Here is a 72,089-nt window from a genome sequence, read left to right on the forward strand (position 1 = left end):
GGCCAAAAGGAACATCATGGGATATATAAAAATGGCCTTGGAAACAGACAGGAATGTTGGGATGAAAAAAGTATATTGGCTCGTTTAAAGTGTGGGCACCAAAGTAAAACAATTTAAGACTGAAGGAAGATTTGATTTTAGCTCCCGTTTAGATCTGACAGGAAAGGCACTAGGATTTATTGTCAATTTCCCAGTATGCTGAGTGAGACAACAGACTCAGGTCAAAGGATTTGAATATTATTTGCTGGGGATGGGGAAATAATTCAGGTGGGGGAAATTAGATAAATTGGAAGGACTAATGTCATTTTCATTATAGGGGACTGGAATGCAAAAGTAGGAAGTCAAGAAACATCTGGAGTAACAGGCAAACTTGGCCTTGGAATACGGAATGAAGCAGGGAAAAGGCTAATAGAGTTTTGCCAAGAAAATGCACTCGTCATAGCAAACACCCTCTTCCATCAACACAAGAGAAGACTCTACACATGGACATCACCAGATGGTCAACACTGAAATGATTGATTATATTCTCCAAAGATGGAGAAGCTCTATACAGTCAGCAGAAATAAGACCGGGAGCTGACTGTGGCTCAGATCATGAACTCCTTATTGCCAAATTCAGACTTAAATTGAAGAAAGTAGGGAAAACCACTAGACCATTCAGGTGTGACCTAAATCAAATCCCTTATGATTATACAGTGGAAGTCAGAAATAGATTTAAGGGACTAGATCTGATAGATAGAGTGTCTGATGAACTATGGATGGAGGTTTGTGACATTGTAGAGGAGACAGGGATCAAGACCATCCCCATGGAAAAGAAATGCAAAAAAGCAAAATGGCTGTCTGAGGAGGCCTTACAAATAGCTGTGAAAAGAAGAGGAGTGAAAAGCAAAGGAGAAAAGGAAAGATATAGGCATCTGAATGCAGAGTTCCAAAGAATAGCAAAGAGAGATAAGAAAGCCTTCCTTAGCGATCAATGCAAAGAAATAGAGGAAAACAACAGAATGGGAAAGACTAGAGATCTCTTCAAGAAAATTAGAGATACCAAGGGAACATTTCATGCTAAGATGGGCTCAATAAAGGACAGAAATGGTCTGGATCTAACAGAAGAAGATATAAAGAAGAGGTGGCAAGAATAGACATAAGAACTGTACAAAAAAGATCTTCAGGACCAAGATAATCACGATGGTATGATCATTCATCTAGAGCCAGACATCCTGGAATGTGAAGTCAAATGGGCCTTAGAAAGGATCACTATGAACAAAGCTAGTGGAGGTGATGGAATTCCAGTGGAGCTATTTCAAATCCTGAAAGATGATGCTGTGCAAGTGCTGCACTCAATATGCCAGCAAATTTGGAACACTCAGCAGTGGCCACAGGACTGGAAAAGGTCAGTTTTCATTCTAATCCCAAAGAAAGGCAATGCCAAAGAATGCTCAAACTACCGCACAATTGCACATATCTCATAGTAAAGTAATGCTCAAAATTCTCTAAGCCAGGCTTCAGCAGTATGTGAACCATGAACTTCCTGATGTTCAAGCTGGTTTTAGAAAAGGCAGAGGAACCAGAGATCAAATTGCCAACATCTACTGGATCACTGAAAAAGCAAGAGAGTTCCAGAAAAACATCTATTTCTGCTTTATTAACTATGCCAAAGCCTTTGACTGTGTGGATGACAATAAACTGTGGAAAATTCTGAAAGAGATGGGAATACCAGACCACCTGACCTGCCTCTTGAGAAATCTGTATGCAGGTCAGGAAGCAACAGTTAGAACTGGATATGGAAAAACAGACTGGTTCCAAATAGGAAAAGGAGTACGTCAAGGCTGTATATTATCACCCTGCTTATTTAACTAATATGCAGAGTACATCATGAGAACTGCTGGGCTGGAAGAAGTAGAAGGTGGAATCAAGATTGCTGGGAAAAATATCAATAACCTCAGATATGCAGATGACACCACCCTTATGGCAGAAAGTGATGAGGAACTAAAAAGCCTCTTGATGAAAGTGTAAGAATGAAAAAATTGGCTTAAAGCTCAACATTCAGAAAACGAAGATCATGGCACCCGGTCCCATCACTTCATGGGAATTAGATGGGGAAACAGTGGAAACAGTGCCAGACTTTATTTTGGGGGGCTCCAACATCACTGCAGATGGTGACTGCAGCCATGAAATTAAAAGACGCTTACTCCTTGGAAGGAAAGTTATGACCAACCTAGATAGCATATTCAAAAGCAGAGATATTACTTTGCCGACTAAGATCCGTCTAGTCAAGGCTATGGTTCTTCCAGTAGTCGTGTATGGATGTGAGAATTGGACTGTGAAGAAAGCTGAGCGCTGAAGAATCGATGCTTTTGAACTGTGGTGTTGGAGAAGACTGTTGAGAGTCCCTTGGACTGCAAGGAGATCCAACTGGTCCATTCTAAAGGAGATCAGTCCTGGGATTTCTTTGGAAGGAATGATGCTGAAGCTGAAATTCCAATACTTTGGCCACCTCATGCGAAGAGTTGACTCACTGGAAAAGACTCTGATGCTGGGAGGGATTGGGGGCAGGAGGAGAAGGGCACGACAGAGGATGAGATGGCTGGATGGCATCACTGACTCGATGGACGTGAGTTTGAGTGAACTCCAGGAGTTGGTGATGGACAGGGAGGCCTGGCATGCTGCAATTCATGGGGTCTGAAAGAGTCAGACAGAACTGAGCAACTGAACCGAACTGAACTGATGCTGAAGCTGAAGCTCCAATATTTTGACCACCTGATGTGAAGAACTGACTCACTGGAAAAGACCCTGATGCTGGGAAAGACTGGAGGCGGGAGAAGGGGATGACAGAGGATGAGATGGTTGGATGGCATCTTGACTTGATAGACATGAGTTTGAGTAAGGTCCGGGAGTTGGTGATGAAAAGGGAAGCCTGGCGTGCTGCAGTCCATGGGGTCGCAGTAACTCAGATATGACTGAGTGACTGAACTGAACTGAAGGTACACACAGTGTGTGTGTGCTCAGTTGTGTCCCACTGTTTGCAACCCTATGGACTGTAGCCCACCAGGTTCCTCTGTCCGTGGAGTTTTGTTCCAGGCAAGAATACTGGAGCAGTTTGCCATTTGCTACTCCAGGGTATCTCCCCAATGGAGGGATTGAACCTAGTCTCTTGACTCTCCTTCACTGGCTGGTGAATTCTTTAGCACTGGGCGACCTGGAAGCCCCAAAGTATAAAGTACACACTAGATTATACAAATCAACAGTGGTTTCCACATATATGGTAAAGCCAGAGATAAAAAATAGATGAGACTAAATAATTCCATGGCAGTTTCTGCCCTATGTCTAAAATTGTGGTGGTTCTGTAACTCTTCAAATGTTCAGAAAGGACAAGAAATGAAGAAAGAAATAGGGTTGAAAAAGAATACAGAACATTTGACCCTTAGCAAGAAAATACCAACACTTCAGTTACTTAAAAATGGGAGGCTATGACTCAATGGCTATTATATGCTGTAATAGCCAAAGCTCACACAAATTCTTTTCTTTTCATTGAAGTATAGCAATTCACAGTGTTGTGTTAGTTTCAAGTGTACACATATTATTTTTATAAGTACCTTTAGGTTGCAATAACAGCTTAAATGGGCTTCCCTGGTGGCTCAGATGGTAAAGAATTCACTGCAAAGCGGGAGACCTGGGTTTGATCCCTGGGTTGGGAAGATCCCCTGGAGAAGGGAAAAATTACCCACTCCAGTATTCTTACCTGGAGAATTCCATGGACAGAGGAGCCTGGGAGGCTACAGTCCATGGGTCTCAAACCGCTTAAATAAGTTGTTTACAAGTTCTAAAACAAACAGAATTAACAAAATCTCTCCTACCCTGAAATTGCTCCAGGGGTCTCCAAACCCCAAAGGCACACAGAAAGGCTTGCAAGGTCTGAAAAATGTGTCTGTACCTGACCTGCCTTTTGAGAGACCTATATGCAGGTCAGGAAGCAACAGTTAGAACCGGACATGGAACAACAGACTGGTTCCAAACAGGAAAAGGAGGACGTCAAGGCTGTATATTGTCACCCTATATGCAGAGTACATCATGAGAAACACTGGGGTGGAAAAAGCACAAGCTGGAATCAAGATTGCCGGGAGAAATATCAAGAACCTCAGATATGCAGATGACACCACCCTTATGGCAGAAAGTGAAGAGGAACTAAAAAGCCTCTTGATGAAAGTGAAAGAGGAGAGTGAACAAGTTGGCTTAAAGCTCAACATTCAGAAAACAAAGATCATGGCATCTGGTCCCATCACTTCATGGGAAATAGGGAAACAGTGGAAACAGTGTCAGACTTTATTTTTTTGGGCTCCAAAATCACTGCAGATGGTGACTGCAGCCATGAAATTAAAAGATGCTTACTCCTTGGAAGGAAAGTTATGACCAACCTAGATAGCATATTGAAAAACAGAGACATTACTTTGCCAACAAAGGTCCGTCTAGTCAAGGCTATGGTTTTTCCAGTGGTCATGTATGGTTGTGAGAGTTGGACTGTGAAGAAAGCTGAGCACTGAAGAATTGATGCTTTTGAACTGTGATGTTGGAGAAGACTGTTGAGAGTCCCTTGGACTGCAAGGAGATCCAACCAGTCCATTACGGAGGAGATCAGCCCTGGGTGTTCTTTGGAAGGAATGATACTAAAGCTGAAATTCCAATACTTTGGCCACCTGATGCGAAGAGTTGACTCACTGGAAAAACCCTGATGCTGGGAGCGATTGGGGGCAGGAGAAGCGGACGACAGAGGATGAGATGGCTGCATGGCATCACCGACTTGATGGATGTGAACTGAGTGAACTCCACGAGTTGGTGATGGACAGGGAGGCCCGGCATGCTGCAATTTATGGGGTCACAAAGAGTCGGACACGACTGAGCGACTGAAGTGAACTGACTCACCTTCGTTTGACCAATGGGCGCCAGCCTACCAAATCTTGTAAAGTACCTTTCCTTTTCACAGTGTTGGGACTTTGGGGCTTACACAACACCCCGTCCTTACGACCTTATTTGAATGGGCGCCCTTACTGAGCTGGTACTGAAACCTCAGTCGAGTTCCACCGCGAAAGTCCGAGGTTGAGGCCGGTCCTCGGAGCCCATACGGATCAAGGACACCTGAGGCTACGAGACAGGGAACTAACAGTCGCGGCGCCAGCCGGGTCCCTGGGCAGGAAAGCCCAGAAGCTAACCCACCAGCTCCAACCCCGCATTGGGCCCGCGACAACAGCTCCACCAGCAACCCCGACGTCCGCGCAGGCGTCCTACGCCCGGCGATGCACGGGCGGCGCCGGAAGTGTCCCTTCGGCGCCCCGGATGCGACCGGGAGGCGGCGGTTGCCAGGGCGACGAGAGCTTCCCAGAGCCGCTGGTACTCGCGATTCGCAGCTTAGAAGGTTTCCCGTGGCGGGCTTTGACTGCTGGGGTCGTCCTCTCGGGGTTTCCAGGATGTTCTTTTACTTGAGCAAGAAAGTGAGTTTCCCAGGGTTCGCTCTCGCTCCTCCTCCGGTTTCTCAACCTGTAGGCGATTCCGGCATTCTGCCCGAGAGGCTATGCGTAGTGATCCAGGCTTCGCCATCCCTTCTTTCACCTTCCTGCGCGGTCCAGCCTCGGACTTCCCTTTGCCGGTTCCTGAGCCCACACAGTCCTTGGCGGAGCCAGCCGCTCTCTCGCAAGATCTTTCCTATTCCTGCCCATGGTTAGGTCCTTTAGGAGGCCCCGCAGGGCAGATCACTGTGTGCGTCCCTATCTTTTTCTACTTCACCTGTTGCTCATCAGAATCTAATTTAAACTCGTTGGATCATCACGGGCCGCTGGGCAGGAGAAAAGTAGTAAAAAGGCAGCCAGAGTGTGTGTGGAAAGGGAATAAGGATTGGAGGTAGACATTTATACCTCCTTTACCTCCCCTGCCTTTTAAAAATTCATCAGGTCACCCTCATTGGTTTTTTTTTTTTTTTTTTTTTTTGTGCGGTCACTGCTCTTCTTCTGTGGGCAGTTCTTTGTTTTTTTCCCAAATGGGCCCCGGGCAGTTAAAGGGATTATGCTTATTTTCATAACGGTTCACATTTCTGCAAGACCGTTTCTTCTGCAGCCTTCATCTCCCGTAGACTCACTACCAACCCCTTCGTGAAAAGTTGTGAGTGGCTGTGGTTGCTTTTCAGGTTGCCATGCCCAATAACGTGAAGCTGAAATGTGTATCTTGGAACAAGGACCAAGGATTCATAGCATGTGGTGGTGACGATGGATTACTGAAAGTTTTGAAATTGGAGACACAGACAGGTAAATGAATGCAAGCCCAGATGTTTGAACATAAGGGAAAATCATTTGTTCAGAGAGATTTGCTTATAGTATTTGTCAGTATGCAATTCTAATTCTTCCAAAAGGAAAAAAACCCCAACATTTTGGGGTGTTCTAGAATATTTTTGTAAGGAAGTTCAGAAAATATCGAATGTAAACCTCAGGTAGCTTTTGCTGAAATTATAGCTGGCAAATGAAAATGAATGAAGAATAATCCATTATATTGTCTTGTGCTATGTTGTTGATTGTGCTGTATTATTAGGAGTCTAATAAAAATGACGTGAATCACCTTTTCAGTAAGGTCACAAAAATCTCACATTTTGGCAGCTTATTTACAGGCCTGTGTTGTTCTTTCTGCTTTTCAGATATGTTAATAATTATGCACTTAGTTCTCAAAAACAGAACATGGGATTAAAAAAATTGTTTAATTAAGAAGTCTCTTGTGTTTTACAGCTTGATTTCTCTTTTTCTAGTTCTGTGGAATCATAGCACACAGTTTCACATTTCTTTATTATCTAGTGTTGCTCTAGGTTGGAGAGCTAAACAGTCCCTGATCTATATAGGAGATCTGGATAAGGAGATTGAATTGGAACCTCGGCTCTGCCGTAAGACTTCTGAATATATTTCAGCAAGTTTCTGAATATCTTTGATTTTAGTCCAGTCTTTTGTAAAATGAGGGTTTGAACTAAGTTACATTTTGGATTTCTTACCAGCATTGCTTCTCAAGCTTTATCAGGTATAGGAATCATCTGCAGAGGTTGTTAAAATGGATTTCTGAACTTAGCCCCAGAGTAGAACTGGAATGGGGTCTGAGAATTTGCATTTGTAGTGATACTCGTGTTGCTGGTTCTCAGACCACACTTTGAGTAACACTGTTTTACAGCTTTGAAGTGATAGTTGTAAATATTATTGAGCACTTTCTATGTCTGGTGTGTTTAACCTTCACCGTCTAATTTGACCTCACAGTAATCTTGAGAGGTAGATATTTCAGATGAGGTAACTGAGGTGCTGATCAATGAACAACCTGCCCAAGGTCACATGGGAAATAAGCGACACAGCTGAGATTTTAATAAAAGGAATATAAAAGAATTTTACTTCATCCAAATGGAGAACTGTAGCCAGGGAGGCAGCCTCTCAGATGATTCTGAGAAACTATTCCAAAGAAGATGGTTTTTAGCATGGTTTTATCTCCTGTCCAAACAAAGAATATCAAACATAACAGGGAGGGTGCATTCTTTTGAGGAATTTATTTGCTTCCTACGCAGTGAATCAGTGTGGCTTTGGCTTCTGGGGAGGGAGCCTCATCACTGAAGGAGTACTAGCACTGATGTCCCAGGAAGGGCAACATGGATCTCTGTCTTTAGAATGGACATTCTTTACTTCTGGACAGTGCACACTTTTCTTTGATGGTTAAAGCAGATATACAGGATATGTTTGATAGCCTAAGAAACAGACTGTTCTAGTTAGCATGAAGTTTAAGTTGATATATAAACCATTTTGACTTTCCCATACTGCAATATGTGAAAATTTCTTCTTTCAAAACTTAGTTTGTCTCAATTTCAAGCCTCATTTTTAACCACTACATGGAGGGCTCATGGACGGCCTAAGCAAAGAGATAATAGTTGTTTTGATGTGCTAGGTTAATTATATGATATAAAAAGCAGATTTGGAAGGTAGAGACTTATGTACCAATTTGAGTTTGTCTTCTGTTGCTTAGTAATGTAATCTCTCAATGCTTTAGCTTTCTTAACTGTCTTAAAGGAAAATAACTTTTGTCTCTGTTACAGTTCTCAAATACTTAGAAGTATATGCACATATGTGCATGTACATATACATATTTTTATTTTGCCTAAAATATGTAGGAAGTTTTAGTCACATTAATAAATGGATTTATTATGCTTAATATTGAAGGCTTGTCAAGAAAAAATTACTTCTTTTCCTTTTATACACTTCTGATGAAATGTGGTTAGAATATTCTTTGAAATTTGTGAGCAAGATGAAAAATAGATTCTTGAATGGCTTGGAATATGGAGTTAATTATTTGTTTTAACATTTAATAATGAGTGTAAATCATGTTGAAAGAGAAATATGAGAAATATGGCTGGATAAGTCTTAAAATGTCAGTCTATTGTTATCACAACTATTTTTATTAAATATGATAGTAATAAAGTTAATATTACTCCAGTAATCATCACCAGATATTGATTGCTGAGTACATTTGAAGCACTGTGATATGCTAAAGATGTGGCTTTGTAAGCGCCATTTTGGTGGTTGGCTACAGAATAGCTAAATAATTATCATTCTTCCATATAGTATAACAGTCCTCTACATCAGTAAAATACCTACTCTAGCGTTATTTTAATGGCTGTTTAGTATTCCATTTTGTTGGTATAATGATTTATATATATCCAGTTCTAGTGTTGGATATTTAGATGTATCCACATGACTTGTTTCCAACAATATCTTTGTATCGAAATATATTTGCTAAACATGTTTCTTTACATGAACCTTTAATTACTTTCTAGTATACAGTTCTAGAAGTGGAATTTACTGGATCAAAGGTCATGTAGATTTATAAAGGTCCTTCATATGTTTAGCTAGTTTACCTTCTAGAAGGCTTGCATTGCTTTGCATTCCCTGTAGTGGTGTTCCCAGTTTTCACTCTCTTGCTTTAGAAGGAAAGGAACTGTTAGAACCGATAGAGCCAGTGTTTGTCCCCAGCTTTTTACCTCAGGTTAAGATGGGGAGGTGGGTAGTGTTCTCTCACAGGCCACCTTGCACAGGTTTTGCTGGAGCCTACCTCCTCTCACCTTCTCAGGGCCTTTATTCCTTTTTTAGTCTCTCTCTCTCTCTCCTTTGAGTATCAGTCTGCTTTCTCCCTCTTTTCTCTCCCTTGCCAGCCACTTTCATGTTACAAATCTAATGGGCGGCTTTTTGTTTTTTGGTCCTTATGCACATTTGACTGGTTCTTGAACTGTTATTTTTTCAAGACAAAGAGAGAATTGCAACGTTTTAAATTATTGTTATATTTATACATATTGCTATCCCCTCCTTTATTTGCTCATAAGTTCTCAGTCTGTTTTACCAGATTCTCCTCTAACTTGGAATTCCTGAGAACTTGCTTCTGGGCTCTTTTCATTTCACATTCTCTTTAGACTTATCCTTTCATTCCCATGGCTTTAAATGCCCTCTGTGGAATGACGATTCCTAAATATATCTCTCCAGCCCAGTCCTGATTTATCAGACTTGGACATCTCAAGAATCTTTCACAGGCATCTCACACTGAACTCTTAACCTTCTCCCGTATATCTTTTCTCACTTGTCTCCATTTCAGTAAATATGTTAAATTTCACCCATTTGCTCAAGCTAGAAGCCCACTTCTTCCCCTCTTAACATCACCTTCATCAACAGCCCTATGCTTCTGTCTCCAGATTATCGAATCCATCCTTTCCCTTTGTCCCCTTCCGCCTCTCTAGTCCCATCCACTATCATCTCTCACCTCAACTGGGTGAGAATCAGCTTCATGGTTTCTTGCCTGTTTCTTGTGTGATCTTAAAACAAAAACAAAAACAAAAAGAACCAGGTCATGTCATTTCCTTTTTAACAATCTTTAAAGGGACGCCAGCCGGGGCCAGAGCTGCTTGTGGTGGAATTTGAGGAGAAGGGCCCTGACTGGAGATGGCATCTCTTGCTTTTCTTGCCACTGCTGCAGACGGCGCAGTCTACTCATCTTCATGAGAGGAAATATTGCCAGAAAACAGGCATTTGAGTCAGAGAAGAAGTGTTCCAAGACCATCCAACCCACCTGTGTAGCCATCTGCACAGCCCTCCAGGATCTGCAGGCAGTGGGAGTATCAGCTTTCTGATGCAGTGAGATTGACACTCGAAGCTTCCTGCTTTTGTTCTAGGGATGTTCATAATCCAGACCAACTCCATACTTAAAGAATGTGCTGCGAACCCAGGCTCCAGAAACAGCAGGTCAGGGGCCCATAGCTGTACCCATGGATGTGTGCATAGTCACTTGTAGCCAGTCATGCAGAGACGCCAGGCAGCTGAGTGATCCTGCCTGGGAGTCTGTAGAGCTTATAGCAGCTCCTTCTCGGAATCCCACCATCTCTTCAAGTGTTGCAAAAATGTCTTCTTCACATTTCGATCCTGCTTGTCAAACTCACCGTGCAACACATAATGCAAATTTCTGTTGCATTTGGGCTGCTGACCACTTTTATGAATGCGAAATGTGAAAACTGATGTTTATGAACGTCAGCCAGGTTTCCCAAGATGAAAGTGCTCAGAGACTCAGTGTGCTTGGTTCCTCGTGTTCTGAGCAGGGTCTCCTGTTTCCTCTGTTACCTCTCATTCTCAGTGACTTTATTACTGTTAACCTTTGTAAATCCTTTGGATCTTTTGAGCTTGTGGGAGATACTTTGAATGGTTGGAATTGCTGATTTCATTCCAAAATTTCCCTTCATGGGTTTCAAATGCCTTCTTTTATTGGTGCTTCCTTTCATCATGCCTTTCAAATCCAAGGGTTATTGATGCTTTGAGAAGAATTCTGTTGGTATTAACAGATGCTTGTTCCCATGCCAGTTTGCTTTGCTTATTGGCTGTGGGGAGTTTAGTAATGTAACTTAGTGGAGTCTTGAAATCTTGGTGGCTTTACTTGACCTCACTGAAAACTTCTGAGTTTTTTTTTTTCTTTTGGATATCTGAGCTTTCAGATAGATTTTGCAGATATTTTCTGCATAATAAAGTTCTGGAGTTACTGCTAGCAAAAGACAATATTCAGATGTGGAAGCTATTTGTTTACCGTGTAAAGGAGAATTTAAAAAACATATTCTCATGTGTGTCAAAATATGTTTTGTGAAGAGGCTACACTTCATGGTTTAACAAATAGAAAACATGTGTGTGATGCAGAATTTTGAATTCAGACCATGGAAGCCAATGGAAGGATGGAACTGCTTCTTCAAACTTTCAAATGTGCTGGGTCCGGCAAACACTTAGAATCACGTATCACTAATTTTACTTGATTATAGTGACCGTGACTATAGGCATTAGAATGGATTTTCAGTGCTATAAGTTAAGAAATATGTTTTTATGAAATGTTTTTTAGAACTGGAATAAGGCTTAAGTGTGTAGGTACATTTTTAAAGCGATTCAATGAGTAAGAGAACCCACTGTTAAAAAAACAAGGTTCAATCTAATGTGTATGTCAACAACATTTATTCTATCCTAATTGTTTGAGAAATGATTGTGATGTTATATATGTGTATTCTTGTTCATGCTACCAAGACAGTAACTGGATAGTTAGAACCAATGGTTTTAGAGGAACTCAGATATTTTTTTCCTCTGAGATTGTTTTCAGAATAAAGAATATATTTCATAGTAACTTTAAGATACATGTTATCTGAAAGGAGAATTTTCTTCAGCATCAACTTATAAAAATTCCCACTCTCACAAATTGTTAAGATTTTCATAAATTAGTATTTTTAAATGAATGTTTCAAATGGTGTATTTTACATGTGACTATCAGATTTTCTGGGAGAAGGAAATGGCAACCCACTGCAGTATTCTTGCCTGGAAGATTCCATGGATGGAGGAGCCTGGTTGACTGCAGTCCATGGGGTTGCCAAGAGTCAGACACGACTGAGCGACTTCACTTTCTTTCTTTGTATAGTTCCTTTTGGAGGAGGAAATGGCAACTCACTCCAGTGTTCTTGCCTGGAGAATCCTATAGACGGAAGGGCCTGATGGGCTACAGTCTATGCGGTTGCGGTTGCGAAGAGTCGGACATGGCTAAGCAACTAACACACACACACACGCGCGCGCGTGCGTGTGCGTCAGATTTTCTAAGTGAAGATTCATTTACTGAGAAGACATTTTATATTACTGTATTCTTCTCTGTAGTATGATTAGTAATCCAACAGAAAAAGTCACTTCAAATAATAAACAGCCTTTAAAGGCTTACATTGCACTTTGGATAACATAAAAACTTTTCATTGCTTCTTGCAAAGACTACAAATTTTTTCCTATGCCTATCACTTCTGCCTCATCTTATGCCATTCTCCTCTTATTAACCATATAGGCCTTCTTTCAGTTTGCTAAAGGCTCTAAAATTCTACCCAGGGGTTATTGCATTTGCTACATCTTAGCCTGAAATACTTTCCCCCTTTCCGTAACTGGCTTGGCTTTTTCCAGTTTATCCCTTGGTCTCAGCTTAGATACCATTTGATCAGAGCTCCTTCCCTGGTTCTCCCTCCCTCCAATCTAAATGAACTCCCCGTCTGTTTCCTGTCTCTTATTATGCTTTTGCTTTTCCCACTTTATAATTTTATATATGGTAGTGGTTTAGTTGCTAAGTTGTGTCTGATTCTTGCAAACCCATGGACTGTAGCTTGCCAGCTCCTGTGTCCATGGCTAGAATACAGAAGGCTAGAATACAGAAGTGGGTTGCCATTTCCTTCTCCAGAGAATCTTCCTGACCCAGGAATCGAACCCCAGTCTCCTGCATTGTAGGTAGATTCTTCACCAACTGAGCTACAAAGGAAGCCCAATTTTATATATATGCATATATATTTATGTGGGTGTGTGAGTGTCTATTTAATATCTGTTCCCCTCAGTAGACTATAAGCTTTCTAGGGGGAAAGACCTTTTTTTCATTATTTTGTATTCAGAACCTTCCTCAGTGCATAGCAGAGTGTAGACATTCAATAAATGTTTGTTGAATGAATGAATGAATATAAGATTCTGCAAAATCTAATAAAAATTAGTTTCCCAAATCTTTGCTTTTTGATCTCACTTTTGCTTTAGAGTTTTCAATCTAAAATCATAAATACTTCTTTTTTGTTGTCTTTGGGAAGGAATAAGTAGCAATAATAATTACTAATTATATTTAATATGCTAAAAAAGTTTTCTTTTATACATTTTGCTTTATTTCACCAGAATAATATCTTGCAAGGGGGTACGTGTTTATCCATATTTCTACCATGGGAAAAATAGGTCAGAATAAGGCATTCTTTAAAAAATTATTCTAATATTATTTGGGAATAGGAAAAAAAGCAAGAAATATATAAATCTTATAATCTGTCACTTTTATATATTTGCCATAGTATGTTTTGTTTTTGTTTTTTCAGATGATACCAAATTGAGGGGTCTCGCAGCCCCTAGTAACCTTTCTATGAATCAGGCTCTCGAAGGTCATAGTGGTGAGTCATGTAAAATTTTAAATCATATTTGAATAGTATTTTTAGGTATTTAGAACCACTTGTGTGTGTATGCTTAGTCGTTCAGCCATGTCTGACTCTTTGTGGCCCCATGGATTGGAGCCTGTCAGGTTCCTCTGTCCAAGCAATTTTTTAGGCAGGAATACTAGAGTGGTGCCATTTTCTTCACCAGGGAATCTTCCCGACCTCGGGATCCAACCAGAGTCTCCTGGAGCCAAGGGGTCCAGTCCACATTGCAGGTTGTTTCTTTACCCGCTGAGCCATCGGGGAAGCCTTGGAAATGACTTGTGTGTGTGTGCTAAGTTGCTTCAGTTGTGTGTGATTCTTTGCAACCCCAGGACTGTAGCCCACCAGGCTCCTCTGTCTATGGGATTCTCCAAGCAAGAGTACTGTTGTGGGTTGCCATGCCCTTCTCCAAGAAATTACTTCCTTAATGCAGAAATGTCATTGTTTAAATGATGGTCTTATTTAAAGTAATCACTTCTGTTTAGCCATGGCCTAGAGTCATTTAACAACTTTCACATGATTAAATAGCATCTTCAATAGGTATGAAAAAAGTAGCTATTATTTTATATATTAAAAATACTATCTGTCTATGGATAGGATGCCCTCCTTTTTAAGAGTCTGTTTTATGGTCCCAGATTAATGTAGACTGAAGAGACATGACACCTGAATGTACTGGATGATGCTAGACTGGATCTTGAAATGAGAAAAACAGCTATCTACCATGGACATTATTTGGACATTTGATAAAACTTAAATGTGGACCGTGGGTTGGAGATAATAGTGTATGTGTTAAAATTTCTCATTTGTAAAATGGTTTTGAAAGAGAATGCCCTTGTTCTTAGGAAGTATACAATAAAGTATTCAGGGATTGAAAAACTGAAAAAACACATTTGTTCACATAACCCGGAGGTTTAAGATATGCTCAAGAGTGTGTTACTAATAGAATAGAAAACAAGGTGTGGTGCAGGGGGAGAGATTCAGAGACATTGCTTTGACAAATACCTCCCCCTCAAAAGAAAAAAAAAATTACTTAGCATGATGTCCTTTGGGCATCATAGTCCTTGGGAATCAGGCAAATTGGGTAAATCTTACTTACATTTGTATCTGTCATCAGATCTATGGCAGCTCTTATAGCTGATCCTAATTGGTCCCTTAGCTGGCATAAAATAGGAATAAACATGAAAATTAGTATTAGGCATTGTTGTAGAAACAAGTGATAATAGTAACTGTGTTCTATGAACATTTTTGAGTAATTTTAGACTGGTTAATTGCCCAGAAATGGTACTGATTTTAACATGCTCTCGGCATTTATTATAAAAATATAAATTTGAAATTAATTGTAGCTTCTTTTTGTTTTTTTTTTTAGTTTCTAAACTGTTTTTATAAATTTTTAGGTTCTGTTCAAATTGTAACATGGAATGAACAATATCAGAAGTTGACTACCAGTGACCAAAATGGGCTTATCATTGTTTGGATGTTATATAAAGGTATATTAAGACACCTTATTTAATCTTCCACAGATTGGAGTTTGGATCACAGTAGTTGAACGGAGAAATAACATCTTTGAAATAGACCCTTTTTAACCAGCAGTAGGAGTTCACGGGGGTGATATTTCCAAATTTATGGATTCCTACTTTTCCCTTTAACCTTATTTCTTTTGAACTGTGATCGTGCATTAAGAAAGTGAATTATGTGACTGTTGGTTATCTTCAAACTGAGCTTAGATTCTTGGCAGAATAGTTTCTGCTTGAGATAGCTCTTTTTTTCAAGTTTCCAATAAGAATTCATTTCTCTGTTGTCAGTGACTGAAGTTAGTTTAGTAGATAAAAACACATTTATGAAGAAGTCAAAAGCAATAATTCATTTCCTTTAATGAGTCAGTTAGCTTCCTTTTCCTTCATGGATATAGATTTTTATCTCAGCTCTGACTGCTGGCTCCACATTGGTGCCTTTTGCCCAGAGTTGAAAGAGTCAGAGAAAGATTAATTTAGGTGTATCACTGTTACCAGAAAAATAACTCATAATACATGTTCTCTTGAGGCCTGTAGGCATCATCTTTGAATGAAAAGGGTACCTTAGCTCATGTGTGTGGTTTTAAAAATGCTTAGGGTATATACCTTTAAAAAATTCTTAATTAAAATATGCTGTAATACACAAACTCATCTATTTTTTTATTTTTTTATATTTTTTTAATTAAAAAAATTTTTATTTTTACTTTATTTTACTTAACAATACTGTATTGGTTTTGCCATACGTTGACATGACTCCACCACGGGTGTACATACTTTCCCAAACATGAACCCCCCTCCTACCTCCCTCTCCATAACATCTCTCTGGGTCATCCCCATGCACCAGCCCCAAGCATGCTGTATCCTGCATTGGACATAGACTGGCGATTCGTTTCTTACATGATAGTATTTTGAAGTTTATGTCTGTGTATGTATGTGTGGGGAGTAGAATGTGAAAGTACATGAGATTAGAGTGGGTCCTCTCTGAGCCTCAGTCTTGATGGGTAATACCCTGTTCTGACTAGTTTTTCCATGTTACTTAATTACTTGCTTGGCTTTAGGCCAGAATTGTATGTATGGGAATGTAATAAAGCCTTTTAAAGAAAAAAAAGAAAACAAAATAGCCTTATGATATGCCTCACATTTGATTATACCTTGAGACAAGTCACATCTCACTTCAACCCCATGTAAATAAATACAAGAATGTTTTTGTCACTCAGGTTAAGTGATGTGATATCACTGATGTGATGTGAACTTAAAATTTTTTTCAGTCTTCTAGTTTTTATATAATATGCTTACATTTAACATGCCTACAATTAATCATTGGAGAGTTTGGGTATACTTATGCAGTAATTGTGGTTATTCTGTTTTTTCCTTGCTTATTATCTGAGGTGCACTCAAGTGGGAAAAACCAGTCTTTGAGAAAAATCACTCATTTTGGCCCTTTGTAAGCAAATGAAGTTTTATTTATTTATTTATTTTTGAAGTTTTATTTTTTAATTGATAGAAAAAAGAGAAAAAGGATAGGCACTTACTGTGTTTTCTTTGATAATCTTTGAAGCAATTATTAGTAAAGCTATGAGTTATTTTTTTCATCTCGTTCTGTTGGATTTGAAGATTTTGTAGTTTAATGTCTTGGGTTGTGGAAAACTTTGCAGTTATTTGTCCCATCGTCTATTTTATGGTAAGTTTCCAACTCTGAAGTACCATTTATCAGATGTGAAAGTTTTGACTTGCCATTTGTTTTCCTTTGTGAATACAGGCTCTTGGTATGAGGAGATGATCAACAACAGAAATAAGTCAGTGGTTCGAAGCATGAGCTGGAACGCTGATGGACAGAAGATCTGCATCGTATACGAGGATGGGGCTGTGATAGTTGGTTCAGTGGATGGTAATGCATTTTACACCCAGAGCTAAGGTCAGGATTTAGCTGAAGGTTTGATATTTAGAGGTTTAAATGTTATCATATGTTAGCATTCTTACAGAAAAGTAAATATGAAAAGAGATAATAGTTGCTGTACAATTTGATGACATTTAAGAATCACTTATTTTAAGTCTTACTGTTTAGTCAGTAAGTCATGTCTGACTCTTTGTGACCCCATGGACTGTAGCTCACCAGGCTCCTCGGTCCATGGGATTTCCCAGGCAAGAATACTGGAGTAGGTTGCCATTTCCTTCTCCAGGGGATCTTCCTGACTCAGGGACTGAACCTGTGTCTCCTGCATTGGCAGTCAGAGGGACTAGATCAGAGAAAGGTAGAGGGATTCACTTTAGATTGGTGTCTTGTTGGGGACATACCTCTGCCTTTGTATTAGGAGGCAAAGCAGAAAGAGTAAGTGTGGATTCACTTGTGTTCTGAATGTTTGGAAGTAGGAATGGGTTTTTTTTTTTTTTTTTTGAAAGCTTTTATTTTCTTTCCAAAGTAAAAGGTGAATTCTTCTGCTAATTGGGAGTAAGGTCCTGAGTCAGAATTTAGAAGAGAAGGGAGAGAGTTGGAAACAGCTGCTAGTTCAAATGCTTAGTAGGGTGTTTGGCACATAGTAGGTGCTCAGTGAGGATCTAATGACTGAATAAATGCTATGAAGAATGTGAGAGCCCTTTAGGGAAACAAGATTTCTAGAGCAGTTGTTAGAGAATCATGACCTTGAAATTTTAATGAAATAATTTTGTTTTATGTTTGCTTTAGGGAATCGCATTTGGGGAAAAGACCTGAAGGGTGTGCAGTTATGCCATGTAGCATGGTCTGCAGATAGTAAAGCCTTACTTTTTGGAATGGCCAATGGAGAGATACACATTTATGATAATCAAGGGAATTTTATGGTACGCATATATATACTTTTATTTTTATAACTTTGTATGCTTATTTTGTATATCATTTTAATATGTATACACACATTTATTTATTATGATAATTTGTGTAATCAAGATAGTCTTTAATTCAGGTTTTTTTTTTCCTGAATTTGTTTTATTAAGAAAACATTCTGTGTTGCTTCAAGGTAAATTAGTGCTTTTAGTTCTGATTTTCTGGCAGCCGGAAAGGACAAAACTGCAGTGTGTTGAAACTGAGGAATGATGGGTAGGATGATGTGAAGTTAACCTTTGTGTCTTCTGGATCCAAAGCTGAAGTTTACATGAGATACCAAAGATATTTTTTGTAGCAAGATATTAAAGCTTGTCGAAAGGATGGCAGGCTTATACAGTAAGGGACAAAAATCAGGTCCTGGAAAGAAAGCAAAATAGAATAGGCTAGGATAGAATCTCAAGGAAAGCTCAGGCTTTGTGAGATCTAGCTATGGCAGATCTCTGACCTTACTTATGGGGTGATTTGTTTTTAGTCAGGGTCAAGACATCACATGAATCCACTCAGTGGAAGTGATAATAACCAATATCTACATATTTCTATTTGCTGTTTGACACTTTGCTAATTTCAAAGCACTTTTGTATACCTTTGATCATTTGAGTCTCACAAAACTCTATGAACTTTTTTTTACTTTTTTTTTTAATCCTCATTTTACAAATTGGGAAAACTGAAACTCAGGTGAAGTGATTTGCCCATGGTTGGTGAATCAGTAAGGAGCTTGCATTCAAAACCAGATTTTCACATTTCAGTGTGCCTTCTATAATAATACTCTATTCACACTAATCATACTACTGTTTTCAAATACAAAATACTAGCTCACTGATTTTATTTAGGTGAAAATGAAGCTGAATTGTTTAGTGAATGTCACTGGAGCAGTCAGCATTGCTGGAATTCACTGGTACCATGGCACAGAGGGTTACGTGGAGCCAGATTGCCCCTGTCTCGCCATCTGTTTTGACAATGGGAGATGCCAAATAATGAGACATGAGAATGACCAAAGTATGTAACTTTTCTTTTTTTTAAATGTGGAGAATTAAAAAAATATTTTAAAAAATTGTTCTTAAGATTATGAAAAGTTCTCTTGGCTAAATATTCTACCATAATTCCTTTTGTTTTGGACTAGATCCTGTTTTAATTGATACTGGCATGTATGTAGTAAGTATCCAGTGGAACCATGCTGGCAGCGTCTTAGCAGTGGCAGGCTCCCAGAAGGCCATCACTCAGGACAAAGATGTAAACACTGTGCAGTTTTATACTCCATTTGGTGAGGTAAATGTCTCATTAAAGATTTTCTCTTTCTTTCTTTCCATTTAAATATCCAGTGAATAAGGTAGGGGAAGAAAGAGTGGAGGAAGGGGTATACATGGGTCACTTTTTTTTGAAAGAGACATTTTAAATAAAAATGATCAACTACCAGGTGTATTTCTTTGATTAATATCCTCATAAGCCTTCATTTTATCATGGATTTTATGTTATAATCTTTACATTTAGAAAACCAGATGTTTCATGTAAGAAATCACTGGGGAATAGTTATTGAGAATATTTTCTCTGTAATACGCATATGCATCTTTTTCACAGGTGGTTTTTGAGTTGTTTTTAGTGTAATTTAGATGTTTCAGATTAATTTTAGGGGGTTTTAACATGATATATTAAATGTGGATAGGTATTAAATATACATAGCAGTCTGTCCTCCTGAACTTCTATTTTAATTTGTTGTGAAATAATTGCTTATTTTAAGAAAATCTATCTTAAGAATGAATCTTAGGAATTATTACATTAAAAATAAATACATTAAAAAATACTATACTTCTCAATATTACTATTAATAAATTTAATTTTCAAAGAGAATTTTCTTAAAGCAGTAATAAATATCAAATAGTAGAATTAATATGTTATACATTTTAAATTATTTAGAAAGTGAAACTTAGTAACTAGTAAGTTTTTAACTATTTTATTTTCTAACCGTAAACTATATTCAGTTTCTTTTGGATATCCTGTTGGTTTTTATAAATTCACCGTTAACTTCAATAATTTCTATTTTTGGCTATACCAAAGTCTGTACCAGTTGTTTTTACTATGTTAGTATTTTTTTTTTCTGTATTTTAATAATTTCTGTCAGAGTAAACAGTGGTGTCAGATGATGCTGAAAGTTACCTAGTAGAATGTTCTCTAGAGTGTAGGTGGTCTCTGTTCATTATCAGCTAATAATATTTCTGGTAGATGCTAAAAGCTAAGGAAAAACAAAAGCGCAATTCTCAAGGTTCCTAAATAATTAAAAATCTGAATTCTAGTTATCTCATTATTTATAGCCTTCTTTTAAATTCACATTCTTTGTTGGTTATTTCCATCTGTTGCCATTGGCTTATTTATCACTGTATTATTCAGCTTGTTGTTAGTTCAGCCTTCTCTAGGTAACATGCATTCAAAGGCCCATATGCTTTATCTTGCAAATCACCGTGTTATGTGTTAAATTGAAAACTGTAAGTTGCTTTTGGTATAGTTGTAATTAAAAATATCTAGCCTAGTCCTCGGGGTATTTGGTCACTTAATATTTTTTGAATAAGTGAATATATGAGGTATTTATTTTTGGATCTGTGTTATTGGGAAGAACTTGGAAGGAACTTAGCTAGAGATGTCAACTTAAGGAAAACCTCAGGGAAGAGTTCACTTTTGATTCTGAGAGCTAGGATCTTTTGGTCTTTTCAGTGTGGTCTTAGCTATGGGAGGGGATGACAGAGCGTGGGGTTTGTCGTCTGGCCTGGCTTTGGCTTTGAACTCTGTTTCTACGGTGCTGTTAAACTCAGAGAAGTTACTTAACCTCTAAGACTCAGCTAATTTATTTCCTCAAGACTCTACTGTAAACATTAAAGGAGGTAGCAGTGGGAAAATGCCTACCGCAGTACTCCGTGAGTGCTCCTAAAAGTCAGTTGTTTGTCCTTGCTGCTGCTACCCCCTGCCATGTTGGCAGAATGAGATGGCAGTCTTCTTCTCACAGTGTGGGTGTCAGTACCGAGAGTCATGTTGTGAGAGCCTATTTGTTTCCTCCGGCTTCATACAGGCAGCAGGACAGACAGAGTGCACCCTCCTAGGTTAAAACTAAACCCCCACCCCCACCCCACTCATTGGATGCCATGGCGAAATGGAGTTTAATATATTAAATTTGATTTTAGAGCATATCTGCTGAAGAACGAGGGATACCAGTATAATTTATGAAAATTCTGGGGAGTATACTGTTTTGTGAAATACACATAGATTAAAAATGTTTTCTTTCTATGGCTACATTAAAAAGATCTTTGTATTCATTTGCTAATTTAACCTTTAAATATACTGTCAATATACAAAGAAATTCATTTGATTACATTATGCATTTATTTGCTTGATAGATTTTTTAATTTTTTTGCACTTGTTTACCAAAGAATCTATTAAGGGATAGGGAAATAAAAGTGAATATGAGCAAGTTAGTGCTGCCAAGTAGCTCACTGTCTAAATTCTCTGGAACCACAGAGGGAGGCAAGAAGGCAGGAAGTAATATTTAAGATGTATCTTAAAGGGTGAATAGGAGCACTCCAGGAGGACAAAGAATAGTTGGATGGGGGAGTCTTGGGGGAAAAGATTTCAGCAGAAGAGAGATTATATGGGCCAAGGGAATGGAGGCAGAGTAGTTCCCTCATGAGGAGAACATGGTAACTATGGTTAACTCGTAGGGTATTGAGCCACAGAGTTTTGGGCAGATGGGGGAAAGGCATTGTATACTATTCCAGAGAGTGTGATGGGGGTAGCTACTGATTTTGAAAAAGTATTAAACATTTTTAAAAGCAGACTAGGATATGATTGTATTGGTGTTCCAGAATGATAGTCATGGTAGCAGGGATTGAATTGGAAGGGTGGGAATGAAAGAAGAGGCAAAAGGTAAATTGTAGTTAGGAAGCTACTAGATAGTTCACTCAAGAAAGAAGGCAGTTGTGATGAAGGAAAGGAGTGAAAGCAAAAGGCTGGGCATCTGGTTGGCTGTTGAGGGTGGGTGGAGGCTGAATAAGAGGCAGGACTTAAGGACTGAGTTTACTACTCCAAGATTTCATTGCATCTAAGAAGCACAATTCTCTCCAACCCTAAATTGGGATGCATCTTAAAATCAAAGTTCTCCTATTTTAACTTGCAGCACTGTGTTTTTTTTTTTCCTAAGTTGGACATAAAAATAAAGATGCATATTTAAATCTCTGGCATCTTAGATTTGATGAAATTTGATACTGAATTCTTTGGCTATAGTTTGTTAATTTCTCCTATCATACATTTGTTTTTCATTATAAAAATGGAAAATGATTTGAAGTATGTAACAACCTTTCATAAAATAATTTTTGTACTGCTTTTGATCTTCGTGAAGTGATAGGTGGTATTTTATTTAATTGTGATACTTTAGTTAAATATAATTTTTTTTTCAGCATCTGGGTACTTTGAAGGTTCCTGGAAAGCATATGTCTGCACTATCTTGGGAAGGAGGTGGACTGAAAATTGCACTGACTGTTGATTCTTTCATATATTTTGCAAATATTCGACCTGATTATAAGGTGAGTATTAAGAGCAGTTGTAAAAAAAAAGATGTTTTTTATTATATAATTTTATTATGGTTGAAAGTATAGTCTCTATATTTTGCATATATTCATAGCTACTTTGTTTTAGAAAGCAGCTGAAAGGAGGCTTTTCAGTGTGAACAGCATAGAATTAGTAAACTAGTAAGCTTTTCTGGAATACTGTATATAAGGAGTACCAAGAGTGTCAGTGTGCCCCCCGAAACAGCAGTAAAGACAATGTTAATAATGTTGACACTGAACATCAATTTATCCAAACTTATGTATAAATTTGTCGGGAGAGGGAAAGCTCTAATTTCTATAATCAATACACATATGGTATGGAAATCAAAACCCAAACAGTTTTCAGCTAAAAGAGTTGTAACTGACTACCCCGAGGAGGAAATTAGGCAGAGGGGGTCCTGCATTTTGTTTTGTGTTAAATAAACCATGCAGAGTTATTTGACTATAAACTGTGTGCATATGCTACTCTGATAAAAAACAAATATAAAAAATGTGGATGAGAGAAAAACGGCAAAGCAACTGTCTTTGAATTTTGGCTTCAGGACTTGGAATTGAACTTCAGAAGGGATCACTCTTGCTGTTGTTCCCCACACGGCTATTATTGACTATTGAAAAATCTGAAACTTTCACCAATGAAGCTTAAATCTTACAAATTAAAATGAGGAAAGTTAAGCCCAATTTATTTTTGTAGTGCCTTTTTTTTTTTTTTTAAACTGTGTTTATTACTTTTTAGATTTGTTATTTTAGGGAGAAGAGATATGAAGCTGAATATTCAGTCCCTGTCTTTTCTATTTCTAAAGGATTACTTTTGTCAGCACTGATAAAACACATACCTGCAATATTTCTAGAGGAAGAAAATATAATAATGTGGCTTTCCCAACTTTAGTTGCTCTTTCTCTCATCCTTTCTCTTCCCTCCCACTTCCCTCATTCTGTTCCCTCCTTCTTCCTAGTGGGGTTATTGCTCAAACACCGTAGTTTATGCTTATACCAGACGTGATCGTCCAGAGTACTGTGTTACCTTTTGGGATACAAAAAACAATGACAAATATGTCAAGTATGTGAAGAGTCTCATTTCTATTACTACCTGTGGAGACTTCTGCATTTTGGCAACAAAAGCTGATGAAAATCACCCTCAGGTAGGTGTTCCTTGATATCTTAAAACTTAGATGGGTTTATCTACTTGGCTGAATTGGGCTCTAGTTATCTATCTTCTCAAGCATAGCCTTTCTGCTGGCAGGTACAGAAAGTGTTGGGTCTATTGGCCAGGTCTGTCTAGACCTCTGTTTGGAAAGTTCTGTGGCTCCATTGGTTCTCTGTCCCCTGATTTTTTTCTCTGATCAGTTAATCCATTGGCAGTTTATACTGACTGGTACTGAAGCTTTTTGTCTATGAAATATACTTAAAATACCACAGTCCTTTTCCAATTTAAAATTCCATAAGTAAAAATGAAAAACCAGATGTCTAGTACAAAGGCTCAAGAAATTATGTAACAATGGCCATTTATAACAATTTGAGTAGTTTTGACATTCAGAAATGTACTTTCATGTGGAGTTATATTGCTTTAAAAGTCAATGTCTCATAACATAAAATATATAATATAAATAATGCCCTTTAAGAAAGCCTGCTAGCCATTTAAATATTTGCAGAAGTATGCACATTTTTCAAAAAAGGACTACCAGTGTCTTTGATAAGTTATTTTATCCCACTAAAAAGCATAGAATTTTTAGTTGAAAGCAGTCATTTGAACAGTCACACTTGGCTCTGTTCTCTCCTGAAACTCACTGAAACAAAGGGAAAGGTATTTTTTAAAAAGCCACAAGCCTTCAGGGACCAGAAAGGGTGAGGAAACAGCAATATAGTTTTGGAGTTTAGAGAATAGGGGGATTAGTGGTAATTACCTTAGCAGACCCAGGAAAGTGGAATCCTCTCTCTATCAGTGGAGAAAGGGAAAAAGCAACCAGTTTGTATCACAGAATCCCAGAGACGTGGGACTTGGTGGTGCCTGGTAGGAGAAAGAGTATGCAGGAGAGTACTTTGGGGGAAAAAGAAAGGGTGTATAAAGAAGCAGATTTCTAGATTCCCTCCCTCTCTGAGCCTCTGAACAGCTGCCCTTTTCGCTCGCAGGGAGACTGGTTTGCTCTCCAGAGAGGATACAGAAAGTCTCTGCACCGAGAGGCACTAAGCATAGGGAAGCGTAGAGGGACTCTTGCTGAAAACAAGGCAGTTAAATGAATCCTTCCCCAATCTTCTGTTCCCGCTTGGTTCCAGAACAGATTTCATGGGATCAGGAATCATACTAGCATTTGACTTGTCAACTTAAAATACTTTGGAGAATTGCTTTCAAAATTCTGAAGGAAAATGTTTTCCCACCTTGAATTCCATACCTTAGGTAAACAGTTCGTTAAATATAAGGGTGGAATAAAGACGTTTTTAGATGCACGAGATCACCAAAAAGTTACCTTCTGAGCTTCCTTAACTTCAGAAGGGACTTCAGGATATGGTTCACCAAAATGAAAAACCAGGAAAGAGGAAGAAACAAGGTCACCTGACGAGCGTGGTGAGGAGTGGTACCAGCTGACAGTTTTGCACGTGCTGACAGAGTGGATCACCAAAGGAGAGCAGGCCACGCGGCTCCAGAAGAAATTCAAGATGAAATTAATACAATCTTTAATGTGGTTGAGCTCCTGAGGGGAGACATACGTAACTGGGAGATAATGGGGGACTTGAGTTAGTATTAAATACAGAGAAAACTAAGCAAAGAGAAAAAAATAAAGGCAATTATCCACAACAGGGAAAGCAAAATTTGCTTGAGAGGAAAATAAATCATGTACCTGACTCAGCTGTGAATAGCATTTATGGAGCCAAAATAATGTAGTCACTGAATTTAAAAAAAATGAAAGTTGTTTAAAAATTGAACTGTAATACCAGTGTAAGCCCTAAGTTCTGATATAACAAAGTTATAGTGCAAAGATGGAGGGGTGAGAATGTGAGGTGGGAGGCTGGGCAAGAAGGGTGAAAGAGGGTCGCATGCTTAGTTTTCCCGGTGGGTGGTGGTGCATGATGTCGCAAGTTGAAACAAAATGAAGCAAGAAGCAGCACTGTAAACACGTCACTTACACTTGTGGAGGTAAATATCGAAAGAGTGAATTACAGGAGCTGAAAGTAATTACTCTTGGCAGCAAGAAATGGGAAGTTGGGGGGATTTTGTAAGAAGTCTCATTCGGTTCTTTAAACTATCAGCTGAACATGTGAATGATAAGCATGTAAAGCACTTGTATCTTGTGGCAGTAAACAAGTTTAAGCAGTGGAAGAGTAAATCATGGTATTTTACCGTTTAGCTTATGTTTGTGAGATTAAACAAGTTTTGAGACACTGAGAAAAGAAAACATCGGTGCATAAATAGAACGTTGAGAATGGGCTTGTTTGAAAATATTATTCTAATCAGAAAAACATCTGTGTAAAATAGTATTCTTAGTACTAGATATGGAGAAGATGACTAACAGCAAAAAATGAAATTATCATTAGAATTATCTTATGTAAAATATACATGATGCTTGATTATTTTTCCTAATAGGAATCATTGATAATTATTTGTGTATATGTTAATCATTAGCAGTTTAAGTTATTTTCGGTGGGTTGGATAATGTTTTTTTTTTCCTGAATTAACTGAATTTTTCTGAATTTCTCATGTCATTTATATATTGCTTCAAAGGAGGAGAACGAGATGGAAACATTTGGTGCAATGGTAACAAATTAAGTTAGCCTTTATATTAGCTGGTTATAGGATAAAAATGAGTTTTGAAGTTATAGCTGATCAGCAATTTTAGAAATGTAAATAATGAAATGTAGTCAGTGTACTTGTGTTTCTTAAATGGTCTCTTAAAAACTAGTGTTCCACTATATGTAGAAATCAGCCTTAGTTTAATTTTAGTTTATATTTCTTTACTTTTGTGCTGTAGATTATCTTTGCTGTTCTTTGTATTTAATTTTTATCAATTCTTTCTATGTTAGTGATACTTGAAAAAGAGATAAGCGTGGTTTGTTAAGCATTATTTCTTTTATTGTGCATAAACAGGGGTTTTGATACTTTCTGTTTTATTTGTTCACAGTTTGTTCTAGTTCTGTGTAATTCTATTGGCACACCTCTGGATCCCAAATACATTGATCTTGGTAAGGAAATGTTGATGTTTACTCCATCTTTATTCAAGTCTTATTTGTAATCTAATTTTAAAATGTAACAGTGGTATATTAACTAGGGTGTTATTCTCTAAAACAAGGATGAGCATACTTCCTAGTGTGCTTGGTTCAGGTTCGGTACCAGCCTATGCCTGTTGTCATAGTAAAATCATTAGTAACGTCCCATTTCACTCTCAGAAGGATCCTGATTAGTACAATAATTATGTTTACTCCAGAATTCACAATAATTTCATGACTGCTATACTGCCATTATTTGCTTTTAATGAGAAATATAATTGTATGAGGATTGGTATCCAATATGATGATTAGTATGTAATAAACTGAGGATTATAGAAAGAATTTTGCCATGAAACCACTCTTGTTACTAATAAACTGCTTGTAAATACCTCTCTTCCATAAAGAACACTTTAGCTGCTTGTGGAAGAGAGTTTTCCCTGTCCAGATTTTTCTGATGAAATCAGTCTATTAATAGGAACAACATAAAAAATATTCCTGACGTTTTGTTTTCAGAAGGCATTTGTTGCTTTAGATCTATCATTCCCTCTAATAGCTCTGCAAGTAACCATAAAAGTTTCCAAATCTTATTCTTAGTATTTTGTCAAAAGTTGTTACCAAATATTTCGTTGCCATTTCACTAAAACTTCCAAAATAATGTTTTTTAAGAGTATACTAGTTTATTGGATATGGTGTTAGAAAAAAATAGTAGGTTTCAAAAATTGAAAACCCGTTGAATTATTGAATTATTTTCTCAATCTGAGAATTAGTCTTTTTTTTTTTTAGATTATACATTGAGACTTAACAATCAAATATTAAACTCTGCCTTCTAAGTATTTTGCTGAGGACTTTGATACAAGCAAATGTAATACATACTTGGTGGTTTTGTTGTTAAGTCGTGTCTGACTCTTGTGACCCCATGGACTGTAGCCCACCGGCTTCTCTGTCCATGGAATTTTCCAGGCAAGAATACTGGAGTGGGTTGTCATTTTCTTCTCCAGAAGATCTTTCTGATCCAGGGATTGAACTGGGGACTCCTGCATTGCAAGGGGATTCTTTACTTACTGAGCCACCAGTGAAAAATACTTAGCTGGTCTCAGAGATTTTATACTCTATGTTTAGGGTCTCGGTAGCTCATTTTTAAGCACTGAAACTTCAACTTCTTGTCTTATGTTCACTGTTAGGTTTGTTTATATGTTTCTCTATATTTATATATGTACGTTAATGGTAGTATTCTTTGTGAATGTTAGTATTCTTTAGCTTAAAATTGTTGCAGACTCTTACCACATGAATATCTTCTATTTATTAAAAATACGAGTCTTAAATATAAAGGATAAATTATGTCAATCTTCAGATTATGTTTTTTATTTTTAATATCAAAAGTTTTAATATAGAATCATAAGGATGATAGGGTTAGCCTCAAAGTAATTTTAATCACAGGCAGTCTGTGTTTTAATAAAGCCAGATGTAAATCCTCTACCTTCAAAAAATGGCAAATGCTTGAGGCCATGATTATTTGTATTTTTGAGTCTTGAAACTTTTTTATTTTGCGGTCTTGCTGGCTGAAATTTTAACAAGCAGTTCTTTCACTGGTCTGCAGTAAACCCAGCCAAAGACTCAACATTTTTGTTTCATACATATCCTGTAAAATTCCTTTTTAAAGTTTTTATGCCAAATTTTCATGAGGACTGGAGGCTGAAGCGAAAAAGAGTATTTAACTGATATTGTCCTAGGAAGTATAATTTTTGTCATCTACTCTTCCTGAAAGCCTCTGTAGAAACTTTGAAAAAGAACATTGTATATTATTATATATTATATAAAGTTTAGTTTGTAGGGTTCTGTTGTACTGAACATATAAGAGCCAGATACCATTTGGGGGACCTCTTATTTTAAGCCCCCAATTCCTTCTGTGTGCTTCTGTCCAAAGTACTTCCTCTGCACTGTGATTGTTGATTTTCTTGTCTATTTTCCCTACAAGATTTTGAGCTTCTTAAAGATCTGTCTACATTGTTTCATTTCTGTATCCCCACTGCCTACCACTGTGCTTGCCCAGTAACAAATGTTTATTGAATGTATAAAAATATTTAAAAGAGAATCTATTTATTTAGCAAACCACCAATAAACATATACTGTCTCAGGTACTGTACTGGGTACGAGGAGTGATAAGAAGTTAATTCTCACATTTCCTGTGGGATGTCTAAACAGAGAATTAAAAATATAATTCATCTATTGAACAGTGACTCTTTCTCCCCTGCTGTGTGCTTGGTATTGTGCAAGGTGCTGGCTGAGTGGATATTAGGGACACGTCCTCTACTTATAGAAGCTTTCATTTGAGCTGAGTTCTGAAGGATGGGTATTTCTTTGAGTGATATTTAAAGAAGAGGAAATAGCATTTGCAGAGGAATGAAGGCATGAAAAGTGCCTGAAAAGTTCCAGGTGCCTGTGCCGCAGCTATGGTGGGGAGAGCACATAAGGGCTTTCTAATCTTGGCCTGTAGCTCATGCACTAAATCTTCTGTATACCTCTTCAGCGACAGGTAATGATGAAAGTTGTTTAGTGCAGTTTCACTTTACCAGCTCTTTAAAAGGCTGAGAAATGAATAGGTAGGAAAGTGGGGGAACATTACGATGCAGACATTTATTTCAGGTCTCGGCATTAAAATATAATGTTACAAGCAAGTTTTACTTATATGTGAATTCCTAGATTGTTTTAAATTATTTTACATCATTGCTTGGCTACTAACTACTACCTATTAGTGTTACAAGGTTCAATTAATGGAAGCGTAATTACTTTCTTTAACTTTTTTTTCCAGTAATCTTTATAGAGATTTCAAATTTTTTCTTTCCAGATATTGAGTAGTTGAGAAGGACATGGACTGCTTTTATCCTGGCTGTGTTTTTTCCCCAAAAATATTGTATCTATTACAATATATGGTCTTCTAACTTTTTCCTAGAGGCTTAGTTCCAGGAAACTTAAGAACTAAACCACCTGGATGGGATAGATAATAAATAAAGATCTAGCATAATTTATGTAGATAGCATTATCTATGCATATGAATTTGCCAAAATTGCTGCCATAATGATTCAAAAGAACACATTTCATATATATTTTTGTTTTTTGTTGTATTGACTAGTGAATTTATATAGTTTTATTATAAAAAGCAAAAATAATAGCAACCACATCTAACAGTTATTAACCCTTAAGGAGAAGCAGTCTGCCATAGTGGTCAGAACACAGACTCTGGAACCAGATTGGCTGTGTTTGTGTCCCAGCTTCTATTGTTTTTCTAGTCGTGTGACTTCAGTGACTTATTTAACCATTCCATCCTTCAGTTTCTTCATCTGCTAAGTGGGGATAATGATAGTGCCCACCTTACAGGGTAGGTATGAATTATATATGTGATACATTAATTATATACTAATATAATTACATAACATACCTGGCATAATTTTTAGAAATTCAGTAAATACTGGCATTTAAAATTACTATTATTAATTATGTATTCTATGCCAGATGCTATACTATGCTTATGTTTATTTCTTTCTTAATCCTTCAAGTAGCTCTCCAAGGTTGGTAATATTATTATCTTCAATTTACAGTAAGCAGACCAAGGTTCAGCTGGAATAAGTAATTTATCTAAGGCCTCCATGGGGTCGCAGAGTCAGACATGACTGAGCGACGGACCATGTACACAGACTTAAAGCAAGTGCCTGTGATTTGAATCCCAAGTTTGACTTGCTGTGAACCACTAACTTTTAAATTCAGCTAATAATAAACTTGTGATTATTTCAGTTCAGTTCAGTTCAGTCGCTCAGTCGTGTCCGACTCTTTGCAACCCCATGAATCGTAGCACGCCAGGCCTCCCTGTCCATCACCAACTCCCGGAGTTCACTCAGACTCACGTCCATCGAGTTGGTGATGCCATCCAGCCATCTCATCCTCGGTCGTCCCCTTCTCCTCCTGCCCCCAATCCCTCCCAGCATCAGAGTCTTTTCCAATGAGTCAACTCTTTGCATGAGGTGGCCAAAGTACTGGAGTTTCAGCCTTAGCATCATTCCTTCCAAAGAGTACCCAGGGTTGATCTTCAGAATGGACTAGTTGGATCTCCTTGCAGTCCAAGGGACTCTCAAGAGTCTTCTCCAACACCACAGTTCAAAAGCATCAATTCTTCGGCGCTCAGCTTTCTTCACAGTCCAACTCTCACATCCATACATGACTACTGGAAAAACCATAGCCTTGAGTAGACGGACCTTTGTTGGCAAAGTAATGTCTCTGCTTTTCAATATGCTATCTAGGTTGGTCATAACTTTTCTTCCAAGACGTAAGCGTCTTTTAATTTCATGGCTGCAGTCACCATCTGCAGTGATTTCGGGGCCCCAAAATAAAGTCTGACACTGTTTCCACTGTTTCCCCATCTATTTCCCATGAAGTGATGGGACCAGATGCCATGATCTTCGTTTTCTGAATGTTGAGCTTTAAGCCAACTTTTTCGCTCTCTACTTTCACTTTCATCAAGAGGCTTTTTAGTTCCTCTTCACTTTCTGCCATAAGGGTGGTGTCATCTGCATATCTGAGGTTATTGATACTTCTCCCGGCAATCTTGATTCCAGCTTGTGCTTCTTCCAGCCCAGCGTTTCTCATAATGTACTCTGCATAGAAGTTAAATAAGCAGGGTGACAATATACGTCAGCGGAAACATGACTATAATTTTTAATTGTAGCTAAGCACTGGTTAAAAATGCTTTTATATGCTTAGGAAACACTGTATTTTATTAGAAAGCAGTTAAGGTTTATGAACTTACTTCATATCACACTAAAGGCATAATAGTTATTTGTGTCAGAGTATCCATGGTAGAATTTGCTGAATATTTAGCTGATATCTTATGATTTAGTGCAGATGGGATCAGCGAAAGTTGAGCAAAACCTGGACATGGCCTGCTCCTTCGTCTCACTCAGGGCTCCCCCTGAATTGGGGCCCTGCCACCGTTCTCAGGACTGCCTTCCAACCAGCTGTTCTTTAAAGGAAGGCTTCTTGCTCCCTCTAGAGTTTGGTAGCAGTTGGTACACATTTTGAATAGAGAAATCGTGACAATTGTAATGAAAAAAATTTTTTAAAATATAATTCAACTTACTGAGGTACTTAGCATATAAACATTTTTGTATTTGAATCTCAACTTGTTTATTCAATTAACACCATACCATCAGTCTAGTTTCTAATTTTTTGTTCAGTTCCTATGTCTCTTACTGCCTTAAATGTCCTTTATTTGTACTGTGGCAAGAACTCCCTGGTGGCTCAGACAGTAAAGAATCTGCCTGCAACGCGGGAGACATGGGTTTGATCCCTTGGAGAAGGGCATGGCAACCCACTCCAGTATTCTTGCCTGGAGAATCCCTGATGTACAGAGGAGCCTGGCGGGCTGCAGTCCATGGGGTCACAAAGAGTTGGACACAGCTGAGCGACCAAACATAGTACACAGCATAAGAACTCCATAAATGGTGCCTGTTATTAACACTTTCCCATTATCCTGACTTTATTAGTGATTACTTTGTACAGTGTTTGTGAATTGAAAAATATGTTTTGTGCCATTTTAACTGTGAATTTAGAAATTAGGTACTAAAATGATCTTTTATGAGTTTTTTGTTTTTCTGTGTTTTGTGTGAATGTGTGTATTTCTTTTTATATCGTTTATTTTGTTTATTTTTGCCTGACTAACCTTGGGCAAGTTATTTTATATCTTTAATTCTCTGTTTCTTTATCTGTTTATGATGGATTTTCTATTTCATCAAAGGGTACACAGTGGAAATTTTAATTAAATATTCACTAGGAAATGGAACAGATGAAAAGATGTTTAAGAGAATATATTCTTAGTGAGAAGGAACTTTGAAGAATATCTTTTTCTAAATTAATGATGGGTGTATACCTAGGAGTGGAATTGCTAGGGCATATGGTAATTCCATATTTACCATTCTGAAGAACTACCAAGCAGTTTCTCAAAGTGGATGCACCGTTTTACATTCCTACCGTTTCTCCACATTTTTGCAAATACTCATTATTGTCTGACATCTTGATTCTACCCATGCTAGTAGATGTGAAGTATTATTGTGGTTTTGATTTGCATTTGCCTCATGCCTAATGATGTTGAGCCTCTTTTCATTTGCTTAGTGGCCATTTGTATATCTTCATTGGAGAAATGTCTATTCAGATGCTTTGCTCAATTTTTAATTGGCTAATAATAAATAAATAATCTAATTTATTGTGATATATTATTGTTATAAGTGTTATTTGGACATTCTAGATCTAATTCCCTATCATATATTTGATTCTCAAATATTTTCTTCCTTTTGTGGATTGTCTTTCACTTTTTAGATGGTGTCCTATGGAACACAAATATTTTAATTTTGATGAAGTCCAGTTTATCTCCTTTTTTTTCTTTTATTGCTTGCATTTTTGGTGTCATATTTAAGAAATCATTGCCTAACCCAATGTCACAAAGATTTACACATAAGTTTTCTTCTAAGAGTTCTGTATTTAGGTCTTTGATCCCTTTTGAGTTGATATTTTTGTATGGTCCTGTAGGCTTTTGACTCTTCTGATTTCTCAGACTGTGTTTGGAATATTCCGTCTGTAAAATAAGGGGTTGGACTCATGATCGCTGAAGTCATTTGCGGCACAAACGTTTTGTGATTCTAATTGTAACCAAATTGTCTTTCTGTTCTTTTTAATAGTGCCATTATTTGTTACAATGACCAAAACCCATGTGATAGCAGCTTCGAAAGAAGCATTTTATATCTGGCAATATCGTGTGGCAAAGAAGCTTACAGCATTGGAAATTAATCAGATCACCCGTTCTCGGAAAGAAGGGAGAGAAAGGTATATCTTTTAATGTACATTTTTTAGTGGCTCAACCATATCACATTTGAATCGGACACAGCTATTTATAAATTGTCATGCTTGAGAACCGTAAATTGTTTTGATTACTAGAAATAATATTTTTCCATTAATTTGAATATCTTTCAGATTTGTGTGTTTAAATTTTTTAAATTAGTTTTACTTTTGGCTGTACTGGGTCTTTGTTGCTATACTCAGGCTTTCTCTATTTGCAGCAAACGGGCTGCTCTCTAATGGCAGGGCATGGGTTTCTCATTGCAGTGGCTTCTCTTGTTGTGGAGCACAGGCTCTCGGATGTGCGGACCCAGTAGTTGTGGCTCACGGGCTTAGTTGCCCCGTGGTGTGTGGGATCTTCCTGCAACAGGGATCAAACCGGTGTCCCCTGCATTGGCAGGTAGATTCTTAACCACTGGACCACCAGGGAAGCCCTGTGTGTTTAAAGAGAAGTAGCATGTGGTGTAATAAAAAAAGCCTTTAAAGACCAGAAGCCTGTGTTTTTATAAGGAAGGATATTCTCACTCATCTGCTCTCGTCATATTACAGTTGTAATGGTACACTGAAACGTGATTATTCAATTGAAATCTAAATGTCTAACCAAAACTTCATTCCTATGGATTAGGGGTAGAGGTTTTTCCAGGAAAGTGGGATGATTCTATTGTCATAATCATCACAGGAGAGGCAGGTCCTTAGACACAGATATTGAGAAAGTCTGTGGGTGGGCAGAACTGGTGCCTCTCCTTCTTTCTCTTGCCCTGGATTCCAGGGGCCTGGGGGTTGGAACTGTTTCTTAGAAGTGGGGGTAAAGACGACTCTACCACATGGAGAAATTAGGAGCCCTGATGGAGGGATTCTTTGTAGTAAGTCTTGCAGTGCATTTACTGTGTTCTCTAAGTTATGTTGTCTCTGTTAGTGACATTCCATGTTTGTTGCTCTTTTGTTGTTATTCTGAGCCTTTAAGCAAAGCATTTGGTTGAGTAATTTTAACCTGATGATTCTTAATGAAGGCACAGGCCTGTGTTGTTGTTGGTGGGCAGCGAGCAGACTTTTCAGAAATCTCAGGTTGCTTTTTTCATATCATTTTCCTTCAAACTACTTGAGATCTTAATGCAGTCTTCCCTTCCTTTTATGACTCACTTGTGTACTAAGGTAGGCGATATAACCCCAGTAAAAGTATTTTGGATATGTAAATTCATGTGGAAGCAAGAAAAAAAAAAAACAACAGTTGAAAGAGAGTCCTTGGTGTCTTCTTGGTAGTCCTGAGAGACTCAATGCAGATCGCTTCTGGCCTCTTTGGGGAGAGCACGTGGCAGACGTGGCAGTGATAACAGGAGACCTGCAGTCTGTGGGGAAGGTGGACCTTAGGACGAGGCTGGGGAAGGAAAGTCTAGCCTCTCCCCGGAGTGAGCTAAAGTGATCCAGCTTTTGTTTAAATACTGAGGGCATCATTTCCTTATATTTCTGTCTGGAATATAATTGCTAGTTTTAATGACTTTGGGCCAGTTGTCTCTGAACCTTGGTTTCGTCATCTGTAAAATACAGCTGGCGATGGTGATAAGAGCCAGCATTGATTGAGTACTTCTTGTTACTTCTTGCGTGCCAGATACTGGTGCGTTTTGTCAGTACTCATATTATTCTTGTTTCTCAGGAAACTGAGACACAGAGGTCCCATCTCTGCTTATCCAATCCTCTGATAAGTAGAGATGGGACATACTGTCAGGTTTATCTGGCTCTGAGCCCCTTGACTCAAGACTGGCGTTTCTTGTAGCACCCTACTTGTTTTAATAAAGGGATTTGGGTCAGGTGATCTCTTGAGAGACCTCCTATTCTAATCTTTGACTTTTACTTTGTGACAGCTAAGTAGAGTTATTAACTCTATGTACTTAATGGAAATATATTAAGAAGTAGAAATATGGTTATCTCTAAATCGGTATACCTTCCTGTGTTTCATACAGTTCTGTCACCTGTATTTATTTAACATTTGATCTCCTTATTATATTGATGAAAATACAAATGTGACTTCAATTTAACAATGATAAGATTTAATGATATTTTAAAAGTAGAAAATGGCTTAATTTCCCATGATTATATTGTAGCTACAAGGTCTCAAACTCCTTTTTATGGATCAGGCTCTGTACATGTGTGCTTTACAAACATCATTTAATTTATGCCTCTCAAAAATCCTGCAAAAGGCAAATTGTTAGCCTTCTTTTACAGACAAAGAAATTGAGGCTCCGAGAAGTTAAATAACTTGCACAGGGCCTCAGGGCTACTCTGTTCCTCCATTTGTTTTACTGTTTTTTCAGCAGACATTATAGAGCGCCTGACAGTGTGTGGCAGGCACTAGAGATGCAGTCTTTGCCTCTAGGAAAATCACCGCCTAGTGGGAAAAGCAAGTAAACTAGCAGTGATACTGCGGTGTGAGCAGGTGTTACAGTAAAGATATCCTAGAGGTGGTACACCTGAGGTGGCGCCTTTTCATAACGCAGGAAGCTTAGGGGAAGGTTCTTTTCTTCAGAACGAAAATCCCATTAACTAGAGCTTCCCAAATACACTTAAGTTTTACTTTTCTTAAGCATATCGATAAAAAGGAAAAAGCATATGGAAAAACAGAAATTCCTTTTCTGTTACGGAGAAACAACAGAGACACCTGGTGCTTTAGAAGTTGTTCCTGACCGATGTTCCTTGGGAGAGTAAGGGGAATACCTTTTGCAGCTTATTGAAATTCATTGGAAATCTGTGATTCAATGTCTAGTTATAGTTTTGTCCCAGCTTCCAGGAACATGGCGCTTGCATAACTAGTAAACACGTGATCAGTCGTTTCTGACTTTATAAGGTTGAGCTGTGTCAAGAACTCTTTAAAATGATCAGGACATTAATATTAAATAACAGTATTCATTGGTGTTATCCAATCCTTTAATTGTTCTAGAGATCATGAAATAGTATAAACCTTACTTATGCTGTCATTGAAATTTGAATTTTTTTTTCCAGAATTTATCATGTTGATGATACTCCTTCTGGATCATTGGATGGGGTGCTTGATTATAGTAAAGCCATTCAAGTACGTGATTTTATTAGTGCCAGCAAATGTTAATATCCATAGATTTGGAGATACTGTAATTTTATTTTGAGACATGAAAAAATTTGTTTCCGGTGAATAGCATATTACTCTAGTAATTCTTTTAAAAATTTCTGTTCTGATTCAACTTGTTCTAGATCTGCTATGTTTTCTTCTTTTGATTTTAAAAAATTTTTTACTTTGACACAATCTTAGGCTCATAGGAAGTTGCAAAATAGCACATAAAACCACTTTACCCAGCTTCCCACATGGTGACATCTTATGTAATGGTAGTACAATATCAAAATCAGGAAACTGACATTGGTAATGATGCTGTGAACTAGACTACAACTCAGTTCCTTACTCGGTTCTCACTAGTTTCCACGTGTAGTTTTATGTAACTTTATCACCGTAAAGGAGCTTGCCTCATGCTGCTTCTTCATTTTTGTACTCACTCTCCACCCCCATCCTTGTCCCCTGGCAGTCACTAACCTGTTTCCATCTCTATAGTTTTGTCAGTCTGAGAATGTCCTGTGAAGAGAATCATATAGCGTGTCACCTTTTGAGAATGGCTATTTTTGTAAAGATCCATCCAGGTTGTAACAGTGCCATACCATTTACCCCTTCTTTATTTTGGCATGCTGAATGTTCATCTTTTATGACTAAGCTCAAGTGTTTGCCTCTCCTCCCATTTTGGTGAAGTTTAGGCTCCTCCGTCTGTGTTCTCGAAACTCCTGTGTTTACCTCCGCTCTGATCACACTGTACTGTCGTTAGGCGCTGGGTCCACTTTTCCCACTAGACTTCTGAGTAATCCCTGAGGGCAAAGATTACATCCGAGTATCTCCATCGCTTCAGTGTCTGTCACATAGTAGGTGCTCAGTAAGTAAATAGTGGTTAATAAATATATAGCTGAAGTATTCTTGGTGAATTGCATACCACCTTATACCAGATCAGTCATTCAATAAATGTTTGATAAAGAGTAACACTGATTTATTTTAGGGCACAAGGGATCCGATTTGTGCCATAACTGCATCTGATAAGACATTGATTGTGGTAAGTGGTTAAAAAAACCTTATTCTATGAACAGTAATCTTTTAAGTGGTGAAAACAGGGCAAAGCAATATGTTTTGGATTTGAACCTCATCTTCTGGTTTTACTAGGTCCAACAAAAGAAATGAAGTTTCAAAGATTGCCTCACAAAGTGTTAATCATTTGCAAAAAATAACTGTGAAGGTAGTAGACTCGTGGCCAGCTGGGGAGAGTCTGTCACTGGGTTGAATGAGCCTTGTAAAGATTGGCCTACGTGGAGTAGATTGGACGGTGGCAGTAGGTCTTGGAAAGTTTCCTCTCTATGTAGCCTGCTTTGTTTTGTACTGGAGAAAAAGTGCTTTGGCTCAGCTGTTTTCGTAAGACTTAGAATGAAGAGGTAGTGTGTTTGCTAGCCAATAAAATAAAGAAGTCCGTGGCAAATTTTTGCTGAATTTTTCAAATAAAATCAGTGTATCAATGTTATAGTGTCTCTTCTTGAGCTCTGAAATTTGAAAATAGTGATTTTAGAAATAAATGCTGAATATAGTAAAGCTGGTAGAGTCATTAAGTTTGAATTATGTAAATAGATCCTTGAGTGTGTGTATTTCCAGTTCTAGTTACATTCTTTAGACATTAGCTAAGTTTATGGGGGGAAAATCTTAAGAACATAGTATTCATTTTTCTCACCAAATGAATTTGGTGTATGTTTTAAGCAGTTTGTCTTACAGTCAGCTCTGTAGAGAGTCTTTTCTTTTTATATTCTTTGTTACTTAGCACGTTTTTCGGTTGTGTTAGTTGTGTTTCTGACATTTGCAGGAAAGAATAAAAAGAATATGCAAGTCAGATCAACCATAAAAATGGACTTAATTCCTAAATGAGAGAGTCTTCCTATAAGAAACACTCAGACAGTTTTAATACTAGCAAAAATTTTAGTGGTAAAGATACCTTCTGCATTGAAAACTTTCCACTGTTGAAATATAAAAAGCTTTTAAAACCATGACGTTTTCAAACTCAAAGTTATAGGACCTACTTTTTAAAAAACAAAATCTGATTGCATACTTCAATATATGAACTCTTTTGAAGCCTGTACCTGTCTTTTGTAGATTAAAAAAATATCTGCCCTTGTTACCAGTCCTTTGCCCTCCCCAGTCTTCCTGACAGGCCCTCTGCAGAAGCATGCACAGAGGAGAGAGCTGCTCCTGGTAGAAAGGGAGAGGGAATAGTGGGCTGAGGGTAGCCTCCTGTTTTTTCCCATTGCCATGGCCCCAGACACAGTAGGGTTTTGCTGTCTGTTGCTCTGTTGATTTGTCAGCCTTAAGCTTGCACAGAGTTGCATGGAAACTTACCTCCTGTTCTATGTTTAAACACATGGAAATAGTACTCACTGTATCACTGCTTTCTGATCATCACCTTTTGCCATGAACTAGTATCATATAGATGGCTACAGGATGACAACACAGACTTTCAGTGACAACTGTATTTGTATGGTAGTCTTATATTTATTTTTCATGTATATGAAATTTAGTTCAGTAGGTGCTGTATATGTTAGCTTTCAGTGTACCCTGAATATTAAACTAGACAATTGTAAATAACCCTAGATATGTCTTCCATCTGATATAAGACTTTGTGTATTAAAAAGAACTAGGTTTCTGACTTTTTCTTCTTGGATATTACGTGAAAAATATTAGATCATCTTCAGCCACTTTAAAAAGGTTTTAATTAAATTAGGAGGTAAATATATACTCAGAACATGATCAGTATCAGAATTGAGAATTCACTGTGACACTACCACTTTGGATGTGAAGCAAATGTATGAACATATAGAGAGACCTGTAGTTGTAATTTAATGTTATTATGGTAAATAGGCTTTAGTAATCAAAAATATTTTCTGTAGAGTCGTGAATCTGGCACCTTTCAGAGATACAGTCTTCCTAACGTTGGTTTGATTCAAAAGTATTTCCTTGATTGTCAAGCCTACCAATTATCCTTGAATTGCAACTCTAGGTAAGTCTGAAAACTTTCCATAGGTAGACTGTCATCCACTGGGATTGTTTTATTTATGTAACAAATGCAAAGACGTGTATTTGTTTCAACTTGTATAGTCCAGTGTGGTTTTACTATACTATATTTGTATTTAAATATTATATTTATTAGGAATATATATATATATAGATGTTTTTCTCAAATTGGGCAAAGATATTTTTCTCTAATTGGGCAAAATATAGAAATTCTACTGTAATATTTTAGGTTATTTGCATACCAGTTGCTTTAGTCCCTTGGATACTTTTTTCTCTCAAGGAAGCAAAATGGAAAGTACCCCATGTCTTCTATCAAATTTATAAATGTTTGTTTAAAGTTAATTAGTTAAAGCCATTTCTATCTTCTTCCTGGGTTCTGATGAAGTTATTTTGAAGAATGGTGACAGGTAATTATACTCATGAATGTGAGATTACTGTTTCTTCCCCTCCTCCAATTTCATTGCTTTTAGCCGCCTTGCTATCATCGACATCTTAGGAGTTTTAACCTTCTTTGACTTGGATGCTCGAGTGACAGACAGCACAGGACAGCAAGTCATTGGCGAGTTGTTAAAACTGGAGCGAAAAGATGTCTGGGATATGAAGTGGGCCAAAGATAATCCTGATTTGTTTGCAGTGATGGAGAAAACAAGAATGTATGTTTTCAGAAACTTGGATCCTGAGGTAAAACCAAGAAATGAGCATTAATGGTGCATAAATAATGAGCCAAAAACCAAAACCTGGACATTTCTCCTTTGTTTCTTCAAGAGATTTGTTAGTGTTGGCTGTATGAATTCTGAAAATAAATAGGAACATTTCTGTGGAACTCAAAAATATTTGGTCTTAAGTGGGATTAACATTTATCTTTTAAATATTCTCTACTTTCACTGAAAGGTACTTTCTAAGCATTATCTGTTCTATTTAAAAGATGGAACCTTGGTCACTAACTGTATAGTTTTTATTTCTTCCCTTGTCAAAGTTTTTTAAAAAAGAGAATCTGTAGTCTTATTTACCAAAGTTGCTTAAGGCAACCTAACCAAAAAGTGGTTTTGAAGTTCCCTTGTCCTTTCATTCTGTTTTGCCTATTCTGTGCTTACCTTTGTCTCATTTGTATTTACATGAACTTTATCAGTCGGTAATCCATGTTCTTTCTCATCCTGATAATCTTGTGGACGATGACTAATAATCTACTCTCTCTGGTGTGTCAGAATGCTCCTTTCTCACTGATTTTTAAAGTTATATTTTTTATTTTCTACTTGTGACTCACATCAACTGATTTTTAGGCACTGAACTTTCCTGTCAGTCTGCTCTGTAATTCTTAGCTATTGTGTTTGGGAATTCAAAATTTGAGTGGTAGCCTAACCAAAACATAATTAAGAAGATAAATCTTTTAAACAATTTTTGAATTATCTGTGGATTTTCTATTTGAAATTTTCAGTGCTCTTATTGTACTCCGCTAGTTGAAGAAGGCAATGGCAACCCACTTCAGTACTCTTGCCTGGCAAATCCCATGGATGGAGGAGCCTGGTGGGCTGCAGTCCGTGGGGTTGCTAGGAGTCAGACACGACTGAGCGACTTCGCTTTCACTTTTCACTTTCCTGCATTGGAGAAGGAAATGGCAACCCACTCCAGTGTTCTTGCCTGGAGAATCCCAGGGACTGGGGAGCCTGGTGGGCTGCCGTCTCTGGGGTTGCACAGAGTCGGCCACCACTGAAGTGATTTAGCAGCAGCAGCAGCAGCAGTGGAAATAATAAGAGATGACTTGATACGTGCTTTATGGCAGTAACTGATGTTTGTTTGGACCTGTAGTTTCCCTCTTGGGAAAAAATTACATGCTGGGGCCTCTGAGCTACTGAAGATTTTCTGTAATAATTTATTTAGTGGTAAACTGTTTGCCCTTTTAATATCTTAAATTATTTTCAGTTTTAATATCCTAAATTATATACTTATTTGAGCCCTATTCAGGATCTTTGGGGCATGGCTGAGCGACTTTCCCTTCCCTTCAGGATCTTTGGGTTGGCCAATGACCTGATGTAAATTGCTCTCAAAGGCTTAGTTAAAGCTCTTAGGTGTCTTATGAAGTCACTCAGTCATGACTGACTTTTTGCGGCCCCATGGACTGTAGCCTACCAGCCTCCTCCGTCCATGGGATTTTCCAGGCAAGAGGACTGGAGTGGGGTGCCATTGCCTTCTCCAGGGGATCTTCATGACCCAGGGATCGAACCTGAGTCTCCCACATTGCAGGCAGACGCTTTACCATCTGAGCCACCAGGGAAGCCAGGTGTCTTATGGATCTTTGTAATTTTAGACCCTGAGTAATGGCTCAAAGGGCTTCCCTGGTAGCTCAGATGGTAAAGAATAGCCTGCAGTGCAGGAGACCCAGGTTCAGTCCCTAGGTGCAGAAGATCCCCTGGAGAAAGGAATGGCAACCCACTCCAGTAATCTTGCCTGGAGAATTCCAAGGACAGAGGAGCCAGGCAGGCTTACAAAGAGTCGGACACGACTGAGCGGCTACTACCACCAGTGGCTCAAAGGAAGGGCATTCAGGGTGTTGCCTTTAACCTGTATAAGCACCGCTGTCTTTCAAAGGTTTAGAGAAAGCTTGACCTTTCCAAAGAAACAAGTGTGGAAATTTGGCAGGTAACCATGGGATAAACTGGAGGATGGAAGTGAAATACTTTTTGAATGTGAGGGTCCTTTATCCATTGCTGGCCCTATTTAGACTGATTTTGAAATCATGTGCCTGGAGAAGTGAGAGGATTATGCCTGGCTGTTTATAGTGTGTGTGCAGCACACATGGTGAGTCCAGGACCAGGGCAAATCTTTGCTTAGTGGAAAGTGTTTCTTAAGTAGTTTCGAAAGAACAACCTTTTATTTGTTTATTTTTGGAGTTTGTTGTCTGGCTTGGCAAGTATTTCAGTTTTCTGTTAGATTCAAAGGTAGGTGAATTTCTTAACGACTTAACCACTGACTGAATTTCTTTATAAACCATGCTAAGCTGCTGTTTTCATTCACGAGAACACTGGCTGGCTGTGGTCCCTGTTTGGTCAGTTACCCTTCTTGCTGTGCCTCTAGCACGTGAGGACATACTCTTCAAAACTGGACTTACTAGAACTCCTTTAGGACATCGTCTTCTGTCCTAAAGCGACAAAGGGTCTTCCCGTGCCATCTTGATCCTGGCTGATCACTCTGCTTACCTTTCTGATTCTCCTTTCCTGTTTGTTTTTGGTGTTATTTTTTATCCACAGATCATCTTTCATGACTTTAGCTTTTGTCTGTCTTGCTTTGTTGAATTATCTAGCTAGAAATAAAAAATTTTCTAGTGATGAACCTTCTTATACAGGTATACTTGGTTTACATGTAGTACCAAAAGAAAGCCTCTAAAAGGTTCCTACAGTTTATAAGAAATATTTCATCACGTATACTTGTTTGTGAGTTAAATTTTGTTCTGATTCTTTCTGTTCATAAAAGCATACTATTTGCCTTTATGTAATATGATTTTTTGAGGAAGTGTAGGGATTTTATAAAGTTTTCTCATATAATTTTAATCAATTTCTACTTTTTAAAGAAATATATATTTTAAAACCTAATGAACATGTATAATATGCCTGCAAGAGCCTCAGTATTAAACTTAAACATATTAAGCGCAAACTAAATATGATTCAGTATTTACTTATTTTCATCTTTTTAGTGTCTTCCTATTATTATAATTTTTAAGTTTCTATTATATATGAAGCACTAACTTTCAGAGTTATAAATCTGATACATTATTGCATTTGGATTTTAGGTTACTTTCTATTTCTTTATGACTTTACACATATATTTTGAAAAATTGCATTCTTGAGTTATTTTCATTATCAGACATTATCCTATTCTTTTTGCAGTGTTCTTGGAGGTATTAAGTATATTGGGAGTTTATTTCTTTTTTATATAATATTTTAACCTATTTTTTCCACTAGGGGTTTAGGACAGCTACTTTACATTATAATATGCATTTGCTCGTCTTTATTTCTACAAGCCTGTATAACACTAGGGCAAGAAAGAGACATATAGCACGTTCATGTATTTCCATGTTGGCAAATTAAATCTCATATAGGAAATGAATCTATCAACAATACCCTCTGGCTAATGTTACAGAGGACGTACTTTTCATGGTATGAGACTTCTTTGATATATATATATATAAATATACACACACACACACATATATATATATATATATATATATACTTAGATACAAATTTCATTAAGAACTAAATTTAATGTACATGGAATGAATGAGAATTATCAAACCGTATAAACCATCTTTGGATTAATTCAGAAGCTGATACTGGATCCCATTAGTGAATTAATACTGCTTATGTGAGGTGTGATCATCTTCATATGGCTATGTAAGAGAACATCCTTATGTTTTAGAGATACATACTGAAATAGGAGTGAAAGTCATGATGTCTCTAGATTTACTTTACTTTAAAATACTTTAGCCAAAAAATTGACTGAAGTATATCTCCAAACTGTTAATATTTAGATGGTAGGTATGTGGGTGTTAATGACATTCTCTCTACTTTTTTGTTTTGAGAATTTTGATAATAAAATTTAAAATCATGATAAGTCAAAGAAGGGAAATTTTGTACTTTTAAACATAACATTTGTTTTTGTCTTTAAAGGAGCCCATTCAGACTTCTGGATATATCTGTAACTTTGAGGATTTAGAAATTAAATCTGTTCTTTTGGATGAGATATTAAAGGTAATTCTTATTAAAAAAACAGTTACATTTCTGTTGTTGGCTTGACTGGAATTCGTTTTTGTCCTGGGCAGTATGGGGTATGGTTAGGAGTGTGGGTTGCAGAATTCCAGCCTGCTCTGTCACTCACACAACCTTTAGACAGCTTCCTTCATCTTGTAAAGTTTCATTTTCCTTTCCTGCTTGTGAGCCTGTTTTTATCTCTATAAAATATGAATAGTAATAGTACCTTTCTTATAGGATTGTTATTTTGTAAGATAATGAGTAGAAAGCAGTTAGTGGAGTGCTAGGACCAAGAGCTCAGAAAGGGTAGTTAGTTGTCATTATTTTATGTTAATAACAGAGAAGGCTGAAGAAGTATTTGATAATTTTCTTTAGTCTTTTTCTTGTTCTAGAGTATTTGAGTAACTTCTTGTTTGGAGGTCCACCTTCCTTCCATTTTTATTTTCAGGTTTTATAAAGTAATCTTTCTAAATTCCAGATGGTTTTTGAACTTCTACTTTGACCTTCGTTGAGGTCAAAGGTGTGATCACCATCTTTGAGAATTTTTTACTCTGAGAATATATTGCAAGTTTACTTTCAGTTTATCCAAAGTGTTTATTTTCCTATGTACTATGTATGTTTTTTGGAATTGGGATAGTAGATTTTAAATTTCCAGAAATGTTCCATTTTATAACATGTTTTCATATTTTAGTTTGATAATGTAAATTGCACCTTTTATTGTGATCCAGTCTTTTCTGTGTATGATGACCACACAAAAGCAGCAGGAATGGCCCCCACCCCAAATTTTGTTTGCATGTCAAGAGTATTAACACCGCAGACATATCAAAAGGGTGTAAAAAGCTCTTACCTACATAGTGAGGTTTTTCGGGGAGAAAGGACAGTGTTCCTAAACTGATTCAAAATTGATTTGCGAGCAAGGAAAGGAGACAGGCTAGGGTTTTTTGGCTAACTAGAAGGTGGGGCTAGAGTGAGGGTTCCCATAAGTAGGTAGAGATATGTGTGGTTTGAAACTCCTGTGGCACCAAAGGATGGAACACTTAATGCTTTCTTATCACCTTATCCAGATGTGAGGCAGACAGGGAAGGAGTCGGGATGAGGCTTAAGAGCTCTCAGCAATCAAACATCAAAAAGGAAGGCCTGAAATTCTGTTGCAATCTAGATATTTTAACGATCGCATGTTAAATTGCTTCAGTTGTGTCCGCCTCTTTGTGACCCTTTGGACTGTAACCTACCAGGCTCTCTCTTCATGAGCTTCTCCAGGCAAGAATACTGGAGTGGGTTGCCATGCCCTCCTCCGGGGGATCTTCCTGATTCCGGGATCGAACCTGTGTCTCTTAGGTCTCCTGCACTGGCAAACTGTAACCAATGTGTGGAAAGATAGATTTGATATGATAGATTAGATAAACAGGAATAATTTTATAAAAGTGGCATCATTGTACAATCTACTTTTTTAGTGTTCAGTTTAATTTTAACAGTGTGACAGTGAATCTGAAGAAATTGTAGAACTTCAGATAATTTTTTTTTTCCACCACAAATGCTGCCGTTTTTCTGGGTTAAGAAAGAAAACAGTGAAAAACTAAAGAAACTAGTGAAATTAAAAAACTACTGCTTTTAAACAACATCTTAATGTTTGATATTATTGATTGTGCACTCTAAAAGATGATGTTCTTACATTTTCTCCCTCTTTCTCTCCTTTCTTCATTAATTCTATTGTGATTTTTACTTTGTCAAGATTTAGAATGTTTACATTTTGTTTTCTAACCCTATTTTTCCTGTTGTTTAGTCTTATATTTATTTAAATGAAAGCTACTAATCAGCGCCTTTTTCTATATTTTCTCTGTGCATGAGTTCTTAATTTTGATTAATCTTTTAGTAGGCTGGATTTCATCATTACAGCTTTTTTCAAGAAAGGCTCATAGTTGCTGATTGCCTTGAATTCTGGAGTGCTTAAAAATGAGTATATTGACACTTGTGAAGAATTTTTAAAACACATATTTAAACTGGTCCAGTTCAGTTCAGTCTATGTACTTTAAAACTCTTCATTCACGGGCACAGTTTGTGTGTATCTTGTACTAGGCTAAAGAATCTCTGCAGTACTATTGCCTGGTTTACTCTTAGGGGTTGTTAAACTGAGGGAAACCAGGTTCTCTGTGACAGTTTGGTTCTCTGCCTGACTTACCACATGCAAAGCCATAAAGAAAAGAATATTGTCATATCATAGTTCCCTCTGAGGCCTTGTTGACCCAGGAAATATTTATCTGAACTGTGGATTCCTTCAAGCATACAATTTTAAGAAATAATATGAGTGTGGTACACCTAAAAATAATAAAATGTTATTTGCCAGTTATATGTCAATAAGATAGGAAAAAGAAATAACATGAGAAATTTCTTGGAGGAAGGAGTGCAGAAGAAAAAGGAAGGGAATTAACACCTTTTTGTGAGGTGTTTATTTGTTGTTACAACTGTACCTGATAGATATTTAGATCAGGAAAGTTCTTGCTAGATAAAATTATTTACCTAAAATTCATCTGTTCATGGATTCAGCAAATATTGTTTGGAAACAAGTAAAGACAGTTCCTGGGCTCCAGTAGAGAATTTGGGGAGATGGACAAGAAATTCAGCAACTAGAAGAGGATTATGGAGAAGGCAATGGCACCCCACTCCAGTACTCTTGCCTGGAAAATCCCATGGATGGAGGAGCCTGGTAGGCTGTGGTCCATGGGGATGCGAAGAGTCTGACACGACTGAGTGACTTTGCTTTCACTTTTCACTCTCACGCATTGGAGAAGGAAATGGCAATCCACTCCAGTGTTCTTGCCTGGAGAATCCCAGGGACGGCAGAGCCTGGTGGGCTGCCGTCTGTGGGGTTGCACAGAGTTGGACACGACTGAAGCGACTTAGCAGCAGCAGCAGCAGCAGCAGCAGAAGAGGATTAAGGGTGCTGTGGTTCAGTCAGTAGGTGTATTTCTTCAGAGATCTGAAACAAGTGTGTGTCAGGTTGGTTCTGAGACTGAATAAGGTGAATAACACAGCTGGGCATTGTGCTCAGTGTTCGATATGGTATTATGTCATTTAATCCTCACAATGCTAGAAGGTAAATTTGATTACCATCCCGTTTTTTTAGATGAAGAATTTGAGGCCTGGAGAAACCAGCTGGCTTGCCAGTGATACCCAGTTGGCAGCAGGCACAAGCATGATTTGACTCCAGGCTCTCTAGCTTCAGATTGGTGTGTGTAACTGTAGTGCTGGATTATGGGTATTTTCCAGAAAATTCAAAAGACCCACACATGGGAATTTCTTTTCTTCCCAGTTTTGCTCATAATATGATGCAGTTGTTCGTTTGCCTTTTTCTTTTTTTAGACTGTAAGAAAGAAATACATACTCTAAAGGCAACTATTTGGATTTCTCTCTTTTCATCTTTACTTTTAGAATCCAGAATATCCAAACAAGGATTATATCATTAACTTTGAGATCAGGTCCCTTCGAGACAGTCGAGCACTGATCGAGAAGGTTGGAATAGAGGATGCATCTCAGTTCATCGAGGATAATCCACACCCCCGACTTTGGTATTTAAAAATAAATAAATGAAACCTCATAAAATATCAAGTATAAAATCTCAGCCGTTGTCCACTACTCTGATGTTAGATTCCTGGTGGGAATAACTTTCATTCTTGATCTTCTTTTTAAAATACAGAAATTTAGAGGTGGAAATATTCAACATAAGCATAATATTAGGACTTCCCTGGTGGTCCAGTGGCTAAGACTCCGCACTTCCACTGCAAGGGCCATGGGTTTGATTCTTGGTCAGGGAAGTTCTGCGTGCAACCCAGTGCAGCAAAAAAAAAAAAAAAAAAAAAAAAGAAGTTTATAAATTTGTTAAAATAATCACTTCCCACTGTGTTTCACTAGAAGCAGTAGGTGTAGTAATTGAATTCTGATTCAAGACTGGTTTATCTATAGTTCACCATAGGCTTTTACTGTTTCTCTTTTTAATATAGGCGCCTGCTAGCTGAAGCAGCTCTTCAGAAACTGGATTTGCACACTGCAGAGCAAGCGTTTGTGCGTTGCAAAGATTACCAGGGCATTAAGTTTGTGAAGCGCCTGGGCAACCTGCAGAGCGAGCCCATGAAGCAGGCAGAGGTGGCTGCCTACTTCGGTCGGTTTGAGGAGGCGGAAAGGATGTATCTGGATATGGACAGAAGGTAAGTGCTGAAGGTGCAGGCATCTGGACTGCTCCCAGAATCCGCATTTTTTTTAAACAAATGAGGATTGTAAAATAGACTAAATATATCACACCATTTCTTTAAAAAAAATGACTTCAGCTTGGATTCCAAGTCAGACATTCAACATGACCTTAATTTATGCTTTGTAATTCAGGGGCAGCTTTCTTCTCTGTCTTTACGTGATGTTAATGACTGGCCATGGGAGATTTTTTCATTTGGTAGGGGAAAAACCCATGTAACTACAGAGACTAGGGGCTTTATCATTTATTGTACCACTCATTATTTAGGTTCTTTGTTTTGGTTTAGGTCATTATTTAAATTTCTGTTGTCAAGGAGCATGAAATGAAATTCCAAGGTATTTAGGGATTGAGTTTTATTCTTTATATTTCATTTTTCTTTATATAAACTACTATATGAACTTCATTTCAGCTGTGAACATTATATCTAGTTTTTATTATTTGTGCTTTCAGGAGACTGATAATAATACAACTTAAGCTTTGAAAAGAAATATTAAACCAAACATGTAAACATGAAATAAGCTTGATCATGTCTAAGAAACTGATGAAAAGAAATGATTATTATTGAAGGGATTATTTTGCCAAGTAAATTGAAAGCCTAGGAGAATAAGAGGCAGAAAAGTGTTCCTTTTTTCTGTTTTGTTGCAGGTTCTCCCCATTGCCTCTTCCCTGGTCAGGCTAAATTTCTAAAATGTTTAGAGAGTTAACTTATCTGTCTTTTCATTGCTGTGTATTCTCAGTATCGGAGAATTGAACCTAGCACATAGCAGGCACTTGCTAAATGCTTGTTGAATGAATATCTTTTTTTTTTTTGTGTAGAGATCTGGCTATTGGCCTCCGGCTGAAGTTGGGAGATTGGTTTAGAGTACTCCAGCTCCTGAAGACTGGATCAGGTGATGCGGATGACAGTCTTCTTGAGCAAGCCCACAATGCCATCGGAGACTACTTTGCTGATCGACAAAAGAGGTAGGTCACCTATCTGGACCTCCCCATCCATTCATTCTGCACTTGAAATTGTAGCTGCCTGTGTAGAGTACTTCCATATGAAATAATGCCAGGGAAATGAGGACCATCCTTCCAGGTCCCAGAGTTCACATAGCCCTAGTTACCATGGAGGAGCAAGGGATCCTTCCAGTTGTCAAGTGAGCATTGTAAGACTTTGGAGTTTCAAAGCCCAGAAGACGTATGCTTTAGCACCAGGTAGCTTTCTACTGTTTGTTTGCTTGTTTTATTATAGTAGCTTATTTTCAGAAATCATTGGCTTTTATTCTGAAGGTATCATTTTAATCAGTATGCTTACTTATTTATGTCAGTGTTTGAAAATACAACTGTGTGTCAGAGTAAAGCAGTATTTCTTAAGAATATTCAAAGAATATTGTAACTAAAATAGGTTATGCAGTCTTTTTTTGGTTTTTCAATTTATGTGCTTCAAAGATATTTTATAACTAAAGATGATGATTAGAGTAATACTATACTAGTGCTGCCATTCTAGTGAAATAACTTTTTTGGTGAAAGTGCTTATTTATCAGGAGATTCACATTCATTTAAAAGTTTTTCTTTTCTTTCTGTAGGTTGAATGCTATACAATATTATGTACAAGGCCGGAACCAGGAACGCTTAGCTGAATGTTATTATATGTTAGAAGATTATGTGGGATTGGAGAATCTTGCCCATTCACTTCCAGAAAACCACAAGTTGCTTCCAGTAGGATATTATACATTTCAGTTTTGGGAGTTGTTAGGTTACTTTATAAGCTTTTCTGTTATAGTGAGGAAATGTACTTTGTAATATGGAGAATTAAAAATTATAACTTCACAGTTGCTGAGACGTGAAATGATGCTTTAGTTATTAAAACAATTTTCAGTATTACGGAATGCTTCAAAATGGAGAAGAAAAAATCAGTCATATTCCTACTATTTTAACATGATTACAGGCTTGTGTGGGGCTTGTCAGTTTCATAACATTGCTTTAAAAATTAGCTGAGCACGTGAAATATTTACAGATGAAATAATATGTTGTTAGAGATTCTCTTCAGAGTGATTTGAGGTGGGTGTGGGGAGTAGTACGTGTCTATATATGTTTGAAATTTACTATCAGAAAAGTTTTAAAAGATAGCTAGACTTTAGTAGGTTATATTAACAAGAAAGAATTTAATGTTTAAAAAAAAGTGAACCTAAAGGTAGAATACTCTGTAACTTTGTTCTAAATTTTCTTCTTTGGGCTCTTTAAATTAATTGTTGCATAATTAATGCTGCTGCTGCTGCTGCTGCTAAGTCACGTTGGTCATGTCGGACTCTGTGCAACCCCATAGACTGCAGCCTACCAGGCTCTGCCGTCCCTGGGATTCTCTAGGCAAGAACACTGGAGTGGGTTGCCATTTCCTTCTCCAATGCATGAAAGTGGAAAGTGAAAGTGAAATCGCTCAGTTGTGTCCGACTCTTAGCGACCCCATGGACTGCAGCCCACCAGGCTCCTCCGTCCATGGGATTTTCCAGGCAAGAGTACTGGAGTAGGTTGCCATTGCCTTCTCCAGCATAATTAATGGGGAGAGAAAAACTTCGACCGTTTAGATGTTAAGAAAGAAAAAAAAATCCAGATAGTCTGAAAATTGGCAAGTATAGCCCAATGGGCATAACCGTTTTTTGTTGTGGTTCCCCTCTTCCATTTTTGGCCTAGTTTCCTGAACTAATGAATAGCCAACTTGTCTGGGACATTGCTTAACAGAGGTATTTGAGAGCCCTGTAAGTGTGAGATTTCCCTTAAGCCTCTAATTAATGATTAACACTGAGTATCACATCAATCCTTTAAAGGTATTTTTTACCCACTAGCTTGGGGTTTGTTTTGGGGCTTGGCATTTCTGTAAAGTAGCTACTGAAGTGAAAGAAGACAAGAGTTCAGTATCTTCAGAACCTGGTTGAAAATCAGATCTGTGCTGTGTGCAGTGAAGCACAGATTTTATAAAAGGTGATGCCTTAGCATCCTTTCTGTTAGTAGCCTCTGCCTCTATGTCCGGTTAAAAGAAATATTAGTATGCTGTTTGCTGTACAGTCACTAAGTTGTGTTGTACTCTTTGCGACCCCATGGACTGTAGCCCTCCAGGCTCCTCTGTCCATGGGATTTTCCAGGCAAGAATATTGGAGTGGGTTGTCATTTCCTTCTCCAGGGGATCTTTCTGAGCAGATGCCTTTTCCTTGTTCTGTGAAATCTGATGGTAATGTTTTGTCCGCAGGAAATAGCACAGATGTTTGTGAGAGTGGGAATGTGTGAACAAGCAGTGACTGCCTTTTTGAAATGTAATCAGCCGAAGGCAGCAGTGGATACCTGTGTACATCTCAACCAAGTAAGGAGCTGAAAGTCACCAGAGTGATGCTGTAAAGACTGTTTTCAGGACAAGGGTTGGGAAGCTTGAGACAGATTTTGTGAAAGGAGCCAGATATTTGTTTACTTGGTTGAGGACTGAGAAAATGTCAGAATTTGCACTTACCTCTTGAAGTGCTACCATTAAGGGTGACCCCCTCATAACTAACTCAGTATGGGAACCTGAAAAAACCCTGTGCTTTTAGTCTGGCAAGTTTTTGTCTGGAAGTCATTTCATGATTTTCTGCATTTTATTAGGGTTGTGTTTTGTTTCCAAAGAAGGACCAGTTAATGGTCATTGCAAGAGGAAGGAATTGAGTTACTTTATCAATATTTATTTTGGCAAATCTATTTTCTTTTCCTTATAGAAAACATATATTTGATATTTTTAAGAGCTGGAATTTAACTAAAATGAAAATGCAGAATTGCTGAAATTGTTCACTATCAATGTATTCTTTTAAACATTTTCTTAAAGTATTTTATAAAGCTCCATTTGTTTTATAAAAATAACTTAAATGTTATATCTGATAGGATATTTTCTTAACTGAAATTCCATATTTTTTTTTACTATAAACAAATGTATCTTTTTCTTGCTCATAGTTTGTGTAAAATTAGAATTATAAGATTAACATGACTATAAACTTTGATGCTTTCTTTTTCAGATGTGCTCCTTAAGCACATCAATCTTAAGATCATTTGATTATTTTGACACATTTGACTTCTAAAATTTATAATTCCTCTGATTAAAAAAAATTATTTACCAGTTTTAAATTTTGATATAGTGTTATTTATTATTATAAACTTAAAGCTTTATTCTATGTATTTTTAGACGTATCTGACTGTAAATGCTTGGGTAATTGTATGTTGTATATATTTTCCCCAAGTGGAACAAAGCTGTTGAATTGGCTAAAAGTCATAATATGAAAGAAATTGGTTCCCTGTTAGCAAGGTATGCATCTCATTTATTGGAAAAGAATAAAACTCTTGATGCCATAGAACTCTATCGGAAAGCCAATTACTTTTACGATGCTGCCAAGCTGATGTTTAAGGTAATGTAACAATCTTGCTGAGTATTTGATTTGTTTTAGTTACCAATGTTTTCTTATATACTAAAGAATACATTTTCCATTTTTTCGAAACAAATATTGTTACAGCAAAATCCCTCTCATTTTGTTACTATCATAGTATAACTATGTGTTATCTTAGTAGTATTACCTTTTACTAAAAAGGCTGTTTATTAATTTTAGCACCTTACTGATTCCTAAACAACTGTATATTTACTTAATATTGAAGTTAACAATTAGAGAATTTTCAGCTACTATAAAGTACAAGTTTCCATAACTGGAAATTAAATCCTGTTGATAATAAATTTTCAAGTCCTTTTAAATGTCCAAGTTTTAAAGATGTTACACTTTTCATAGTAGGCATTTGGAGGGAACATGACTAGCATGGAATTAACGTAAGCAAATTTTACATTCTGTTCTATTCTTTTACCATTTGATTTAATGACAAAGGAAAAATTTCCTTCTGAATCATTTAAACAGATTTAAATTTCTGGAGATGTACCATGGTAAAGCCATCTTATCTCTAGGTACTTGAAAATTATTTTAAAAATCTGTTATATAAAATACTACCCTTTCAATGAAAGCTTTCTTCACTCTGACTTAATTATTTATCAGCATCTGTTATTTTCTAAAATTGTTTTGCATTCTAATTCCAATGGCTAAATACTAAGGAAATAACTAATTACTTATCAGTACTAAGGAAAAGAAAATGTGTTTAAAAATATTTGTCATAAACAGATGGTACTTATATTCCACCCTACTGACTCCTCTTTTTAGAGAATCATATTTCAGAAATGAGAACATTTGTACATAGATTAAGAAATATCTTCCCCCAACTCTTTAACTATTTAAAGATTGCAGATGAAGAGGCAAAGAAAAGAACTAAACCTTTACGTGTGAAGAAGCTCTATGTACTGGCAGCTTTACTTATAGAGCAGCACCACAAACAAATGAAAAATGCCCAACGAGGCAAAGTTAAAGGGAAGAGCTCAGAGGTAAGGTGGAGCATTAAGTAATGTTAAGTCATGTGAAGCATTTAAGGGAAAAAAACCCCAAAATGATCAAACTTCTCTTTATGGATGGACCATTTAATGTAGTTGTTTGTTTGCATTTATTTTCTTAAATGATCTGAGGAAAAAGAATAAATGATATGGAATTAGTGCTCACATTTAGACATCTCAACTTGGAAATATTGGAAATGATTATTTTTACTAATCTGTTATGTTTGCTTAATTCCTTTCTTGGTAAATCCTTTCTAATCAGTGAGTTTTAAAAGCTTCCCTAGAAATATGTGTATTTTTTAAGTTGCAAATGAGCATTGTATTAACATAAAGTTTAATCGATTCTGTTTAAAAATTTGATCATTCCTTGGGGAAGAGAATCCTTTCACAATATATCCGTATATAAAATCACCACAATCTACACTTTAAATATCTTACAGTTTGATTTGTTGATTATACCTCAGTAAAACTAAAGAAAAAATTTGATCGTGTCAGTTTAACAAAGTATGAATTATAATAGAAAAGTCTGTGGTGACAGTTCTGTAATGATGAAATATGCTAGTTTATTTATTTATTATTATTTATTTTGGCTGTGCTGGGTCTTCATTGTGGTGCAGTGCACAGGCTTAGCAGTTACGATTCGTGGACTTAGTTGTGGTATGCGAGGTCTTAGTTCCTCTACCAGGGATCAAACCTGGGCCCCCTGCATTGGGAGCACGGACTCTTTTCCCCTGGACCACCAGGGAAGTCCCCTTCCCTAGATATTTTAATGTATAAGTTTCAGAAATCATCTCTGTTGGAAGGACTGTTGTTAGATTTGTGCTGACAGCAGATGCGGGTCTGCTTTATTTGTAGGCCACTTCCGCTTTGGCTGGTTTGCTGGAAGAAGAAGTTCTGTCCACAAGCAGTCGTTTCACTGATAATGCTTGGAGAGGGGCTGAGGCTTATCACTTCTTCATACTGGCACAAAGACAGCTCTACGAGGGCTACGTTGACACTGCACTGAAGACAGGTGGGTGTGTTAACTCATATAGGCAACATGTCTAAAAAGTCATAAATTGAATACAAAGGGCAAACTCCTTCAAGTTACTCTTATATTAACTTCAGTAACACTTTTTTTCTATTTTGGCCATGCCCTGCAGCCTGTGAAGATAAGATATGGTAATCAAAATAAATTATCTGAGCTGATAACTTAGAGACTCAGTTTCACTTCCTTTTTTCTCAAAGTTCTATTTTTTCAATAAGACAGACTGAAAAGCAATAATCTGTTCAAAGAAACACAGAGAGAAAACATATGATTTCATACTACACATTTTTTTTAAAACAAAAAGAAACATGATGTTGTTTTGAGAATCCACAGAAATTTCTAACATATTTATATAGAACATATAAATGTTTTATATGTTTTATAAATATAAAACATATAAAAATTTTACAATTATATTTATGTATTTATATTTATATCTGCAGTGTATTTTGACACCGATAATTTTTGGTGTATTTCTAAGTGGTGCAGCCATGTGCATCATTTGGCGGTGGTAAGTTTTATAGGCCCTGAGCTGTTGGCTGGTGTTACAGAATGTGGTGGTCATGTAATCTACTTCCCCTACTAGTCCTCTGATCACCTACCATTGTTTCCATTAGCTTTGCTAACATTCATGTAGGTTAAACTGAGCCAGTCTAACATGCTTCCCCATGCATGTTCATGATGGCGTGATTGCTTTACACAATCCAGATTGCCTTCTCTTTCCTAGCTCTTCACCTGAGAGACTATGAAGACATCATCCCTGCAGTTGAGATCTACTCTCTGTTAGCACTCTGTGCATGTGCCAGTAGAGCTTTTGGTACTTGTTCAAAAGCTTTTATTAAACTCGAATCTTTAGAGACCCTCAGTTCGGAACAGAAGCAGCAATATGAAGATCTTGCTCTAGAAATCTTCACCAAACATACTCCGAAAGATAACAGAAAATCCGAATTGGATGGCCTTCTTGAAGGGTAGGGCCAATTGTAATTAGTGGATGTCATTTTTATATAGATTTTTATATCTAAATAGTGTAGTATAATGATGAAATCACTAAATTTTAAAGTCTCATACCTTAACTCCTGGTGGCTCAGCAGTAAAGACTCCACCTGCAGTGCAGGAAATGGGGGTTCAGTTCCTGGGTTGAGAAGATGCCCTGGAGAAAAGAAATGGCAACCCGTTCCAGTATTCTTGCTTGGAAAATCCCACGAACAGAGGAACCGGGTGGACTACAGATCATGGGGTCACAAAGATTCTGACACCACTGGGCGACTAAGTAACAAGCCACCTTAACATTGTACTCAATGTCTGTTTTCTTTAGTCTTACTAGTATATTAATGATTTATTTTCTCATTGCAATAAAAGTTTTTATTTGAAATTTATCTTGAAATGTTTTACATTCTTCACAGTTTTTTTAGTGCAGTAAATAAGGTTTTAAGTGATGAGATGTTTTAAAGTGTAATTCTTTCTCTTGTTTTTACAGAGGTGAAGGGAAACTGCCGACGTGTGTCGCCACAGGAAGCCCAATTGCTGAGTATCAGTTCTGGATGTGCAGTGTGTGTAAGCATTGTGTCCTGGCTCAGGAAATAAACAACTACAACTTCTGTCCCTTATGCCATAGTGCAGTGGGATGAAGAACTGACAAACTGCATATACCGGGAGAGTTTATATAATAAGATTGATTCCATACATTTTATGTAAAAAGCAGCATCATTTCAGAGTTGTATTTTTATACACATATGTATATATATATGACAGAAACTGGTTACGCCTCACTGTCTTCTGAACTTTGGGTCAGCTGTTGAGAAATCCACGATTGAGACAGAATGAGTAAAGAGAAGGTCATCTGCGTGTGGTGGGCAACTCTGTTAGGCCGTTCTTTTGGATTTTCATAAACGGTAAAATAAATATTAAGCTGTGAGATGTGAAAAAACCAGACTGGCTTTCTTCATGTATCAGGAAATACAGCATCTTACTATCTCCACCATTAGGAAGAGACTACCACTCTTAATTCAAGTTTGAAATGAAAGGGGAAAAAATTGCTAAATGGCCAGGCTGGGATCAGTGCCCATCCCTAGAACAGTCCCAGGGTCCAAGAGGAGGGCCAGGGTGCGCCACAGATGTCCACTCCAGTATCACTAATAGTATAGACACAGTGAGACATGGGTCTAGAAGAGCAGTAGTCTTATAAGGCTATGCTCTGGAAGTGGGAAGGACTGAAGTTGACCTCGGTACAAGACAGAGATCAGGAAGGGAAGAAAAAAAACAAAACCCAATAGTATATACACATAGACATGTTATGTATATGTATTATATAATTTTGTGTAAAAATACAACTATGAAATAATGATGCTGATTTTCATATAAAATATATAGAAATTGACTATATTATCTGCCTATCTTTCTATTTTTGTGGCTGGTTATTACACTATGGAAATATTCCAAATAAGAAAAAAATTTTCTCACAGTGTCGAGGTTACTAATTCATTAAACATTTTTGATGGAGAGGGATGGGGAGGTGTGAGAATGGAGCAGAGCTGAATTTAGGGAATGGACATAACCTGTATCAGGAGGTGGTGTGAGTGTGTGCTCAGTCACTCAGCTGTGCCTGACTCTTTGTGACCCCTTGGACTGTAGCCCGCCAGGCTCCTCTGGGTTGCCATGCCCTTTTCCAAGGGATCTTCCCGACTCAGGGATCGAACCCATGTCTCCTGCACTGGCAGGCGGATTCCTTATCACCAGCATCACCTGGCAAGCCCAGAAGGAGATTAAACAATTGTAATTCTGAAATGAGCTCTATTTCTAGTTGTGTTTAATTAAATAAGCATTGAAAGTGTTCTCTGTTTTACTTTCAGAAGTGATAAAGAGGCATTTAAAGACTTTTTTTTTCTTTTTTTACAATTTGAATTGTTTTTAATAGCTTTTTAAAAATTTATTTTTTATTTTCATAGCTGCACTGGGTGATCGTTGCTGCATCCGAGCTTTCTCTAGTTGCGGCAAGTGGGGGCTGCTCTCTAGTTGTGGTATGCAGGCTTCTCATTGCCGCAGCTTCTTTGGTTGCAGAGCGCAGGCGCTAGGGCTTGCAGGCTTCAGTAGTTGCTTCATGTGGGCTCGGTAGCTGTGGCTCATGGCCTCCAGAATGCAGGCTCAGTACACAGGCTTAGTTGCTCCGCGGCATGTGGGATCTTCCTGGACCAGGGATCGAACTGGTGTCCCCTGCATTGCAGGACAGAGTCTTAACCACTGGACCATCAGGGAAACCCTAATAGCTTATTTTTGATATCTTTTCCTTTTTACCCACTTTCTTAGTTTCATCTAAGAGATGGCAATTGGCATGTACTCTTCATAATATTGTGCAGAACACTTGTCTCTATTTATAATGATGTAAATTTATAGACGACATCCAGTTTGTACTTATAGTTTTAGCTGAAACATTATCACCAAGCTGGACCTTTTATCTAAACAAGTCTTGGGTTTGGGAAGTGATTCTCAATAAGAACCTGTTTTCATTTACTGTCACTAATTTTAAAAAGAAAAACTGTAATCAGTCATGTGTAATTTCTTACCTGTTAAAGATAGCTAAAAATGTTCTCTATTTCCCATGAACTTACATCTTTTTATTCTGTGGCTGCAAACCAGACTTTAGCACTATTTCATCAAGATTATTTGCTGAAGTTTGACTGACATTTAGTAGAGGCAATAAAGAGAAATACACAACATTGTTATTGCAGCTTCAGTACTTAGTTAGTTAATCTAAATATGTTATGTTTTTGGTCCTTTAGAGACAAGTTAGGCCTGTAGCAGATAGAGAATAGTGAGCTATGAGAAGAGGTTTGGAGCTTAAATGAGTTCATGTAGATAGTGGGTTGCTGTGCCTAGTTAAAACGAGAAGACCAGAAGTCTTCCAAGTCTCTGTGTTCATGTGCCTTGTGGGAAGTTACCTAGATATAATGGTAGCCTCCAAATACACTAGCAGGCAAGCCATTCCGGAGGTCATGGAACACAAAGGATTACACACCAAAAAATGATGCTTAAGTCACATGGTTTACTGAATCAACCTAACGTACACAGTGAGGAACAAGGAGAAAGTGATGGGAGAGATTAACACTGTTAGTGAAGGATGCCAGTCAGGTACACAGATTCCAGTTCCTGATTCTTGAGTTATGTACTGTTCTATGTCCTCACTCTATCTCTTCCTTACCAGCTTCCCCCTAATGGTGTGGCCAGGAAGAGGACCACAGTTGAGATTGGGGGACTCTATGAAGTAGAATGTGTCTGAGGCCAGTGAGGCATACTTGCTCTAAGGAGGAGGCAGGTTTCCCTGGTCCCAGCTGTAGGTGCCACTGGGACTGCTGAGCAGTCATGGATTCAGTTGTATTTCCTGGGTAGAGGACAAGTGTCATCAGTGGGTAACTGAATCAAGACCTCACACATATTGAGCATGTTCTAAGCCTCATGCATATCCAGTGAGCCATGAATACTTAGTGCCTTGGTTACCTTTTGTATCTCTAGCACCTCATCAATATTAGGTATGCTGTGCTGTGCTTAGTCACTCAGTCGTGTCCGACTTTTTGAAACCCCATGGACTGTGGCCCGCCAAGCTCTTCTGTCCGTGGGGATTCTCCAGACAAGAATACTGGAGTGGGTTGCCATATTCTCCTCCAGGGGATCTTCCTGATCCAGGGATCGAACGCATGTCTCCCACACTGCAGGCAGATTCTTTGTCATCTGAGCCACCTGGGAAGCCCAGTATTAGGTACAGTCACACAAATATGCTGTATTTACTTTGTATAACATGTCTCATAAGTTTCTAACGTATCTAATTTTAACATAGTGTGTTTCATCAATCTCATTTATTTTCTTCTATGACAGAATACAGTATTCCCCCAAATCAGAAAATAACATCCTAGAAAGAAAAATATCATATGATATTGCTTATATGTAGAATCTAGAAAAATGATACAAATGAACTTACTTATAAAACAGACTCACAGACTTAGAGAACAAACTTACGGTTATCCAGGGGAAGGGTTGGGGAGGTGAGAGATAGATTGGAAGTTTGAGATTGATACCTACACACTGCTATATTTAGAACAGATAACCAACAAGGACCTATGTATAGCACAGGAAACTCTGCTTAATATTCTGTAATATCTAAATGGGGAAAAGTGAAAGTGAAAGTCACTCAGTTGGGTCCAACTCTTTGTGACCCCATGGTCTATACAGTCCATGGAATTCTCTAGGCCAGAATACTGGAGTGGGTAGCCTTTCCCTTCTCCAGGGGATCTTCCCAACCCAGGGATCAAACCCAGGTCTCCTGCATTGCAGGTGGATTCTTTACCAGCTGAGCCACAAGGGAAGCCCTAAATGGAGAAAAGAATGAAAAAAAAAGAATAAATGTAATATGTATAACCGGATCACTTTGCTGTACACCTGAAACTAACACAACATTGTTGATCAACTATAATATAGAATAAAATTTTTTTAAAAAAGCAAATCTTCCCCTGGGTTAAAAAAAAGAAAACAGCATCCTAATAAAGACATCGGCCCTAGAGGATATATCTCCCGTTGAAGGTAACTACATCTTCCCACAAGATTTTCTATTTTCAGGAATGAAACTATACTTCATCAATGAGAGAGAAATTTTCAGAGATGTAGGTTTAAGGATTCCTTCAGGACTGCATGTTCAGAGCTGTGATTTTTGGTCCTTGGCCCTAATGCCTGAATATCTCTTTTTTCTCTTTCTCATCTCAGAAATCTGCTGAGAACTCTTAAGTTAGATTGTTGCTCTCCAGTCCTTCCTGTGACTTGTTGATTACATTCCCATTTGCTTCAATTCCAAATCAGCTGTTGATTCCTCAGACTTTTCCTAAGATTTCTTTTGGGAAGTTTCTTTTGGAGCCTTCTCATTTACCACTAATTCCTTGCTACCTGAGCCCTAAAATTTTCCTTCCAACTAGTTATTTCAGACAGATTCTGAGTTACTGTCACTACTTCTTGGTCTCTTTAACACAGAAACCAAAACTGTTAAAAACAACCTCTCCTACCTTGTACACATAATTATCACGTATGTATATGTGTGTATGTGTTTATATATACTTATACACATACGAAGATCCTTTGGAGAAGGAAGTGGCAACCCGCTCCAGTATTCTTGCCTGGAGAATCCCATGGACGGAGGAGCCTGGTAGGCTACAGTCCACGGGGTCGCAAAGAGTCGGATACGACTGAGCGACTTCACTTCACTTCATGCACATACATATACCCACATGCTTCATATTCATATATATACTGACAGACATACCTGTTTTAAGAGCTTATGACTGTTTGGGATTTATATCTGTGAATGTTTTAGTGATCTGCCATAATGTCTTGGGGACAGATAGATCTTTGTCCTGCTTGAAAATGGTGCTAGAAAAAGACTCCCAGTACGAATTGACTCAATTGGTTTTAAATATTTAACATGAAGGAAATTTCCAGATAACTCTCCTCTGATGAAAGGGGTAAAAAGAAGCAAAATTGTCATATATAACAAATATGTGGAGGGAATTTGTATAGACAGAATGAGGCATTATAATGAATATTCTCTTTTAGTAATAAACACGAACTGACTCCCTTTAAGTAATTCTTCTTATCACAAAATTTGGCCTGAATATTACATTAAGTTTCAAAGTAGCAAGGTAGGCCAAAGTATTGAGATAATGGACCTGACAAAGCTATACAAATAAGTAACATAGCATTATTGTCCTGCTATCATGCCCAAATGCTAATTATATAATACACACACATGTTTCTGCTAACATATAATTTGAAGTTATCTTTTTGGATTCTAAGAGCCGAGATCTTAGAGTTTATGTGGCGTGAAAAATATAAACATAAATGCCGAGGTAAAATTGTATTTATCCTGTTTTATCTGTAATTTATGATAAGATGATAATTTGTCTTCTTTGATTTAAGTATTTTGGTGGGGGTTGGGATGATGGGCCTTGGACTCCAGAGTGGATAAAGGGAGACAGGAGGTACAATGAAAGGTATACAATATTACCTTTCAGAGACTAATAGAGTTTTGCCAAGAAAATGCACTGGTCATAGCAAACACCCTCTTCCAACAACACAAGAGAAGACTCTACACATGGACATCACCAGATGGTCAACACTGAAATGATTGATTATATTCTTTGCAGCCAAAGATGGAGAAGCTCTATACGGTCAGCAGAAATAAGACCGGGAGCTGACTGTGGCTCAGATCATGAACTCTTTATTGCCAAATTCAGACTTAAACTGAAGAAAGTAGGGAAAACCACTAGACCATTCAGGTGTGACCTAAATCAAATCCCTTATGATTATACAGTGGAAGTGAGAAATAGATTTAAGGGACTAGATCTGATAGAGTGCCTTATGAACTATGGATGGAGGTTCGTGACATTGTACAGGAGACAGGGATCAAGACCATCCCCATGGAAAAGAAATGCAAAAAAGCAAAATGGCTGTCTGAGGAGGCCTTACAAATAGCTGTGAAAAGAAGAGGAGTGAAAAGCAAAGGAGAAAAGGAAAGATATAGGCATCTGAATGCAGAGTTCCAAAGAATAGCAAAGAGAGATAAGAGAGCCTTCCTCAGCGATCAATGCAAAGAAATAGAGGAAACAACAGAATGGGAAAGACTAGAGATCTCTTCAAGAAAATTAGAGATACCAAGGGAACATTTCATGCAAAGATGGGCTCAATAAAGGACAGAAATGGTATGGACCTAACAGAAGCAGGAGATATTAAGAAGAGGTGGCAAGAATACACAGAAGAACTGTACAAAAAGGATCTTCACGACCCAGATAATCATGACGGTGTGATCACTCACCTAGAGCCAGACATCCTGCAATGTGAAGTCAAGTGGGCCTTAGAAAGCATCACTATGAACAAAGCTAGTGGAGGTGATGGAATTCCAGTTGAGCTATTTCAAATCCTGAAAGATGATGCCGTGAAAGTGCTGCACTCAGTATGCCAGCAAATTTGGAAAACTCAGCAGTGGCCACAGGACTGGAAAAGGTCAGTTTTCATTCCAATCCCAAAGAAAGGCAATGCCAAAGAATGCTCAAACTACCTCACAATTGCACATATCTCAAAGTAAAGTAATGCTCAAAATTCTCCAAGCCAGGCTTCACCAATACGTGAACCATGAACTCCCTGATGTTCAAGCTGGTTTTCGAAAAGGCAGGGGAACCAGAGATCAAATTGCCAACATCTGCTGGATCATGGAAAAAGCAAGAGAGTTCCAGAAAAACATCTATTTCTGCTTTATTGACTATGCCAAAGCCTTTGACTGTGTGGATCACAATAAACTGTGGAAAATTCTGGAAGAGATGGGAATACCAGACCACCTAACCTGCCTCTTGAGAAATCTGTATGCAGGTCAGGAAGCAGCAGTTAGAACTGGACATGGAACAACAGACTGGTTCCAAATAGGAAAAGGAGTACGTCAAGGCTGTATATTGTCACCCTGCTTATTTAACTTCTATGCAGAGTACATCATGAGAAACGCTGGACTGGAAGAAACACAAGCTGGAATCATGATTGCTGGGAGAAATATCAATCACCTCAGATATGCAGATAACACCACCCTTATGGAAGAAAGTGAAGAGGAACTAAAAAGCCTCTTGATGAAAGTGAAAGAGGAGAGTGAAAAAGTTGGCTTAAAGCTCAACATTCAGAAAACAAAAGATCATGGCATCCGGTCCCATCACTTCATGGGAAATAGATGGGGAAACAGTGGAAACAGTGTCAGACTTTATTTTGGGGGGCTCCAAAATCACTGCAGATGGTGACTGCAGCCATGAAATTAAAAGACGCTTACTCCTTGGAAGAAAAGTTATGACCAACCTAGATAGCATATTGAAGAGCAGAGACATTACTTTGCCAACTAAGGTCCGTCTAGTTAAGGCTATGGTTTTTCCAGTGGTCATGTATGGATGTGAGAGTTGGCCTGTGAAGAAGGCTGAGCGCTGAAGAATTGATGCTTTTGAACTGTGGTGTTGGAGAAGACTCTTGAGAGTCCCTTGGACTGCAAACAGATCCAGCCAGTCCATCCTAAAGGAAATCAGTCCTGAATATTCACTGGAAGGACTGACGCTGAAGCTGAAACTCCAATACTTTGGCCACCTCATGTGAAGAGTTGACTCATTGGAAAAGACTTTGATGCTGGGAGGGATTGGGGGCAGGAGGAGAGGGGGACGACCGAGGATGAGATGGCTGGATGGCATTACTGACTCGATGGATATAAGTCTGAGTGAACTCTGGGAGTTGGTGATGGACAGGAAGGCCTGGCGTGCTGCGATTCATGGGGTCGCAAATTGTCGGACACGACTGAGTGACTGAACTGAACTGAACCAATAGGAAAACAACTTAGGCAAATGTCTGATGACTGGAGGTTGCAGCAAATAACTCCTTAAGAGTTCATCTAGAGTCCACATTTAGAAATGGGGGAAAAATTGTTACCAGACTTTTAATGAAAAATCAAGAGTTCCTAATTTGATGTTATAGCTCCAAAGTATTACTACTGTGCTTCTAAAAGGAAAATAGCAATATTATGTTGCCCCCTACTGTTTATTCTTACCATTTTCTCAGTTCATTAAAAAAAAAAGAACACGTAATAGTTTTTGAGTATAAAACTAACATGTTCATGGTAAAAAACTTGAAAAGTACATAAAGAGTATAGATGAGAACGTAAAAATAGTCTTTATAACCTTTTTTTTTTTAAAAAAGGCAGTTTATATTTTAATTGAATTTAGAAGAAAAAACGGGGGTGAAACTGTTCTGTAAATTTTCTTCATAACCTCGTTTTTATGATTTTTTTCTAAAAGAAAAAGACATTAAGACACTTAGTTACTACTCATTTATTTGGTTATTCCACTCACAATTTTGGTCAGTAAAATTTAGAGGAAAACGGAGGTATCTACACACCCATTATAATAGCTAGGATCGAAACTGACAAATGTTGGCGAAGATACGGAGTAACTGAAAGGCCAATGCATTGCTGGTGGAAATGCAAAGTAGTACACCCAGTCTGGAAAAACTGAAGTTTAGAAATTCCCTGTATATTCTGGAAATATACATGTACAGTGTGTGTGTATGTACCCGCCCCCTGCCCCCCCCCGCCCCCCCCCCCCCCCCCCCAATTCGCTGTAACGAAGGGCAAGCTCCTTGCATCATCTGACCACGTCCTTAGAAACCAGTTTGGGATTACCGAGCTACTGCTTTTTTGGAGATCAGGCAAGTGGGGCCAGCAGGTACAGCAGAATTACACTGGCCAAGGCTCCGTCTGCTCAAGCTTTCGTGAAGCACCTGAGTCTTCCGCCAGGAACGTCACCGATCTCGCGAGACGACGGGTCCTCGGAGGACACAAAATTCCCCGGCTGCTAGGGCCAAGGGTTTTTGCCGAGTTAAATTCCAAGGTGCGGAAGTGGCTGTGGGTTGTCGCCTCTAATCGCTCAGAAATCAACCCCAGTTCCACACGGAAAGCCAGGCCCCCGACCACCATGGACGGGCAGCAAGAGCAGGAAAGTCCCGCAGTCCTAGCACTAGCCCAGGCTCATTTCAAAAGAGGTGAATACGCGGAGGCCGAGGCGCTGTACTCCGCTTACATTCGCCAGTGCGCCTGTGCGGCCTCGGAGGGAGCAGCACACCTGAGGTAACTATCGCGAGAAGTGGGGAAAGCGGGGTCTCCGGAAGGTGGGCGGCAAGGGCCCTGCTCTACTCGGCGTCTGGCGCTCAGCCGCCCAGCGGCCGAACGTTTGTTCTTCACAGAAAGGCGGTGAGGGAGCGTGCTTGGAGCGCAGGCATCCGCACGTTGCTCCGGGACTCCGAGAACGGTGTCCCGACTCCATGTTAACTGACCCGGAGTCTTAGAGCGGATAGGGCTTTTCCCACCTGTCACTTTAACAAGACCTGGTGAGGGCGAGGTGCCGCGCGGGTGCCACGTGAGCGCACAGCGTCGCGACTCAAACCGCGCAACATCACAGCAGGTGCTCTGGATTTTCACGTGTGAAAAGAAATTTAAATATGTGGAAATAGTATAATGAACCTGCAGGTGACCATCCTTGGGCTTAAGCATTGTCACTTCACCCAGGGGATCAGGTTATTCGCCCAGGGATGTCTCAGAATACATTTCTAGGCGTTAAAGGATTTAAAAAGACGTAACCACAGTATCATCATTCCTAACGTCATTATTCCAGTGTCGTTATTTGGAATTTTCCTGTTTGATCAATAAAAGTTGTTTTGTTTGGCTGGTTGGTGTTTTCGCGGTTGGTTCAAGTCAGGCTGCACATCAAGTCTCCCAGCCTTTAAGGCTCCCCTTCATTTTCTCCCCTTGCAGATAGGATAGCCTCAGCAAAGGATATCCAGTCCTCTGTCCTGAGACTTTCCCATATTTTGGATCTTCTGGATTTACCCCACCCCCACCCCTTGTAGTCCTCTGTCTTATGCATCGCTTGTGAGTTGGTAGTTAAATCTTGAGGTTTGATCGAATTCAGATCCAAAATTATGGTGAGAATATTGTTATAGGTGTTGTGTACTTCTGTCAGAGAGCATGTAATGTCTGTCTTTTTGTGATATTAGCAACCTTGATACGGACCAGGGTTCCTGGCCTTCCCTAAACAAGAGAAATTGATGAGAAGGCCAGACAAGGAATTCAGGCAAGCTTTACTGAGGTCTCTGCTGCAGCAGGGCAGAGCAAAAACAAGTAAGTTTCCCTTGCTTGCTTGGAGCAAGGGGTGAAGTTGGGGTTGTGTCCAGGGGTCTCGAAGGCTGGTGGGGTGGCTTAGGTGGTTTGCCCACCTCTTTGGACCAAGGTTTTGAATGTAGGGGACATGTGAAGTACCCCGTTTGTGCTCCTGGCACCCTGTTTTTGCTTCCAGCACTTCAGAAGTGGCAGTTGGGATTTTATTTGGTTTGTATCTTCTTATCCATAACTGGCTCCAACCGCAGATGCACTCAATTATTTTTGGTTCCTTATAGTTTTTGTATTTTGTTGCTGGAGAAGACATTTGTTTAGGTGCAAACACTGCAGCAAATGGTCCTAGGTCCCAGCTTTCAGCCTTTCTCAACCTCACCTGCTCTCCCAAAGCATCTTGTATTTACACCTGAATGTGAAGCATTTGTTGTACTCTAAGATTTGCCTTTGTTGTTCTTGTTAACGGTTCTTGTTAGTGGTCCAGGATGAGAAAAGAAAAAACAGTTCAGTTCAGTTCAGTCACTCAGTCGTGTCCGACTCTTTGCAACCCCATGAATTGCAGCACGCCAGGCCTCCCTGTCCATCACCAACTCCCAGAGTTCACTCAGACTTATATCCATCGAGTCAGTGATGCCATCCAGCCATCTCATCCTCTGTCATCCCCTTTTCCTCCTGCCCCCAGTCCCTCCATGCATCAGAGTCTTTTCTGATGAGTCAACTCTTTGCATGAGGTGGCCAAAGTACTGGAGTTTCAGCTTTAGCATCATTCCTTCCAGAGAAATCCCAGGGCTGATCTCCTTCAGAATGGACTGGTTGGATCTCCTTGCAGTCCAAGGGACTCTCAAGAGTCTTCTCCAACACCACAGTTCAAAAGCATCGATTCTTCAGCGCTCAGCCTTCTTCACAGTCCAACTCTCACATCCATACATGACCACTGGAAAAACCATAGCCTTGACTAGATGGACCTTAGTCGGCCAAGTAATGTCTCTGCTTTTGAATATACTATCTAGTTGGTCATAACTTTCCTTCCAAGGAGTAAGCGTCTTTTAATTTCATGGCTGCAGTCACCATCTGCAGTGATTTTGGAGCCTCAAAAAATAAAGTCTGACACTGTTTCCACTGTTTCCCCATCTATTTCCCATGAAGTGATGGGACCGGATGCCATGATCTTCATTTTCTGAATGTTGAGCTTTAGGCCAACTTTTTCACTCTTCTCTTTTACTTTCATCAAGAGGCTTTTTAGTTCCTCTTTACTTTCTGCCATAAGAGTGGTGTCATCTGCATATCTGAGGTTATTGATATTTCTCCCAGCAATCATGATTCCAGCTTGTGTTTCTTCCAGTCCAGCGTTTCTCATGATGTACTCTGCATAGAAGTTAAATAAGCAGGGTGACAATATACAGCCTTGACGTACTCCTTTTCCTATTTGGAACCAGTCTGTTGTTCCATGTCCAGTTCTAACTGCTGCTTCCTGACCTGCATACAGATTTCTCAAGAGGCAGGTCAGGTGGTCTGGTATTCCCATCTCTTTCAGAATTTTCCACAGTTTATTGTGATCCACACAGTCAAAGGCTTTGGCATAGTCAATAAAGCAGAAATAGATGTTTTTCTGGAACTCTCTTGCTTTTTCCATGATCCAGCAGATGTTGGCAATTTGATCTCTGGTTCCTCTGCCTTTTCGAAAACCAGCTTGAACATCAGGGAGTTCATGGTTCACGTATTGCTGAAGCCTGGCTTGGAGAATTTTGAGCATTACTTTACTAGCATGTGAGATGAGTGCAATTGAACAGAAAGGGGATAACGAGTAGTGTTTTTCTTGATAGTTTGAGTTGTCTGCCCTGTCACCCTCCTCCTTTCAGGGATTTGATATTTTTTGACCAGATGCCAGCTTGTCTTTTGTGTATGAGGCTCAAGATTCTTCTCTTGTTTGTTAAACTCACATGGAATTAAATCAGAAAAATTAGGTGGCTTTCTCATTTCAATAATACACCAGAATAATAGTTAATAGTTTAGAACAAGCAGTAAGATGATACCACACCTTCCCCCCAAAATTAGTAAACAGAAAATGTAGTTTTCTGTTGTTTCAAGCTGGAAGAATAGACTTATCTAGTAGGTTAAAACATTTTTTCATTTTTAAATTTTCATTGTAGTTGCTGCTATTCAATATGTTAGCTGGACTGTGCTAAGTTGCTTTAGTCACGTCTGACTCTTTGCAACCCCGTGGACCATAGGCCGCCAGGTCCTCTGTCCATTGGAGTCTCCAGGCAAGAATACTGGAGTGGGTTGCCAGTTACTTCTCCAGTATGATATGTTACAGGTGTACAGTATAGCGATTTACAATTTTTAAAGGTTATACTTCATTTATAGCTATTATAAAATACAGTCTATATGCCTGTGTCATACAGTATACATTTGTAGCATATTTTATACCCAATGTTTTGTACCTCTTAGTCCCCTCTCCTTGTTTTGCCCTTCCCCCTTCTGTCTGTCCACTGGTAACCACTAGTTTGTTCTCTATGAGTCTGCTTCCTTTTTGTTATATTTAAAATTTTGCTATATTTTTAAAATTTATCTAGTAAGTTTCAAAAACGATTTATCAGCAATAAGCATACTGATGCCATCTAGTATTGTTACAGCTTCTCCCTGGTGCATCTCAGCCTGAGAGCACAGATTTGTTGTGTGGCAAATGTAATTTATGCCCCTTACCAGCATAAGAAAGAAAATCTGCAATGGTTTAGTAGAAGACTGCTTAGCATGCCTGCATGAACCTTCAAATTTTCTTATAGTTTTGAAATTCTTCTAGGAGCTCCTGGTTAAACAGAATTCTATCATTTTCAACTTTCTTCTTTAAATATATCTTTTAGAGTTTGTTTATTTTTAAATAACGAGTCACTGAATCATTTTGAAACAGTATTCGCAATCTTTGCATGCCTGCCGCTCTGAATGGTTTATAACATTTTCTTTTAATATCCAAAAGTGCAACCTTAGCCATCAACTTTATTTCCAAATATTTTTTCTTTGCTAAAGTTAACAAGTGCAAAAAAAATATCTACATTTGGATTAGGTAACTTGGTTATATTCCATTAAAATAAACACTATCATTACAAAAATCTCAATGTTAAAAAGTTTGGCTTTAACTGTTAGCCCATGTCTTTCAAGTATGAAACAATTTCCATATGGAGAATAGGGTTTTAGAATTTGTTATAATGAGGTCTTATTCTAAATCAAATACCTGATGATCCTCTGATAATAAGACATCTATAACAAAGTTTTGAAGGTTAGAAATTTAATGACTAAAACCTTACTGAGTCCCGAGGCTGCATTTTACTCAAAACTCTTTACTGGGCAGCAGTTCAGCTAGTGTCATCACAGAGATCGGTGACTGGAGTGTCCCCCTTGTTCTCTAGGATTTCACGGTGGTGCTTATGGCATCCTGAAGTGTCTGTGTACACAGTCTCTCAGTCCTAGTTCACAGAAGCAGGCGTTTTTAAATTGCAGTGGTTCCTCTCCACTGGTAGGAAACTTCAACTTGAAGGAGACCTCCTAGGCTTTGAGTACCCCTCCTGGCAGCAGTAGTTACAGTGCCTGAGATCTCAAGGATTAAGATGTTTAGAGAAGTAACTTTTTGTAACACTAACTGCAGTCACAAATATTTTCTGAGAACTAGATTTTGCGCGGTGGAGCTTAATGAAGACTGACATGAGTTTAGCCTGCATCTTCCCTGTTTGGTTCAGACTTGAGAGTCCCCTTTGCAAAAAAGAAAAGAAAACAGAATCTTTCTGCAGAGCCCATTGAAGTTCTCTGTGCAAATGGTTTGCCCTTCTACAAGTAGTGTGTGGGGCTGTGTGGGGGTGTGTCCTGTTGAGCTGGTGGTTGGTCAGAGCTGCCTGGATGTCTAACCCCTCACAGGAAAGGCTGCTTGCCCACAGCTCCTTGGGCAGCCTCTGGAACCCTCAGATGCAGAGCCAGTTCTGCGCACAGGAGTCCCAGTGTGGACCTGAGTGGTGATGTCTTTCTAGCAGGAAGCTGGTCTGGCCTCTGGAGGATGTTTGCTGAGGCTGGAGGGAGGGCAGGTCATCCTCAGACAGCACACCTGGGGATCAGTATCCTGGATTTTCACTCAGGGCTGACTTTCATTACTGGTGGAAAATAATTTCAGATCTCACTGTTTGAAGATCATTAAAAAAATTGAGGATAAAACATGATTGATTCATTTTATGACATGTCCATAGCGAACTTGGACTTTGGGCTGGCTTTCTCCCCTTGCTCGTTTCAATTCTGAGTTGTCTTCTTTGCCCCACTGGCATGTGGTTTAAACAATCATTTTAATATTACATTCAGCAAAACAAGTTGACAATGAACAGGAGCTTTGACCACACAGTAAAATGAACGCGCTTTTTAGACTGACATTGTAGTGCTAAACAACCCTGCAAAAGTAGACAGCAGGATTAAACAGAAACCGAGGCCATGGCTTTATTTCCTTGCACTCTGTTTCTTCCGCTTGGTTTTGCAATGTCGCAATGTCGTCGCTGCGTGTTATAGGCTGTGAAGTTTGACAATACCCGAAAGAGAGTGAAAGTGGAAATGAGGGGTAACACTGTTTTTAATGTGAACTTTTTGTTTAAAGCAAATGCAGCCCTGAGGATTTGGCTACTGCATTTAACAACAGGGGGCAAATCAAATACTTCAGGGTTGATTTTTACGAAGCCATGGACGACTACACATCTGCTATAGAAGTCCAACCCAGTTTTGAAGTTCCATATTACAACAGAGGCTTGATATTGTATAGGCTGGGTAAGAATTTCTTTCTTCCCCCTTTTGTCCTTGACAGTATTTTGTGAATTCAGATCTCTCAATGTTGTAAAACGGATATAGTAATCATCCAGGGTGAAACTTAGGTGAAATTTAGTTTTAGAGCCAGGAACAAAGGAAGTGTACCTGAATTTATTTTAGGCTTTCGATGGGTATTAGAGACCGCAGCGGGGCACTGGGGTGGGAATTGCATCTGGGCTCCGGAGTGAGAGCCATCCCATTACTTAGTGCCTGTGCGTCCCCAGCTGTGAAATGAGGGTAATGCTCCTGATCCACTGTGCAGCTTTTCTGAGTTACAGCCTTTGAAGGCACTCGTGCTGTGCTTGTGCTTAGTTGCTCAGTCGTGTCCCGACTCTTTGGGACCCCATGGACTGCAGCCTGCCAGGCTCCTCTGTCCATGGGATTCTCCAGGCAAGAATACTGGAATGGGTTGCCATGCCCTCCTCCAGGGCAGCTTCC

General features: G+C 38.4%; 2 protein-coding genes across 2 annotated transcripts in view; both read left to right on the forward strand.

Annotated features, from left to right (window-relative positions):
* Positions 1-5,365: 5,365 nt before the first annotated feature.
* WDR35 (WD repeat domain 35) lies at positions 5,366-56,797 on the forward strand. Its single transcript, XM_052648696.1, has 28 exons — positions 5,366-5,479; positions 6,169-6,286; positions 13,435-13,506; positions 14,925-15,017; positions 16,801-16,929; positions 17,725-17,858; positions 18,732-18,897; positions 19,022-19,167; positions 22,338-22,463; positions 23,440-23,625; positions 26,202-26,234; positions 26,599-26,659; positions 33,406-33,550; positions 36,557-36,626; positions 37,624-37,677; positions 39,548-39,657; positions 40,142-40,352; positions 44,336-44,416; positions 47,846-47,982; positions 48,415-48,618; positions 49,476-49,622; positions 50,228-50,360; positions 51,886-51,996; positions 52,898-53,062; positions 53,932-54,072; positions 54,934-55,090; positions 55,833-56,073; positions 56,583-56,797. The coding sequence occupies exons 1-28, from the start codon at positions 5,456-5,458 to the stop codon at positions 56,731-56,733; spliced, it is 3,546 nt and encodes a 1,181-aa protein (XP_052504656.1). The 5' UTR covers positions 5,366-5,455; the 3' UTR covers positions 56,734-56,797.
* An 8,742-nt stretch (positions 56,798-65,539) lies between these two features.
* The window catches only part of TTC32 (tetratricopeptide repeat domain 32), a 7,486-nt gene continuing 936 nt past the window's right edge, over positions 65,540-72,089 (forward strand). Inside the window, exons 1-2 of the mRNA XM_052649544.1 lie at positions 65,540-65,777; positions 71,446-71,612. Coding sequence (XP_052505504.1) covers positions 65,626-65,777; positions 71,446-71,612 — 319 coding nt within the window. The 5' untranslated portion in view covers positions 65,540-65,625. The remainder of the gene's footprint in view (positions 65,778-71,445; positions 71,613-72,089) is intronic.

Source organism: Budorcas taxicolor, chromosome 11 (genome assembly GCF_023091745.1).
Source record: "Budorcas taxicolor isolate Tak-1 chromosome 11, Takin1.1, whole genome shotgun sequence".
Taxonomy (NCBI): Eukaryota; Metazoa; Chordata; class Mammalia; order Artiodactyla; family Bovidae; genus Budorcas; species Budorcas taxicolor.

Coding starts and splice junctions, on each gene's coding strand:
- WDR35 (XM_052648696.1), top strand. CDS start 5,456: ATGTTCTTTTACTTGAGCAAGAAA. Junction 5,480..6,168: donor TCTTTTACTTGAGCAAGAAA/GTGAGTTTCCCA, acceptor GTTGCTTTTCAG/GTTGCCATGCCCAATAACGT. Junction 47,983..48,414: donor AATCCACACCCCCGACTTTG/GTATTTAAAAAT, acceptor TTTTTAATATAG/GCGCCTGCTAGCTGAAGCAG.